This window comes from Fistularia commersonii, chromosome 13 (genome assembly GCF_037954325.1).
Source record: "Fistularia commersonii isolate RoL2024-O1a breed Wild chromosome 13, RoL_Fcom_v1.0, whole genome shotgun sequence".
Taxonomy (NCBI): Eukaryota; Metazoa; Chordata; class Actinopteri; order Syngnathiformes; family Fistulariidae; genus Fistularia; species Fistularia commersonii.
Window position 1 is genome coordinate 15,962,156 of NC_141296.1, and position 67,212 is coordinate 16,029,367.

The 67,212-nt window shown below is 56.0% G+C and overlaps 6 protein-coding genes and 1 non-coding gene across 11 annotated transcripts; 4 read left to right on the top strand and 3 right to left on the bottom strand.

The window, feature by feature from the left end:
* The first annotated feature begins 2,040 nt into the window (after positions 1–2,040).
* On the top strand, positions 2,041–8,119 carry cfap96 (cilia and flagella associated protein 96). Its single transcript, XM_086158336.1, has 10 exons — positions 2,041–2,468; positions 2,580–2,717; positions 3,377–3,452; positions 3,996–4,181; positions 4,253–4,404; positions 5,094–6,133; positions 6,329–6,404; positions 7,048–7,115; positions 7,285–7,372; positions 7,939–8,119. The coding sequence occupies exons 1-6, from the start codon at positions 2,191–2,193 to the stop codon at positions 5,146–5,148; spliced, it is 885 nt and encodes a 294-aa protein (XP_086014462.1). The 5' UTR covers positions 2,041–2,190; the 3' UTR covers positions 5,149–6,133; positions 6,329–6,404; positions 7,048–7,115; positions 7,285–7,372; positions 7,939–8,119.
* Positions 6,718–6,916, top strand: LOC147227991 (small nucleolar RNA SNORA74). Its single transcript, XR_015107063.1, has one exon. It is a non-coding gene; the product is annotated as a small nucleolar RNA SNORA74 (small nucleolar RNA).
* Positions 8,120–8,616: 497 nt separating the features above from the next.
* On the top strand, positions 8,617–11,682 carry hvcn1 (hydrogen voltage-gated channel 1). 2 transcript variants are annotated; one of them, XM_086158337.1, is made up of 6 exons: positions 8,617–8,889; positions 9,609–9,812; positions 10,098–10,202; positions 10,276–10,507; positions 11,042–11,154; positions 11,290–11,682. In XM_086158337.1, the coding sequence occupies exons 2-6, from the start codon at positions 9,639–9,641 to the stop codon at positions 11,344–11,346; spliced, it is 681 nt and encodes a 226-aa protein (XP_086014463.1). In that variant the 5' UTR covers positions 8,617–8,889; positions 9,609–9,638; the 3' UTR covers positions 11,347–11,682. The 2 variants fall into 2 exon arrangements, with proteins under 2 accessions (XP_086014463.1, XP_086014464.1); XM_086158338.1 differs by lacking the exon at positions 8,617–8,889 and having other exon boundaries at positions 9,021–9,812.
* Positions 11,683–13,155: 1,473 nt separating this feature from the next.
* On the bottom strand, positions 13,156–26,873 carry mtr (5-methyltetrahydrofolate-homocysteine methyltransferase). Of its 2 annotated transcripts, XM_086158335.1 has the most exons (33): positions 26,717–26,873; positions 26,034–26,245; positions 25,499–25,588; positions 25,287–25,356; positions 25,098–25,190; positions 24,669–24,775; positions 23,931–23,990; positions 23,750–23,844; positions 23,563–23,663; positions 23,127–23,188; positions 22,841–22,908; positions 22,369–22,448; positions 21,427–21,539; positions 20,854–20,994; positions 20,024–20,209; positions 19,654–19,833; positions 19,374–19,490; positions 18,998–19,138; positions 18,802–18,891; positions 18,578–18,730; positions 18,369–18,476; positions 18,180–18,280; positions 17,704–17,771; positions 17,089–17,209; positions 16,921–17,002; positions 16,701–16,799; positions 16,379–16,454; positions 15,915–16,070; positions 15,443–15,627; positions 14,990–15,184; positions 14,473–14,665; positions 14,102–14,214; positions 13,156–13,926 (listed from the first exon to the last, which is right to left on the bottom strand). In XM_086158335.1, exons 1-33 carry the CDS (start codon positions 26,742–26,744, stop codon positions 13,837–13,839), a joined length of 3,774 nt encoding a protein of 1,257 aa, XP_086014461.1. In that variant the 5' UTR covers positions 26,745–26,873; the 3' UTR covers positions 13,156–13,836. The 2 variants fall into 2 exon arrangements, 1 of the variants encoding a protein (XP_086014461.1); XR_015107025.1 differs by lacking the exon at positions 17,704–17,771 and having other exon boundaries at positions 26,717–26,872.
* Positions 26,874–27,311: 438 nt separating this feature from the next.
* bms1 (BMS1 ribosome biogenesis factor) lies at positions 27,312–36,912 on the bottom strand. Of its 3 annotated transcripts, none has more exons than XM_086158558.1 (23): positions 36,853–36,912; positions 35,517–35,690; positions 34,848–35,038; positions 34,700–34,779; positions 34,384–34,572; positions 34,064–34,206; positions 33,641–33,762; positions 33,375–33,568; positions 33,024–33,166; positions 32,366–32,862; positions 32,022–32,123; positions 31,225–31,376; positions 31,072–31,153; positions 30,913–30,992; positions 29,930–30,115; positions 29,671–29,859; positions 29,308–29,488; positions 29,167–29,225; positions 28,795–28,917; positions 28,433–28,580; positions 28,172–28,347; positions 27,937–28,098; positions 27,312–27,661 (listed from the first exon to the last, which is right to left on the bottom strand). In XM_086158558.1, exons 2-23 carry the CDS (start codon positions 35,687–35,689, stop codon positions 27,434–27,436), a joined length of 3,600 nt encoding a protein of 1,199 aa, XP_086014684.1. In that variant the 5' UTR covers position 35,690; positions 36,853–36,912; the 3' UTR covers positions 27,312–27,433. The 3 variants fall into 3 exon arrangements, with proteins under 3 accessions (XP_086014684.1, XP_086014683.1, XP_086014685.1); XM_086158557.1 differs by lacking the exon at positions 36,853–36,912 and adding an exon at positions 36,193–36,227; XM_086158559.1 differs by lacking the exons at positions 27,312–27,661; positions 27,937–28,098; positions 28,172–28,347 and adding an exon at positions 36,193–36,232 and having other exon boundaries at positions 28,480–28,917; positions 36,853–36,874.
* Positions 36,913–46,099: 9,187 nt separating this feature from the next.
* adoa (2-aminoethanethiol (cysteamine) dioxygenase a) lies at positions 46,100–49,204 on the top strand. The gene is made up of 2 exons (XM_086158333.1): positions 46,100–46,684; positions 47,510–49,204. The coding sequence occupies exons 1-2, from the start codon at positions 46,322–46,324 to the stop codon at positions 47,936–47,938; spliced, it is 792 nt and encodes a 263-aa protein (XP_086014459.1). The 5' UTR covers positions 46,100–46,321; the 3' UTR covers positions 47,939–49,204.
* Positions 49,205–50,833: 1,629 nt separating this feature from the next.
* Positions 50,834–53,492, bottom strand: egr2b (early growth response 2b). Its single transcript, XM_086158585.1, has 2 exons — positions 53,184–53,492; positions 50,834–52,838 (listed from the first exon to the last, which is right to left on the bottom strand). The coding sequence occupies exons 1-2, from the start codon at positions 53,350–53,352 to the stop codon at positions 51,652–51,654; spliced, it is 1,356 nt and encodes a 451-aa protein (XP_086014711.1). The 5' UTR covers positions 53,353–53,492; the 3' UTR covers positions 50,834–51,651.
* Between the last annotated feature and the right edge of the window lie 13,720 nt (positions 53,493–67,212).

The following is a 67,212-nucleotide window of genomic DNA, read 5'->3' on the forward strand; positions in this document are numbered from 1 at the left end:
ACGCTGTTCATCAGTGTGCAGTGTTGAGGTTGCCCCAGTAGGGGGCAGTGTAGCCCATCATGTAGCACATAACGATAAACAGGACTGGACACATAACGCAGATGCCCTCGCCAGCAAAGCTCAGAGCAGGATGTTCTTCCTGAGGACGCTGATGTCGTTCATGTCTGTAGCTCCTTGAGACCTTCTCCCGGCCTGCTCCTCTTCTCCGTAGCGTGGTGAGGCGGTGCCGGGACGCTGAGGTTCACAGGCGCAACCAGCTGGTAAGGACCAAACCTGGACGGTCTGGTAAAGGAATCTGAGGGGAGGATGAAGGACAAACCCGGAGCTAACCTGGACGATTCCTCTCACCCCCAGCAGCTCTTTCAGCTGGTGGACCATCCCATCCATTTCATCCAGGGCACAACCCTACGCTTCAGACGCCCCTTTGTGCCCGCGGCCTTCAGACTGGACGGCACAGCTCTGAGCGGCCGGCTGGGTCTGCACCTCCAGACCGTCCTCTTCACCATCTATCCTTCTGGAAGGCTCCGCAGCCCGGCCCGGATGAGGATCGGCACCTCCAAATCCAAGACCACGGCGCTCCACCGGAGACGGGTGGAATGTCCAATATCGGGTCGGGGAAGAGGTCCTGCCCCGAGAGGAAGACTTCAAGTATCTCGGGGTCTTGTTCACGAGCGAGGGAAGGAGCGGGAGATGGACGGGCCGATCCGCGCCGATGCCGACTCTGTACCGGTGTGTCGTGGCGAAGAGGGAGCCGAGCCAAAAGGCGAAGCTCTCAATTTACCGGTGGATCCATGTCCCACCCTCTCCTTCAGTACGGTCACGAGCTGTGGGTAGCGACCGAAAGAACGAGATCACCAATACAAGCGGCAGAAATAAGTTATCCTCCCCTGAGAGATAGGGTGAGAAGTTCAGTCAGCCGGGAGGAGCTCAGTAGAGTTGCCGCTCCTCTGCATTGAGGCGAGTCGGACGAGGAGGCTCCAGCATCTGGTCAGGATGCCTCCTGGACGGGGAGGTGTTCCGGAGAAGTCCATCTGGGAGGAGACCACGGAGAAGACCCAGGACACGCTGAAGAGACTATGGATGGATGGATGGATGGATTGATTTATCCTTTGGGCTCTGTCCTTTTAAGGTCTGACATGTTTGGGTGTCTTTCAGAAAATGGAAATATAATAGAAACACATCCAGGGGACTTTAATAAATAAAATCCAACGGTTAAACCTTCTGAATGATAGATAGATAGATAGATAGATAGATAGATAGATAGATAGATAGATAGATAGATAGATAGATAGATAGATAGATAGATAGATAGATAGAATACCTGCAGCAGATCCCAGCTGCTGCAGAGTAAATAGGACCAAATGAAGGCCTTTATTTAAAGGGAGTGGGCAGCAAGCTGTGCTCTGTGTGTGTGTGTGTGTGTGTGTGTGTGTGTGTGTGTGTGTGTGTGTGTGTGTGTATTACAGCATAACTCTCTCTTGTCCATCCACTGCTCAAAACAGAAAATTGAATGTTTTGATGATTCTAAATTGGTGCAACAACAATGTGATATTTCCCTTTGCTGTTGAATAAGTCGTGTTGCCATGGAAACGGGTCACAATATTTGTATTCCTCATATTCTCTTCATTCCTGCAAAGTTGCTTCCTGGTGGACTTCAAACTCCTGTCAGTCCTTGTCTACAAAAGTCCTCTAGATACCTGGTCTCATCTGTGCACCTTCTCAGGGTGTCAGGTGGAACGTCTCCCCTAACACCCTGGGGTCAGGTGTTTGTGTTGCCACGGTAACTGGGGAGGCATTGTTTACATAGACAGGGCTGTGAACAGGACCATCTGTGCGTGTGTGTGTGTGTGTGTGTGTGTGTGTGTGTGTGCGTCTGTCTGTCTGCACCGCCAGATGAGATGAAGACTGACATGGAGCGTCTCGGTGTCTTCAAAGAAATGAGCTACATCTCTCTTGGAGACAAATATAGACCGACAACCAACCGTGAGCATCTCACCCGTCTTCCTCTCACTCAGGCTCCGTCTCTTCTTCCTCCCCTTCTTCCTCCTCATCCTTTTCTCCCTCTGCCTGGTTTTCCTCCTCTGTTGTGAGCTGGCCTTGAAAACCTGTAAATTCAACGGTCACCAGGCTTCAGGCCAGCCTGGTTCTGCCCGAGGCCAGGAGAGTCCAAACCCTTTCATTGACGCCGCGATGGAAGTTCTCCTGGCTTTTCCGGAGTGCTGTGCTGTCAGTGTGTTTTCTGGAAGCCCAGGTGCGACGGAGCCGACGCGCCGCGGCGCTCAGCTCCAGGCGGGTCGTCCCAAACGGCGGTGTGCTCTGCAGAGCGGCTTCTTCGACACCTCCTTCAAACGGCTCTTTGAAAGCGAGGCGCTGAGTGACCCGCTGAGACGGACCCGGCAGGAGCGGCTTACGCAGGCCAAGAGGAACCTGGGCAAGGCCTTCGTTCCTTGCGGTGCCATGAAAAAGCCGTGAGAACACACACACACACACACACACACACACACACACACTGTCCGTAGAATTGAAGCCCATCCTCGCGCCACTGACAGAGTGTGCGTGGTCCCTCTGTCCACCTTCAGGTGTGGTTCGGGTAGCTTCTATGGGACTTCATCAGGACCGGTCCAGGCCATGAGTCCACTGACGGCCCCTCGAAGACCCCATCGCTCGCCCGGACGCAACATCCTCACCTCCCCCGGCAAGAAAGGCAGCGGTTACAGGTTCACCCTCGCCTAGCGGCCAGTTTGTGACGCCAGCTCAACCTCCTTAGGGCTGAGCTTCTGTGTGACGGTGGAGAAGACCTGGCTTTGGAACAAATGTGTCCTCCACCAAGGCCAGGGTGGTTGTTCCCGTGTGGTGACGAGGTACACCGATGAATAGAGGTCCTCCTTGTCGTCATCCGGCTCTGGCCTGCCTTCACGCAACGATGTCCTCCAACAGCTCCGTCCTGCTCAGCCGATTAGCGTGACGTTCATGTGTTCATGTCCGGGATGTCTCAAGAATGCAGTCAGTACAGACACGTCCAGAGAACATGTCCATCTCTGGGGGCTTTTACCGATGTTATTTGTGAGCATTGCAATTCTCGTCCTGTGCCGGCTCTCCAAAGTCTCCCCTCATGCTCAGAGCATCTCCTCCATTTCTGCTGCTCACGTTTTAAACATCTTCTGTAAACAGCCGGGTGAATCAGCTTTGGTGAACTTCTCCATGTTCTTACCAAACAGGCAGTTGCGCAAGTGTTCCGCTCAAATACTTGACCTGTTTTTGGCCCCTGCAAACATAGACAGTAGTTTTCTTGTCCAACCCCTTGGATAACCATCTGTCACCTCCTCACAGGGGTTTTCTTTGGCCGGCTCAGTAAAATAAGATCTTCTCTCCGCAGCTATCCCAACGTGACACTGTCCAGAGTGGCCTTTTTCACCTCGGACCCCTATGACCGTCCCAGAGAGGTCCTGAAGGTAAAGCTTCAATCTCCTCCAGCGGACTTTAGGCCGGCTTGAAAGAACAAGCGATTGGTCGGAGTTTAAGGACAGCTAAGACTTTCTGGTGGACACAAAGCTCATCCGGGAGATGACGTTCAGAGGTCACGGAAATGACACGGTCACACAAAACCCTGAGGTCAACAAACAATTCTAGAAGAGGGCAGAGGCGACGGTCAAAACCAGGCCGCCGGCCAAGGTTCGAGTTCTGTCCAAGTTCTGTAACCCTAACCGTTCCAGTGACCACCTACCCTGATACCACCTGACGTGCGGGAAGATGTGCCACCACATGGCGACCAAGAAGAAACATATTTATTGAATGGCGGTCGGTGGTTTTGCTGCATATTACCGGGTTTGCGTTGATATAAAATGAGCATTAGCGCCTGTAAATAAGGTGGCGTTCCATGTTGTTGTCGTGACCGGTGAAAGTTATGCTTCCCGATAGCCGAGCTGTTTCAGAGTTGGTGATGTGACTCTTTAGCTTGTGGAGTAAAGTTCCTCCTTTGTGTCGACATGAAACAGAAGGAGGCTGAAATCGGTCGCTCCAAGTTAAAGGGAGACTCCTTCAAGCTCAACCTCCACCCCAGAGACTACTTCCAGGACAACCCCTACCGCAGTGACAGGCCACCCCCACCGGCACGGAGGCCTCGCCCACCCGCGCAGGCATCAGGCCTTGCTCCTTTCAAGCCCCCGTCCCCCAACAAACGGGTGAGTATGTCCACGTCGGACGGCGGAACCGGGCAGTGGCGACCGTCGATGACCGTCTTTTGTCTCTTTAGATCGGAGGCACATTTGACGCTTATCCCTTGCATTCTGCCGATCCCTACGCCGCCCGCCGCTCCAAGCCGGCCGGCCGGGTGCCGATCTTCCGTCCCGCTGCAGGTCCCAAAAGCACACCCGTGAAGAGCATCATAACGGTCAATGTCAACAGGTCAGATCGCCGTCCTCACACTTTATTCGGCGTTTCACCCGCAACTTTTTGTCAGAGAAAATAATTGCGGAGGATGAGACGTGACGAGCAAAACCTACTTGTGTGTTCACTCACAACACAATGGCGACGAGGTCGATGAATCCTCATTTGACCGGGGGATGGCGACCCGCTCCAGTCTCTCCGACCAGAAGACGTGCGGTGTTAGTGCCCGTCTCCCTCTGATGCAGAGCGTTTACATCTCAGATTTAAACACGGGCCTGATTCCCATGCAGCGGCGCTTCACGCTCGGTCGACACTGAAGACTTACTGCGGTCTTTGTATTGAACTTCCACTGATAGCTTAGTGCCACTAACATGAGAAACAGTTCAATGACAACTACAATGAGACTAATTGGGCCTGCTGGAGGCTCTCTCCTCCATGTCGGGTGTTTAAAATAATAATAACGCAAGACTTGCTTAGCAAAAACTCAAAGGAAGGGATTGACGTGCTAACGGCGCTGTCGTTAGGTGAGGACAAAAGAGCAACTTTTCGGGATTTACCTGGATTAGAATGTGAAAAGGTGAAGACAAACTTCTCAGAATATGAAACAAAGGAGTGAAACCTGTTGGATCGTGTGGAAACCGAGGAAGGACGCCCGGGTTTGATGACACAGTTTTAAATCCCATTTTACATGTGTTCTGCTGTTTCAGGCGTCTCCACTCTGCAAACTACATGTCAGCCATCGCCCCTGTATTGACTCTCTGACTTGGTTATTACGATGCTCCACGGATCGCGAAACTCTCCACGCCTCCTCTGGATCCATGGCCCTTCGGTAGCTTGTGCCCGTAGCCTGTCCAAGTGTTTTAAACCGTTGAAAATCCAGGGCTCTTTTGCAGAAGAAAAAGAGCAGGCTTGGTTTATGTGTTTTTGGTGTGTTCCACAAACACACCACACAAATGTAAGAACTCATAAATCCCTGAAAACATTATTGCACATCTTTTTTTTCTGTTTACCTGCTTTTTTTTTATTCAATTATCTACGCGCTACGTCATCTTCCCACGTGACGTCTCCGGGGCTCCGCCTCTGTTTCCCACAATCCCGCGCGGCGGCCGTGCCTATATAAAGGCCCGCGTGGCACGCGCTCAGCCTCTGCGTCCTCCGACCGGCGAGCCGCCATGACGCCGCGAGGAGCGGAGGTTAGCATCCGCCGCCGGTTAGCCCGTCCTGCGGTACGAACAGCGGCTGCGCTTTCATCCCCGGTGTTTCCCTAAAAACGAACTCACAATGACAAAGCATGATTAAGTGTCGCTACCGGAGCTCGGACCCTCCGGGGCGTCTGGCGTCCTGAAGCTAAGCTAGCAGCTCGTCCTGGGGATGTGGCTAACTCGGCTAGCACATGGTCCCGGAGCCCCGCGCGCCGCCTGGACTCTCAGAAAGCACCGACACTCAAACGTTAATCCACCCACGAGCGGACATGTCCAGCGTACATCCTGCTCAGATTTATTTACATAACTGGGATTCGATTGTACACTTCAACTTCTATTGAACGGTTCAAAGTGATGTCCTCCCGGAAATGGCCAATTGTTTCGGCCCCACCAGTCAATGGAGCAGCGTGGAGTCCTTGGACCTTCTCTGACCGGAGCATCCTTCTCCTCATGGATCTCCTCTTTGGACCAGCGAGGCGCACTGGATGTCTGAGGAGGAACCCTGCGACGGCGACCTGGGATGAAGAGCAGCCTCTGGTCCAGAGGTGTGTTTACAGGTTTACTTTTAATTGGGTTAACATTTCCATATGGAAACTTATAAGAAGAACGGCCAAACAGGATGGTTCTTAGGACCTGTTTAGACTTAATAGGATGAATTGGGTGCTAAATCCAGAGAAAATGAAGCACATCGTGAGTTTGATGATTGAGCCGTTGGACAGGAAATTCTATTGATGTTTCAGAAACCCTGGATACCTGGCGACCCGAGCACGTAAGCCCAGGGCCTGAAGTGACCTCGGACCCAGGAGTCGGCCCACGGTAGGTCCGCATGTGATCTTTGCTCTAAGGATTCGTCCCTCACGTTGGAATGTGTTTACCGAAGGTGTCCTAGAGCAGTGGTCCCCAGTTCCCCAAAGAAAATCTCTCTGGGTACAAGTTATAGTTTTCGCCTTACTGCCGCACTTCATATTGTAAAGTGTAAGTGTCATATTGGGATTGAATACTCTGATCGGACTATTTTTTATTACGGGAACTCCTACGCCTCCATCCAATCCGGAAACACTTTCATGCATAAAACTGGTTCCTGGTACAATTCAGGTCGGGGACCACTGTCCTAGAGGACCGGTGGCGACCCAGCTCTAAGTCAGCTGTCCAGGCATGGTGTCTGGCTCAGTGTTACAGTGCTGGGAGAGGAAGTCTCTGCCGGCGACGCTCGGCTCGACACGATCTGTTATAGACCTTGTTGCCGCCGAGCTGCCGCAGAGCGAGGCTCCTCGAGAGTGGCCCGTTCTGGAGTCCGTCGGGACGGGCCTAGTATGGGGCCACACACACTCCCGGGAGGCTGAGGAAATCGGCTTTTAGACCGCAGAACGATGGGACCCCTGAAGGTCTTTGAGGGTCACGACTTAGAGATGGCTAGACACTTAATGATTGCATGAATGTATTTGTTTCTTCTGCTCAGAACGGTCTGGATCGTCGGAACCTCCGGGCGGGCCGGGTGAAACACCTGTGATTGGAGGCTGGCTGGAGGTGAGCTCCAGTCACTTCTCGCCAAACATGCGCTTGATGCTGTGATGATCGCAATAAACACATCATGCAGACAAAGCCTGTGGTGACACGTCGACCTGAGCACATCTGCTGGGTCTGCGGTGAGCCCCGGTGCCGGCCGTGCCTTCTCTCAACAGCTGTCTTCTCCTAGGTCCGCTGGGTCAGAGGCCGAAAGCAGCTCCACTGATGGGCGGGAGCGCGGCGTGGAGACGACCTCCGGATGTCCACGGCGGGTAAAGGTGGGTCTTCTCGTGGTCTTTGGCTGAGCGTTCCAGGCCTGAGATCCGGCGCTCGTTGCCTCACTGCCGCTGTGGCGTGTGTGCGCTCAGCTGGTCGGACGCCACACTCGTGGAAATGGGTCGCTCAGACCTTGTGGAGGTGGTCCAGGGCCTGGAAGGGACACCCACGCACTGCTGTAGGATTTAGAGCATTGGAGGTGAACTTTGCAAACGATGTCAGTCCCGCTGTGTCGGCCTTCAGAACATTTGAGTACCTCCTGAATGCTCCCCTCCTCTGGAGAGGACCGGCCTCCGGGGGCGACCTTCATGATGAAGCGGCCCGTTGGCTGTCAGGTTCGTCGTCACGTTCTCCGCGAAGCCCAATCTCGTACTGCCATGCCGAAGAGCCGCTCCTCTCGGCTGGAATCTCAGAATTGGGAGAGAAAGCTCAGGTCTTTGGCACAGGTCCACGTGAAGACCTTTCACCAGGGCCTGACTCAAGACCTGATACACTGATGGTCGTCTGGATGGAAATGGAGGAGGAGGAGGAGGAGGTCACTGTTCATGCGGTCTTTGTCTTCCCACAGTGTCGTACGGAGCTCCTGGAGCCTCCGGACCATCTGAGCCTGGCCTGGAGCCTGGGGTTCACCTTCAGCCTCCTGGGTTCTCCGCTTGCTTCTCCTCGCCTGTCTCTCTTCTGCAGAAAGCCAGATCTTTCCCTTTTATGTACATTTGACAAATAAAAGATCTGAACCACCTTCCATAAAAGCCTTCCTTATTGAATGAACCCGCAGCTCAACACGGGCGACCTCAAAGCTGGTCGAGGTTGAGTGACCAGGTCTTCTAAAACGGGCTTCGGACGCAGGTTTAACTTAGATGGTGGGTGTAATCGGGGTTAGACAGAAGGTCCGGAGCAGAGGAGCTCCGGCTCTGCTCGCCGCTGCTTTGGAGGCTGGTGGTCCAGAGCAGCGGCTGCCACAAACCATCTGATCGCAGGAGGCTCCTTCAACGGAAGGCAGTACTGATACACCTAGAACATCAGCTGGGCCTCTCCAGCGTGGAGCTGTGGCCCTGTAAAGAAGCGTTCGCTTCTTCGGCAAATGTTCTGAGAACCAGGAAGAGCTCCATTCCTGGGCTGAGTAGGCGTCCTCCACAGGTGTTTGGGCGCAAACATCTGCACACTTGAGTGACTGCTCAGCAGAGTGTGAGGGCACATCCTGCTGCAAGAAGCGCTCGGCGGATGCCTGGTGGAGAACCTGGAGAACCTCCGAGAAAAGCCACCCTGTGAGAGTGAGCTGATTGATCATAATTGATCTTTGAGCGTCCGAGCTGACAGACTCCAAGTGTGCTGGGAGAAGGAATCCGTTCCTGGAGGATCAACATCTCCGCGACGAAAGTCCACGGCCTTCTCGTGAGCGGAGACAGTCTGGGGCCTGGAAGGGGAGGCGGGAGGAGGAGGTCTGGCCTGCGGAAGGCGGGGTTTGAAGTCTCGACAGTGAAGATCCCAAAGTTGTGTCAGACCTTCTGGGGAGACGAAGGTAAGCAGCGGCGCCGCTCTCCGACGGTCGGACCGGACCGGACATATCCGGGTCCCAGCCGGTCCTCGGGTCCAGAGTAGACCCGGGTGTCGGCGGTTCGGTCGCGGGTTCTGTTCCTGCGAAATCTCCGGGCATCTGAGGGGGTTCGGGGCGGTCATGCGTCACTCCGACTTCTTCCGGAGGTTCTCCTCAGGTTCTCCTGGTCTCCTCCTGATCGAGGAGGACGTGAGGAAGCTCCAGAGATGAGGTCTCTGGAGCTCAGCGCCTCCCTGGAGGAGGACGGTGGACGGTGAGGAGGTCATGTGATCTGCAGTCAGCAATGCAGGCTGAATCCCTGCTGCGGGCAGAGCCTTCGTGGTGCCTCCTCATCTTCCGCACTGGAGAGGAAACGCCGGGCTTCTGCTTTCGTCTGCAGCGGAGCTCCAGCGGATCCCTCAGGATCCCTGTGGATCCCGGGCAGATCCTGCCTCTGGCCGCCCATGGGTGAACCTGCTGCTGCCGCACCCTCAGCCTCCTCCTGGCTGCAGGCCCGTCACGCTCCGCTTCCTCAACAACATGAGGAGCAGCTGATAAGCAGAAGTTGTGACAGATAGTCTGAACCGATGAAGAAATCCGAGGCGGTGGAGGTCACAGAAGAGCCGCCGGCCGAAGGAGCCGGAGGTCTTAGCGCTTTGACCCGCTTTGTCTTCTGAGGCGTCGCTTCTCTTTGTCCACCGCAGCCGAGAAGGTCGGAGGACGATCGTCACGCCATGGCCCGGTACCTCAGGTTCGTCACCGCCGTGGGCGACGAGCAGCCCGGCGAGTGGGAGGACGAGGAGCTGCACGCCGCCAGCGAAGACCTGGCTCCGGCGCGGGGACACTTTCCTCAGGGCCAGACCTTCAGGGAGGCCCTGCAGAGGCTCTACGGCTCCGAGCGCTTCCAGGTACGCCGGAGGTCCGGGTCTGAACTTAGAAACAAAGGTGGTTGTTCTTGCCGTGCGGCGCCAACAGGTAGGCGGGCGGGAGAGATAATGGATGAATGATGGCGTGGCCGGACGGAGAGCGAGATGGACCGAGGGAGGGTTGTCCCTCAGCCGGTTCCTTACGGGCTGAGGCCTCCTGACGGGCGTCAGGAGCGCGGGGCCGATGCGGACGTCGCGGTCCGAGACGTTGCTCATCATCTCCGGCTTTCTTTGCGAGCTCGCTAACCTCCTCGGACATCCCGACAGGTGCTGGTGGTGGTGCTGGTCATCCTGGACGCCTTCTTCGTTCTGGCCGAGCTGCTGATAGATCTGTCCGTCATCCAGCTGGAGCACGGCCACGCCGCCCCTGAGGTGAGGCCCGGAGGTGCCGCTGTCCTCCAAAGGCTTCTTCTAAGGCGGCTTTCTAAGGAGACCTCCCTCGCAGGTGTTCCATTATCTGAGCCTGGCGGTGCTCACCTTCTTCATGGTGGAGCTGGCCGGGAAGCTCTTCGCCTACCGCCTGGAGTTCCTCTACCACAAGTTCGAGGTGTTCGACGCTCTGGTGGTGGTGACCTCGTTCGTGTTGGACATCGTCTTCATCTTTCACGAGGATGCCTTCGACGGGATGGGGCTCCTCATCCTCCTGCGCCTCTGGAGGGTGGCCCGGATCATCAACGGTCAGTAACACCCGCGGCACCTCGGAGGACCTGCTGCCAGACACGCTCCCGGCGGGATCCGAGGCCCTCGCCGGAGGACGCCGAGAAGGGGCAGGGGTGAGGTGTTGAGGACGAGGAGAGGCGGCTCCAGGAGAACGTAATGAAGATGAGGAGGAGCCGCGGATCCGGCGGGAGCGGAGCCGATAGGAGGCTTTGAAAGTGAGAGGAGAAGGTTTCCGTTAGAGTCAGCAGAGGAAACAGGAAGTGCCGGCGCTGCTGCAGAGTCAGGGAAATTTCTGGAAAGGAAATGAGTGTTGAGGGCGTGCAGAGCGTGAGGAGCTCCTGGCTCATCCTGGATCTTCACAGCTAGAGCCCCGTCTATAGAGAGGACGGCCGGTGAAACCAGAGCGGGAGGAGAACTTGGGAGTGAGGTCTGATGGTGCTTCGGTAGTTTCGTAAGATCTCCGCGGAATATAGATCCCGAGTCTGAGATCCGGCACGCCGACATGGTCCATGTCATGTAGGTTGATGAGTCCGTCTCCTGTTGCTCTGCAGGAATCCTGGTGTCGGTGAAGACGCGTGCGGACCAGAAGATCCACAAGCTGAAGGACAGCTACGACCGCCTGGTTACCAGGATCACAGAGCTGCAGGCACAGAACGATCAGCTGGTAGGTTCTCCCTCTGTATGTGTGTGTGTGTGTGTGTGGGTGTGTGTGTGCGAGAGTGTGAACGTGTGTGTGTGTTTCCAAAGGTGGATACACATTGTTTTGTGGCTGAACCAGCTCTTCTCTTTGTTCGCTCAGGAGAAGGACAACCAGAAGCTCCGGGAGCTCCTGAAGAAGCACCACATCGACCTCTGAACCGATGGCCGACAAGAACCTCCCGAAAACCTTTTCTCGGTCAGCTTTCGGCCGCGCTACTGCCTCCTGGAGAACCCGATCTTCATCAGAAGAAGGCTTCCATATGTCTCCTCCAAACCCCTATCTTCTGCTCCATGTTCAGGGGACCCGCCCACCAGGCGGAGCTCCAGAGGAGAGCGTGGTCCAGGCCTGCTCGTGTGTCTGCATTGCTATGTTTGCCAGCCAGGTCCACCCATAGATCTGCTTCTCAGTGACCCCGAGGTCACGTTCCTCTGAAGCGGGTGAAGAACCCGGAGTGAATAAATGAAGGTCTGGAGCTTCCTGAAAGAAGGCGTGTGTCTTTGTCTACCCGATCAAACTCTGGGTTCTTTGCGTCTCCTGGCTTTGTGGAGGTCCTGGATGAGAGGCGGCGAGGATGGAGCGCGAGCGGCGGGTCTGAGGACGCTTTCGCTCTTCTGAAAGGAGAGCTCCTCGAGCACCGGCGGAGGAGCTCTCCTGTGAGGAGAAGAAGGCGGTGAAGTCAGCTCCTGGTCCTCCAAGAGCTGCCGGCGGGCGGCCGAGAAGAGGCCGCGAGCCCGGCTTTGCATCACAGCGGGGTGAGGACATCTCCATCAGCTTGCCGCTCGGATGTCAACATGAACTTCCTGTTTTGTCGCTGACACGGAACCGGCTCGAGGCTCCGGCCAGCAGGTGCGGTTGGAGGTCGGACACTGACGCCGAGGCCTCCTCCGGGACGGCCCGAGGGTCTTCGCCCGGAGAGCTTTGACGAGTCCTCTGGTCGGGGTTTCAAACACCACGGGGCCAAGTCTTCTCATCAAGTGAAGAGCATCTGTGAGCCACTGAGGTAGAAGGAGCCGCCGCTCCCCAGTGGAACCAGAAGAAGAGGCAGAAGATACTGAATAACGAACCAAACAAACGGGGGGTCGGCACTTCGATTCCCGACTCCTCCTGACGAGGAACGAGGGGGAGTCGGAGGGTCTGGACGAGGAGACGGCGAGGCCCACGGTCTCACGCCAGACCTTGTTTCAGCAGGTGGAGGAAGAGGAGGAGATGAAGAAGGAGGAGGCAAACTTTTAAGAGGTCGCTCCTCCTTCATCTCCCTGATGATTCAAGATGTTTGGACAATTGACTCCCGGTGTGTGTGTGCGTTCAGGACTGTTGGTGCAGAGTATTTCACAGGTTTCACATGGTTGGTCTTCACCCACCAGGTGGCAGCAGAGGACCACTCGGATCTTCTGCAGAGGGTTTTATCACAGGACTGACACGCTTGCTATGCAGACAGGGACCTCTCGTATGATGAATGTTCTAGCAGCGGCGCCTCGGCCAAACATCTGCTGGGCGATCACAGCTGGGTTCCTGGTCCACCAGAGATCAGGCAGATCTCTCCAGTCCTGTATCAGGGAGGTGGAGGCTCCCGAGACCCCGTGCAGCCCAGCTGCTCTGCAGCCAAGAAAGGGTGGAGGTCCATTCCTCAACTGGCTGAAGAACACGTGAGTCTCCTAACCGGGTGCAGCAGGCTGGATCTGGACCCTGTTGGTATCCAGCTCATGTGACCTTCTGAGGACCGCATCAGGTCCCTGGTGGTCTCGTGGGAAGGATTCAGCCTCTCACCAGGTTTGATTCCCAGTCAGGGAAGAGGTTCTCTGCTAGTAGAGCCTTCAGGTCTACATTCTCTGCATCTTCTCCTGGAGCACTCAGGGAAATGACCTGCTGGCACCAAGTTGCATTTACAGACATTTGAGTGTGTGTGTGTGTGTGTGTGTGTCTGACATGAGAAGGTCTGCGTCCCAGACCAGTAAGAAGCACAGAAAGGTTTGGTGTGTTTAATGAGTGTGAGTCCAGCCGTCTGTCCAGACCTGTTCCAGCAGCTGGAGATACAACCGGTCTTATCTGACCTCCAGAAAAACACCAGCAATAAAACAAAATACTGACACTCCTGATTGGCTGAGAGGAGGGGTCTATCCCTGCTGTGATTGGCTGAGAGGAGGGGCCTATCCCTGCTGTGATTGGCCCGCAGGAGGGTTCACCCTGGGCCGGCCCATCACTGAAGGCATGTGGAGATCTACATCCGTTCACCCTCTCACTCACAGTTCAGGCCAATTCAGGGTCTCCAGCATGTGTTTGGACTGTGGGAGGAACCCGGAGAACCCTGAGGAACCCCACGCAGACACCAGGAGAACACGGAGACTCCACACAGGGAGGAACCCGACCGGGGACCTGGAAGGAGGCCCCGCGTCGAAGACGTCCCGGTCCTCGTACCTTGATTGTGAAAGCACCCGTCTTCCGCCTCGGAGCGGCGGGCGGGCGGCGCCTCCTCCGTCGCCGTTGTGACGGTGCGTCAGTCGACCCCCGTCTGCCGACGGCGTTTTAACTCCCAAGGTTCACGGGGAAAATGTTTCAAAGCGAACCCGCGGCGCCGTCCACGGGAGCTCCGTGTGCGCGATAGCTGCGACGGCGAAGTCCCGAGGGGCCGTGGAGCCGCCGGCGGTCCTAGTCCTCGCCGCTGTAGCCCAGGACGGGGGCCAGCCAACGCTCCACCTCCTCCACAGGCATCTCCTTCCTCCGGGCGTAGTCCTCCACCTGGATCACACCGCACAGTCAAGGTTTCTTCTCCTACTCAACCGACCTCGTCTCTTCTAATACAGGTCCAATATTACGGAGTCGCCCGTGTTACCGACACCTCGGCGATCATCGTCCCGCCGCGGACCGAACCCTGGGAGACCCACGCGTTTAAAGGATTCAAAGGAGGTCGAACCTGCTCCTTGGTGATCTTCCCCACCGCGAAGTAGGAGGACTGGGGGTTGGAGAAGTAGAGCCCACACACGGAGGCGGCGGGCGTCATGGCCAGAGACTCCGTCAGGGAGATCCCTGGAGGCAGGAGACATTTCACCACGGTTTAACGTTAATCCCAGACAGGTGGGTCTCCTGGTGTGGGTGAAGGCCTCACCGGGAGGAGGGACGGTGTTTCTTCTAGGTCTGACTCACCGGAGAAGCACTAAACTGAAACGATCGGGAACTACAGATAACCTGGACTGAAGGAGACGCCGGCAAAGCGTTGCCACGCGCCGTGCTGTTCGGATCTCCGACGCTCCACGCGGAGAAGGAGGTTAAATGGAGAAGCCTCACCGGTCCGCTCCTCGATGGCCGCCAGCCTCCACATGGTGGTCTTCTCGGTGTGGTCAGGCTGGCTGGGGTACCCGGGCGCCGGCCGGACGCCCCGGTAGCGAACCCGGTGCAGGTCCGAGGGCCGCAGGCTCTCGTCGGCGCTGTAGCCCCACAGGTCCTTTCTCACCCGGGCGTGGAGCTGCTCCGCGAAGGCCTGCGGGACGAGGCGGAGGGACGGTGAGACCCGGGAAACGCAGAGCGAGGTCATCCAACCGTCGGACGCCTCTGGACTTGAAGGGTCACTTCCTCGCCAACGCGGCCCGTCGGCTCAGTCTGAGCCGACGCCCCGGAAGATCCGAGGATCTGAGGAATCAGACCGTCTGCCTATCTCCTAAAATCCTCCCTGACTCCTGACGCCCCCCCGTGAGCCGCCCCGGGTCTGGGTGCTCGGTCCCCTGAAGGAGGAACCCGCAACCTTCTCCCGCCGGCCCCGGTCCATCACCCGAGCGGCGGAGAAGGTGTCGGGAGGAGGACGGACCTCTGCCAGGCGGTCCGCCAGGGCTTTGACCATGATGCTGCTGTAGTCGTCCCCTCGGGCTTGGAAGTGCTGACTCAGCTCCTCGGCCCCGAACACCCCCACGGCAAAAAGCCCCAGGAAGTCCTCCACGCCGCAGTCCTGGGGGGCCACGAAGTCCGACAGGCACAGGTGGGGCTCCGGACCCTCCTTCTCCACCTGGACGCCGAGAACACACACACGCACGCGCCGCAGACACGGAGATGGTCAAGAACACGGGATACACTGATACAGTGCATCCATCAGCTTCACCAAAGACACACAGACACACACACACACACACACACACACACACACACACACACACACACATACATGGCCCTAACCAGACCAGCGGGTTGAGATCCTCGCAGGAGGATCCTTGGGCGAGGAACCCGGGTGCAGAGCCAGCGATACCTCCCGGATGTGGACGCTCACCTGCTGCCGTAAGCCGTGGAAGGTGGCGCGCGGCCTGGAGTCTCCGTCCTCGTACACGTTGATGTCGTCTCCGTCGCTCTGGGCGCGCCAGAAGCCCACCAGGCCTCGCCCGCGGACGCCGGAGCAGTCCATCATTCGGTTCAGCAGCCGCTGAGCGTCGTCGAAAACTCTCCGCGCCTCCTGACCTGCGGTGAAAAGACGGGGGCCGGGACGTCACCCGGCGTGTTGCGGACGGAGGAGGCCTCGGCCGGGACTTTGGGTGAAGGTCACATCGGCTTCAGCTTCAGCTTCAGCTCCAGGACCCAAAGCCTCGGATCGCCACGGCAGCGTTTGTGTTTGGATATGTGGGGTTTGTTATTATTACAGGCCGCAAAGACAGAATCTCTCCCAGGATTAAAGTTTCCCTGTTCCAGAGAAGGTCTGAGGACCTGAGCTGTGGAGCGTCACAGAGAAGGGCAGTCGGAGCTCCTACCGACGTTCTTGTCCTTGAAGATCTTGGGGAAGCCTCTGTTGGGGTATTTGCCTCTCAGCTGCCAGACGTCGAAGAAGGGCTTCCAGTCGATGAAGTCCACCAGGGTATGGAGGTCGTGGCACTCCAGCACTCTGCTGCCCAGGAACTGAGGACGCACTGACACACACACACACACACACACACATTTCCATGAGACCTCTGACAGAGTGTTTAGAGCCATTTCTTCCTGCAAATGAAAGTTTCCAAGTCTCAGTGTTCTCCACGGCTCTCCAGGGTTCCTGCAGAGTCTCCAGGGTTCCTGCAGAGTCTCCAGGGTTCCTGCAGAGTCAGGTCCCCCTGTATACTGAAACCCCAGAACCACTGCATACATGACAGAGGAAGGCTCATCGGTGACCGGAGATCCAGGCTGACCTCTGTGAGAAGCTGCAGGACCAGAGGTCTCCGAGACCAGAGTCCGGACTCACCTGGTCTGGGTGAGGAGATCCAGTCCAGCCGCAGGGCCTTCAGTCTGGCCTGAGACAGGGCCACGTAGCGACGGTCCTGGAGGAGACACAATCGACATGATGAGCACTGAAAACCCCGGGAGGCGCCACCGAAGAAGAAGCCTGGCCGGAGATGTTTGCGCCTGGCTTCTCAGGTCCTGTCACACAACGTTCTCGCGTGAGGGTCCCACACAGCCCTGAGGTTCTGAGTCTGATCGCATCCGGTCCGAGGTGCGAAACCGCCAGGAGAACACGAGCGGGATCTTGTGATTTCAGGACACACTCGTTCATACGGGTCCCGTACCTTCAGGGAGTCGTAGTGCTCCTGCCGGATCTCCTCGTACTCCTCCCTCAGCTCCTCCAGGTAGTCCTCCTTCAGCGTCTGGTCCAGCAGCTGGGAACACTGGGTGACCACATCCACAAGAACCCAGTGAGATGTCATTCCCAAAGCTTCTACCACAGCTTTATTCTGATGAACAATTCAAACACACACACACACACACACACACACACACAGCTCTTACCACTACGACGCTCCTGGAGGCATCCAGGATGTGGATGACAGGAGACATATACCGTGGTGCAATCTTCACTGCTGTGTGTGTCCTAACACACACGCACACAAACAGAACAACAGGTGAGATGTATGCATAAAAGTGAAAGTAATGTGTGTGTGTGTGTGTGAGCACTACTTTGATGTGGTGGCTCCTCCAATCAGAAGCGGGGTGGTCATTCCCAGCCTCTCCATTTCTTTGGCCACGTGGATCATCTCCTCCAGGGAGGGTGTGATGAGCCCGGACAGGCCGATCATATCTGCAGGAGAAGCACAGACCGTCAGCCCCGTCCAGGGCCGCTCCTGGATCCCGTCTCAGATACCGGCGCCGTCGGATGAAACTCTCCTCCCGACTCCCACGCGGTGAGAAACGGCTCGACGGCCGGCGGATAAAGACAGCAGTGAAGAAGGAGAGGTCAGGAGCGAGCGCCAAAGCAAAGGCAGCCGGCCAGCGCCATCCGGTGGTCGGTTTTCTGCACGACGCCCGGAACCAGCGACGGGCACTGGGCTCCGGCTGGAAGAGCGGAGGGAAACAACGGGGACGGGAACATCCGACCGTACCGTGTCTTTAAACCTCGGCTCGTGTTGTCTTTTTAAGAAACAAGCTTCAGAGAAATGTAAAATGTGATGGAATGAGCTGAAGTGACAGCGGAGGCATTTGTTTCAGGATAGGAGAGTGAAGTTTGCTGTTGGATCTTCAGTTGTGGACGCTTTGGGCCTAACCTGGGTGAGGAGGTGCGGTGTCTGAGGATACCTGCTTTGTGTGTCACAGCCTCCCTGAGGATCTGATCGCAGGGCACCATCACGCCCAGGTCGATGACTCTGAAACACAGCAGGCAGCCTGAGTTTTCCTCTGCACACCTTTACCTCTGACCAAGCCGAAGGGGATCCGCTCCACGTGGACTCTAAGCTCACTCCGTTCCTCCCGGGGGGTTTGTGGCTCATTTGGAGGTCATTTCCGCAAACCCTTCGGGCTCTCATAGACCGTTCTGACCTGTGGCTGAATGGGAGGTAACATGAAGGTAAACTCATCGCTGGTTTCAGACTCGTCCCGGAGCCGCTCGTGAAAATCACTCCCTGCTAACTGTCCTCGAACTTCTCGCTGATCAAGTGATGCTTGACGCAGAGCGGGGGAGACGGGAGTCGAACCGCCGACCTTCCGACACGCCGCCGCGTCCCGGCTCCCGAAATCCGATCGGAACTTCTGTCCGACTCTCCTGGCGGCCGTACCTGAAGTTGTTGCATCCCAGAACGACGCCGACGATGTTCTTGCCGATGTCATGGACGTCTCCCTTGACGGTGGCCAGGAGGACGGTGCCCTGATAGGGATCCTGGGACGGACAGGCGGACACATTCAGTGCGCCTTCTCTCGAAATAGATGATGCTTAGAGGAGAGGTCTTTCTGGAGGTGAGACTGACCACGTCCTCCGTCACGCCTGCAGACGCCATCATCTCCTGCCTCTCCTTCTCCATGAAAGGAATCAGATGCGCCACCGCCTTCTTCATCACGCGCGCAGACTTGATCACCTGCAGACGAGAGAGGTCTTCGATGCCGGCGCAAACCCGGGAAACGCCACAGAGGCCGCAAACCGCGGCCCGGCGCCACGGCGATGCCTCGGAGCCTCTACCTGCGGCAGAAACATCTTCCCGGCACCGAACAGGTCTCCCACCGCCTTCATGCCGTTCATCAGCGGGCCCTCGATGATGCGCAGGGGGCGACCGTAGCGCTCCACCTGAGCTCGGCATTCCTCCACATCCTGCACCACGTACTTCTCCACGCCCTGGTTTACACAGAGGACCCGGCTCAAACACTCCAGCTTTGTTCAGACAGAAGACCTCCGCCAGCCGTTACCTTGATGAGAGCGTACTCTAGCCTCTCCTCCACACTTCCCTCTCTCCACTCGTCCGTCTGGCCCGGCTTCTTCCCTTCTTTCACGTTGTTCTGATCACACAATAACACCGAGTCAGCTGCCGCTGTCAATAAGCGACGACAGCTGTTGTCTGGTGTGTGTGTGTGTGTGTGTGTGTGTGTGTGTGTGTGTGTGAACCTGTGCGTATGCCAGTAGCTTCTCTGTAGCCTCAGTGTCACGGTTCCAAATCAGGTTCTCGCAGAGCAGGAGAAGCTCTTTGTCAATGTCATCATACACCGGCAGGTTCCCAGCATTCACTATCCCCATGTCCATCCCATCCTAACACACACACACACACACACACACACAGAGTCATGCTGTCCCTCCCCCTCGAGATAGCTTAGACAGTCACTGGTCTCATCATCATTGCTATTATTGTGGTGTTTAAACACATAACAAGCCTTGGTTTGAGGCTGCCAGCTGATAAAAGCCTGAAATGTGAAGTGATGGGAAGAAATCTTACTATCAAGAAGTCCTAGTGGAGACCAGGACATAATACGAAGGGTTGTGTCACCTTGATGGCATGGTAGAGGAAGGCTCCATGCATGGCCTCCCTGATGGCCTCCATCCCTCTGAAGGAGAAGGAGAGGTTGGACAGACCTCCGCTCACTCGGGCTCGCGGTAACGTCTCCTGAACACCAACGGCACAAAATCAAACACGCCTGTCGTTGCGTCACGACTCGGAACGATGCATACGAAGGTCCCGTTTGGGTCCGACGGCCTTCTAACGTTTGAATGTGAGGTTGGACCGGCGCCGCGTGCGAGAGGCCACGCGGTCGGCGTCGCCGCGTCACCTTGATGATCCTGGTGGCCCGGATGAAGTGGACGGCGTAGTCGGCGTGCTCCTCCATGCCCGTGCCGACGGTGAGGATGTTGGGGTCGAAGATGATGTCGTTGGGGTCGAAGCCCAGCTCGGTGAGCAGCAGGTTATACGCCCGGGTGCAGATCTCCACCTTCCGCTGAGTGTCTGTGGCCTGCGCAGGACACACGCTTAAGCTCACTGCTGTTACGGAAGTGTGTGTGTGTGTGTGTGTGTGTGTGTGTGTGCGTGTTTGAACGAGCAACGCTTTGTTGATCCCCGAGGGGAGATTGGCGTGTTACGGCTGGGACAAGCCGGCGTCTTTCGGCGCCATTTTGTGTGTATCTGCGTGCGCGAGTGTCCACCTGTCCGTCCTCGTCGAAGGCCATCACCACCACGGCGGCGCCGTAGCGTTTGACCACCGCCGCTCTGGACAGGAAGTCCTGCTCGCCCTCTTTCAGGCTGATGCTGTTGACGATACACTTCCCCTGGCAGTTCTGGAGCCCCGCCTCGATCACGGTGAAGCTGGATGAGTCGATGCACAGCGGCACCTGCACACACACACACACACGCACACACACCATTGGGTCCCCTGACGTTGGCAGCGTTCACACGTGCACCTCCTCTCAGCGTCAGAGCGAGCAGATTATAACGGTCACTCCCTGTGAGCGGCCTTCTGTCTCGACCGGTCGGGGTACGGAGACTTCGGGGAGCGTCGTCTCCGTCCAAAACCCTGACCATCGGTTTGGTGATCATGCAAACGTCAAATCTAAGCAGTGAAAACGACGCGTTCCCCTGTTCTGAAACTTTCCCGGTCATTGAAGTCGTGTCTTGCTCTTCTGGCGTCTTTTTGACAGAACTGGTTTCTAGCTCGTGCTTGTCTCATCAGAGGTTTGATGACATAGTTTCCCCTTCCTGTGGGTAATTCCTGATTCTAGGTCAAGATGACGCTGTGTGCATTTGATGCTATGAATCTGCATCCGTCCCCGGGCGAAGGGCATTCCAAAGCCTCCTCTACATCTTTTTCACGGTTAAAATGCACGTGAGGCCAGAGGTAATCAAGAAAACGTTTTGAACATATAAAAGTTGTTGGACTTTGGATGAAACTCTTGTTGCTCTGGATTCAGAGGAAGTCAAATAGAAAAGTAAACCTCCTTGCCGGCATGCTCGACACACCGGCACGGAAGCTTCTTACCCGGGAGATATCCGGGTCGGAGGCGATGAGCCTGCAGAACCGGGCCATGGCTGAGGGGCCGTCCAGCATCCCTTCGTCCATATTGATGTCCAGCACCTGAGCCCCCATCTCCACCTGGGCCTTTGCTACACTCAGAGCCTCCTGGGAACACACACACACACACACACACACTTGACATCTTAGCCCCTGGAGATGACCACTTCATGCAAAACCCTCTCTTCTGTGGACTTGCATCATGTTGTGAGCTGATTGTGTCACACACAGGTGATGTTTGTCGCTATCATTCCCCAAACATTTCAAGAATTACACGCTCATTATCTTCAGGCTCTTCTGGCAGACAGGAATTGACCCGGATGAAACAGCAGACATGAACTCCTCGCAAATGAAGAGACAAATAATAACAAAACTGACAGGAAAATTAAAAGTAATTACTAGATCAAAACTCAGAAAATATAAAAATGATATATATTTCAAAGACACTACAGTTGAAAGTGTGAACACTGTTGTGATATAACTAACAACCAGGGCCTGGAATAAACAGCGAAGTGAACCCTTGGAGATCGGGGAGCCGACCTCATAGTTTCCTGCCATGATCATCTTGGCGAACCTGCGGGAGCCGGCCACGTTGCAGCGTTCGCCGATGTTCACAAAGTTGGTGTAAGGACCGATCTTAAACGGCTCCAGACCTGCAGGTGAGAGACACATACACATGTGTACAGTGTGTGTGTGTGTGTGTGTGTGTGTGTGTGTGTGTGTGTGTGTGAGTGGGTCCACAGTCAGAACCCTGTTCATTACATCCAACCACATTGAGGATCACACAGGTGTCCCTCAAAACATACATCTGTGGACATCTGATTTGTCGGTGTTGCGCATCAGCCACGCCGCCTATCTGGTGTGTTTGCGAACCAAGGAGCACCGACGCCTCGGCCGAGCCTGCCAGCGTCCCGAGTGTGTCTGCTCCGAGGCTTCGGGGACCAACGTGAGGCACACGTTGGAGAGATCCCGGGAAACGGAGCGCTGTGGGAGGAGCCTGGTCTGAAGGAGACCGTCATCGGGGGCCGAGGCGCCGTCACTGTAACGTTTAGATGGCGCCCACACTGAACTCCTGCACCCTGGACATCTTCAGCTCTGCCAGAAGGTGAGGGACAACGCCACGGTGGCCGCCAACACCGAGGCGCCGGTCCGCCGGGCCCGCGTCCTCACCCGGCAGCTCCACGCCAGGGAGGCGTGGACTTCGTTCCCCCGCCGAGAGAAACGACCCGGCTCTCTTCTGCCGCCGTCGGCCGGTGAGGCCGTGTAGCAAACAGCCGCTTCGGAGGACGCGGGCACGCCTAGCATGTTAGCGATGCGGTGGCCTCTGCTGGCACGCCCACGTCAGGCAGGTGGCACATGGCTCCATCCTAAAAGATGTGCCGGACGGACGGCTGGCTCTAAAGACATGGGCCGTCTGCACAGCCACAGACTAGGAGACCGGTCCTGGGTGAGCTGTGCGGCTGCGTTGTGTGTCGCCGTTACCTGACAGCCGCAGGTAGTCGTTGTGAACGTCAGCAGGAGGGGTTCTGGGCCGGCAGTGTCTGATAGCGTCACGTATAGCTCTGCGTGCGGGGGTGGATACACACACACATCAGATGAGAGCTGCGGCATCACACATCAGCAACAGCAGCGACAACAACAACAACAACGTCCTCATGCCGACACCGACCCCGGACTGAGCATCGATGGACATTCACCCGAGCCGAGCGGCCGGCAGAATACATGCGATCCTACAAGACGGCGGTTCTTTCCCTGCGGGATGAACTTCCAATCCCACCCAGTTTAGTTTGACCTTTGTTCATAGGATCTGTGCTTGTCTCGTCATCAGAGGTATTCGATTATTCACGTAGAATTAACATGTTCGGTTTGACCGTAACGGAGGAGTCACGAGGTTCGGCGGGTAAAACCCTCGGCCTCCTGCCTGCCGGAGTGCGGGTGTTGGTGGAGCTCAAACCTGATGTGGGCCGGAGTGGTTCCACAGCAGCCTCCCACGATGTTGACCAGGCCAGCCAGAGCAAAGTCCTGCAGACACACACCCACACACACACACACGTGATGGATGCACTGTATTAGAGTTGTTCAAAAAAATGAAAATGTAAATTAAATAATGAAATCCCCATCAATTATTGGTGTAGTTTCACAAATTATCTTTAGAAATTCAAAAGTTCTTTTCTCAAAAATAATGACCAATCAAAAAAAAAAAAAAGAATGAAAGAGCAATCGTCAGAGCAGTTCAGAACCTTCAGACTGGCTGCAGAAACTTCTGGAGTTTCATCATAGCCTCCGAATGTGTTGGGGAGACCTGAAGGTAGGACAAAGACAGAGTGTGTACATGCTGTCCCACGCAGGCCGGATCACAACTTCAGAAAAGCAGGCAGAGGGATGGGATTGGGTCCTAAGCTAAGCTACTGCTACGAGAACGCAGGATTTCCAAAGGGTGGCGCCGTCCGACAGAAGGCGTTAACGTCACACCGCGGCCTTTTACGTCGATACCGAAGATACCGAAGAAGAGCGCGGACGTTTTTTCCTTTTTCGTACGTTTTACCGAAATGGACTTTTCTTTGCGACCCCACTGAAGAAGCGGACGTCGTCCAGTCGGAGAGTCGTTGAGTTCACCCTGACCTCCACGCCCTCCGCTTCCTGCGGGCGTCCATGTGGGTCAGCTGAGCTCCTTACCTGCATTTGGGTAACAGATGATGAAGCTGGTCGTGCTTTTTCCCACAACCTCGATGTAGGGCCTCATTTCGCCGGCCCCGAGAGCGCAATTTAGACCCACGCTGCAACACAAAGCGCCAGGGTCATATCCCAAGTCCGTGCGCGCACGCCGCCGACGGACGCGGCTCCGGCGAGGCTCCGGACTCACCACAGGGGATTGGCGTGGGAGATGCTGATGACGAAGGCCTCGCCGGTCTGGCCGGACAGGGTGCGTCCGCTGCGGTCCACGATGGTGCCTGAGACCTGCGGGACAGGAGGGGGGTTGTGAGACCTGAGGCCGGCCAGGGTCGACACGTGCGAGGCGTCAATCGCCGAGCGCTCAAACCTACAAAGATGGGCTTCCTGCCATAGCCGTCCTCAAACAGCAGGTCGATGGCGAACAGGGCGGCCTGCAGGGGGACACACGGGCAGCGCAGGACTGAGCGGGGAGCCGCGGCGCCGACCGCCCGCTCAGCACAAAGTCACACATTTAACCTCCGGGCTTCATCTACGTCCGGCACATTCACCGGCGCGGCTCTCTGGAGGATTCCCCCTCCGGAGGGAACTCAGGGTGAACTGCCGGCTTCCTGAGCCTGCAACCGCCAGCCCTTTGTGAGCCGCTGCGGGTCGATGTTCTGCCGCCCAGGTCTTCAACGCTACGTACGAATGGACCCGAGAACCTGCCGAGCGGCTTCTCAACACACGCACGGCGCTCAGTCGCACCCGTCGTGTCCCTTCATTCTGCCATCTATTTTTATCCTTGTCGTCGTCCTAACTGTCTCTTCTATTTATATTTAGATTCATATTTATTGATATTGTCGCGCCGCTGTCACAAAAGAATATCCCCTCTGGTGGTCAATAAAGTATCTTACCTGAGTCACGTTCTCTGCTCGGATGCAGTCAGGGTTTACACAACCAGATGTTCCGCACTCACGGGGATTATCATATGTAATTGATCATAATAATTGACAAGAATCATTTATACTTTCTTCGGCGTCTTGCTCGACAAACGCTTGGCCTCCCGGGAGGAGGCGGCGATCCGACCGGGAATCTTGGTTTCCGAGGACGACGGTTCCTCATCATCCTACCTTTGCGTTGGCCGTGTCAAAGATGGTTTCCACCAGCAGGATGTCCACGCCCCCGTCCAATAACCCTCTGACCTGCTCCGAGTACGCTTCCACCAGCTCGTTGAAGGCTGCGACACACACACACACACACACAGATTACAGTGTCAATAAGTAACTCTGTATTGGAAATCGGAATCCAACTATTGATGAGATGAAAACCAATCGATAGCGGTCGGTGTGAATGTAACGAAGGCAGTGAACGTGGCGTCCTCTCCCTGTCATCGTTCACCAGCTTCCCTGGTTTCACCCCACATTACAAGAACGAGGTACTTCTAGAAGAAACAGTCCGTGTGCGTCGGCGGGCCTGTGATGGACCGCCGAGCCGTCCGAGCCGTCCGGCTGAAGCCACATGGATTCTGGACAAATGGAGGAACTAGAGGGAGGTCTTACAGATGTTCCTGAAGTCCGGTTTGTCAACGGACGGAGACATGGACAGGGTCTTGTTGGTGGGTCCCACGGCTCCTGCGACGTAGCGTTTACAGCCTGTTAACACACAAAGACACACACCGGTGTCACTCACGCTGACAAACACACACACACACACACACACACAAGCAGCTCGTGCTCAGGAGAACCTGCCCGTGAGCTCGGTGACTTCATCTGCTGCTCTCCTCGCCAGCTCGGCCGACGCCTTGTTGAGGCGATAGGCCTGCACACACACAAGGAGGATCAGAGGATCAGAGGATCAGAAGATCAGAAGATCAGAAGATCAGAAGATCTCCACGGAGCTGCCACTTTAAATGTGTGCACGCTGTACTGTCTGCTGCGAGTGTTTGTTCTAGCGGCCGCACCATGTGCTCCAGTCCATAGTCTGCCTGGGCGATGGACGTGCTGCTGAATGTGTTGGTCTCTATGATGTCGGCACCGGCCTGAAGGTACTCCTACACACACACACACACACACACACACACACACACAGGAGAGAGAATCAAAGCTGCAGAAAGAACCGGTCAGCTCTGGATGAAGGAGCTCCAGGCAGCAGCTCAGCGTCACTCAGCCCATGGTTGCATGACAGTTGGGAGCAGATGTTTGAGCAGATGTTGGGGACATCTTTGTCTTTAACTGCTGGACCAGAAACATCTCACAGAGCCTTTCTGAGCGGTCAGACTAAACCGGACAGCAGGACGCCTGCGGTCCAGATGATCGCCCGTCCGGTCTGGTCTGGTCCGGGCCAGATCTGCGGCCGGAGAGTCACGTCCTCTCATCGGACCTGACGAGATGCGATGATTTTCCAATTTCTGCTCGGAGAAACTTGTGAGGAACCCCTCGCCGTCACATCTCCGCCGCAACTCGGTCGGCCGAGCCGCTCGGAGATCCGGGTCCTACCTTGTGGATGGAGTAGACGACGTCCGGCCGGCTGATGCTGAGCAGGTCGTTGTTTCCCTTCAGCGGCAGGCGGTGCTCCCTGAACTCCTCGCCCCTGAAGTCCGCCTCGTCCAGATGGCGCCGCTGGATCATGGTGCCCATGCCCCCGTCCAGGACCAGGATCCTCTGCTGGAGAGACGCTCGCAGCTCCAGCTCCAGAGGACACCTGCCCGCTGCCGACGGGAGACATCCATGATGAGATGAGGGGATGTCAGGCCGGTCGCAGGGTTGCGCTCCCACGGTCCCGCTGAGGGAATCGGACTCCATCTCTGACAGAAGGATCAGTTCTGTGAAGAACACCGAGTGCAGGACCTGCCAGAAGCGTCCTTGGACCTTCAGAGAAGTCCCTTCAGGCCGCACCTCACACCCCTGGAGCGACAATACTGATCGTGTGAAGACTGTCGTGGAGGCTGGACAGCTGGAACATCTCCTCTTCCTGAGGACCTCATGGACCCCACAGAGCCGCTGCTGCTGCAGGCGCGGTGCGCGTGCGCGTGAGGTCAGGCCGGCACGCTGGAGTTACGTCATTGTTGTTCCATGTAATTACGGCGGAACACACACCCACACACGCGCACGCACACACACACACACACGTCCGCGATTCGGCGGCTAGCGGCGCCCTTAGCGGCCCGCTCTGAGCTCACCGTCCCGGGAGGAGAGCCGCGGGACCATGGCGGTCGGCGGCGGGTCGCTGCGTGGGGCGGGACGGCTCCACGGCTCCACGGCTCCACGGCGGACGGGACTTCCGGCGGACGAGAGTTCTGGTGGCTCGCCGCCGCTACACTTTACTTTCAGCGAAACTCGAGGAACATCCGGGACACCGACGATCAACTTCCGGCGGCAGACCTTCAAAATAAAACGACCACTAACGTCTAGTGAGTGTGTGTGTGTGTGTGTGTGTGTGTGTCAAGCTGGAGAAAGCCGTTGTGATGAGCTCTGAGCCCCTGCAAACATCATGGTGTTTGCAGATGACATGAGGTGAGAGTAAAGGTGAAGCGTCACCATGAAGGTGAGCTCCATGTGTGGCTCGGGACAGCACATGGTAGATGTTCTGGAGATAAAGCCACAGCGATGACTTTTAGCGACAAAACTGAGGAAACTTCCATGCAAATATCACAAAAGCCAGCACAGGACCATCATGAGGGAGCGTCCGGTCGGGTTGACCTGTACCTGGGACCGTCTCTGCTGCTCTGCAGAACTCCTCACCGCATCAACCAGTGCCAGGAGACAAACACCGCATTCAAACATGAGCTTTAATTAAAAAAAAAAATTCCAATGAGATCAGTAAAACGTGTCATTTTGCACAGGGTCCGTATCATCCACACACCACCCTGCTCCACCTCCCCGGGTCTGAGCAGGGTCTAGTCCTCCTTGGGCGCCCCCTTCAGGCTGGCCCTCTGCTTCTTCTGCTCCATCTGGCCCATGCTGCGGTACAGCTTCTTCCTCATCTCCCTGAGCCTCTTGGCCTTGGCGCCCTCCTCCTTCTCCTTCTGCTGGAGGAAGAGCTTGTGCTTGGCGTGCTGGGCGGCGTGGGTCTGCTTCCTCTTGTGGCTGTGGATGACGGTCAGCGCGTGGAGCAGCGCCGCCACCTGCGGGATCCAGAAGACAACGGGTTGAGACGTCCACGTTCGGAGCGTCCGACGGCCCGACACGCCGACGGTTGGCGGAAGACCGAGAGGCCCGCAGGAGGGCGGAGAACCTGGCTCTTCATGAGATCAACTCATATTAGTTAGATTAATGTAGCGGATTAGCGTTGGGAACCAACTCTCGAACGGAGAACGTGTTGGAACACGTTCCGGCTGCAAAGACGCGAAGCTGAAGGCGCGAAAGGCGGCGACCAATGAGAAGACAGGTGCGGGCTCACCTTCTTCTCGTGGGGCTCTCTGATGACCCCGGGCCTCTGCAGGTCTCGGGGGGTTTTCCCCCGCGGCTGCTGCTGCTTGGGTTTGCTCTTGAAGGGCAGCGCCTTCTGCAGCTCTTTGGGGATATGCAGGCGGTTGAAGGTCCTCTGGCTTCTTACCACGGGCTGCGGGAGGAGAGGAGGAAGGTCACCGCGACGTCGGCTTCCCGTCGGGACCCGAGGCTGCCGGCGGACCCACCTTGTACAGGGAGTCGCCTTTGGGGGTGTAGCGGATCCCCAGGTCGTGCTTGAGCTGGCCCAGGGTCCTCATGCCGGCCCAGCCGTCCTTGGCTCCCACGGGGAGCAGCGTGGACGTGACGGGGTTGTAGAGCTGGGGAACGGAGACGGGGTACCAGGAGCGCAGGAACACGATGTCTGGACCGGCGGGAGAGCGGGAGGTCATGAGGTCACGGGGAGACTCGCCGACACGCACGCTTCTGTTCCGGAGGGAGCGACTCACCGCTCATCAGCAGCCGGTCCTCGAAGGTGGCCCGGTAGGCTCCCGCCGGAGAGGACAGCGCTTTCTTGATCTGACCTCTGACCCCGGACACCGTTCTCACGGACGCCCCTTCGAATTTCGCCACCTCCAGCACCGTGTTGAACATTCCCTGCGACCACAAGAGACCCGCCCCCTCATGGACCTCCTGCGACCCTCTCCAAAGCCCAACCCGGGCTCCGGGGTCGGATCACAGGAGTATTTAGAACCCCGCTTTTCTCGGGGGCTCGACCTGGTTTCAGAGCCTCGCCGGTCCTTTCGGGTCCAACGTCACTCAGGTGAGGCTGAGGGTTTCTCTTCGTTCCAGATCCTGGACGGGAACCTACCTTGATAAAGCAGGTGTTCTTGAAGATCTTGTAGGGGTAACCAATAAGCTTCAGCTTCTTCACGATGGTCACGGACTTGTCCAGGTCCAGGATCACTCCGGTGGCCGCGATCCGGAAGCTGGCCTGCGAGTGGAACCGGAGTTAGGGCTTGGACGGCCTGGGGTCCGCGTCACATGACCAGCCCTCCGGTGGGCCGGGATGCTTGTCAGAAACAGAGGTGAGCTCCAGGAATGGACAGCAGGAGTTCACAGCTCCTCAATGTATCATAAATCAGTACTAGGAGACATTTGTGGTATTCAGAAGGAACCTGCCAGTCCTGGCTCGGGGCAAAGTAACCCGCGAGTACACGGCGGGACGGCGGCGAGGACGTACTTTGGTTCCCGCCACGGACTGCAGAGCCAGGAAGCCGCTGCCCTGGGGGGTGATGGGGCCTGCAGGGAGAGCCAGACGTCTCACACTGGACTGCACAACATATGCACTGTGTGTGTGTGTGTGTGTGTGTGTGTGTCTGACCCCAGATGGAGGCTCCACAGTGCATGTGCTGCGGTGTGTACTTCAGAAGGCGGTGGCGCCCGTTGTGGTCTTCAATGTAGAAAAGGGGGATGGTCTGGAAGCGGCGCCAGCCGAGGGACAGGATGAGGGGGTCCCGCGTCTTCAGGATACGCTCATACCAGCGGTGCTTCTTCAGCCTCATCTGACACACACACACACACACACACGTGTAACTCACAAGATAACTACGCTCACAACATTAACTTTTCCCAAACATCTGCAGGGTTTCTGCGGGTTCTCAGAGAACTTGGTTCTTCAGGGGATTCCCCAGTACTTTCTGGGTGAAGGGTTGTCCTCCGCCCTCCGGGCAGAAGGGGCGGCTACCTGGAGGTATCCCACGCTGCCCTCGCTGGAGCCGAGCCCCCCCAGGACGATGGGGTAGTGAGGGTCGAAGTTGGTGACCAGCTCGCAGGGGACGGCGGCCATCTCCACCCGCACGTACATCCCCGGCCGGAAGCCCTCGTACTGAACCCTGGTGTCGTCGTCGACGTCCTCAAACTCGGCCCTGTTGAGCTGAAAGGCGGAGCCGGGGTCAGAGGAGCCGGCGCCATCCGGAGAAGGTCCGCTCGGGCGCCGGCCGTACCTCCGCCTGCTTATGTAGCTCCTCCTTCAGGTCATCGAAGTAGGTGGCGTCACCGTCGTCGTACTCGGCGTCAAACCTCTCCTTCAGCCTTCGCTTCTTCTCCAAGCGCTTCTTCTTCTGGACCTCCTCTGCGTCATGCCTCACCAGGGGCTCCTCCGTTTCTCCATCTTCATCGTCCTCGCTGTTCTGAAGGCACAACATCACAACCGTGGAGACGTTTCTTTGTGGTTTAACCGACCAGTCCGACCGGTTGATGTTCTCCAACCAGCGACTGCAGAGAAACACCATGTCACTGAGTCGGGCACCGATGGGACAAGTGGAGGAACCCTCTTGAGACCAGCAGGAGAAGCCGACAAGCAGAAATAGCCCAAAAGAAGATACCGTATTTTCCGCACTATAGGGCGCCTCTAAAAGCCTTTATTCTATCGACCGCGAGCGGCAAGTAGAAGTGTCACCACGGTCACTATGAGCTACCGATACGTACGGTACCACATTGTGTTGCACTAACTTTTTTTGGGAGTGAACAAAGTTATATTCAGTTAATAAAGTTTGACTGACTTATCTGACTGTTTTGTTTAGATTCCCTTTAGCGCAGCTCTATTTAGAGGATGCATAGTGCAACCCCAGTCACCACTGTCGCTTCTATTATATGCGCCTTATAATGTGGCGCGCCTTATATATGAATTCTTTTTTAAAAATAGGCCATTCATCGAAGGTGCGCCTTATAATCCGTTTCAGCTTATAGTGCGGAAATAATGAAGACAAAACTGCAGCAAACATGAACAAACATCAGCTCAGTCCATCTTCAGGTCTCCAAGTCCTCCTGAGGAAGCAACATCTCCCAGACAAACATCTCTCATCACTGGTCATCGTTTACAACAAAGAGACAAAACCTGAGATCCTCCTTGGGAGAGGAGCTCAGTCCGGAAACAGCTGGCAGGAGGAGACCTGAAGGTGGCCTGTTCGGAGCCGGGAGGACAAACCTCAGTCGGGTCCTGGTTCCCACTCTGGTCGCGGTGGACTTCTCCAGTTTCCAGGTCTTCAAAGTCTCCATACATGTCATCTAGAGGGACAGAGTATTATTTGCATTCCAAAGGGATCCCCAGGAACCTGGTGTGACGCTGCCCATCCGGTCTCCTCACCGTCCTCCTTCAGCAGGGTCGCAGCGTCTTTGTCCTCCTCCCACTTCCCGGTGACGAAGCAGTCTCTGATGGACTCCAGCATCTGGAGGGAACACCGACATCAACATCTCCGTACCAACATCTGGGGCGTCCTGCCTCCAGGAGAACCAGTACCTCCTGCAGGTCCCAATCGTGGGAGGGATCCGGCATGAAGCGAGAGCAATCCAGCGCGTTGGCCTGGAAGCTCCTGCTCCTCTTGGGACGGCTGACTCTGAACAGGCCGCCAAGCTCCTCCTCCTCCTCCTCCTCCTCCTCCTCTTCCACCACTGAGGACAGAGCACACCATGCCATGGTCAGCTGTTGGTTTTGGTTCTCCTCTCCCACCTCCAGGATGGTCTCCTGTGAGTTGCGTCAACTATCTTCGCTTCCCCAACAGCAGGTCTCAAAGGTGACCTCCAGCAAGCAGATGGAGAGCGACCTTCTGCTGCAGAGCACCAGCTCACCTGCTCCTGTCCTTCCACCCATATGATGGTTGGACAAGAACATTGTGCTCCCTACCTTCCATCCCTGTCCATTCACAATTCATTCAAACTGTGAACTGACGGAAGGACCACCTGAAGGGACCCGTCAGTGGAGATGGCAAGGTCTGACTCATGTCCACCTGGACAATCTCTCTGACTGCTGAGGATTTGTTTTGGAACAGGGCCTCAGGATCTCCAGCATGGGTGCTCCTCAGCTTCCATCCTAAACTGTGTGGGACTCTTAGCTGTGTTCTGACCTTCTCTAACCACCTCACCAACATTACGGTGTATTTTATGATGGAACAATCTTCATCGGGGTCGTGCCTGTCCTTTTCATCGGACTGAGAAACGAGCCATGAACGAGGTGAACGCCGGACGAGCTTCTCACGCCGCCGACTACGGAAGCTCAGGACGAAAGCCAAGCAGGCCAGATCCCTCAGCGGTCGCTACCTGAGCCGTAGACCAGCTTCCGCAGGTTGGGGGCCGCCGCCTGTTGCCGGAGGAACATCTCAGAGGCCTTCTGCTGCAGACCCTCCTTCCACCGCAGAGAACCTGTAGACACGCGGAGGACAGAGCAGCAGATGAGTGAGCTTCACTTGAACCCCAGAATGGAGGTTCTCATCTTCTCCAGTGATGTTAATTAGGACGGGAGTCTCACAGTGCAACCCGTGGAGAGGTTCTTCAACAACAGTCTGAAGAGCTTTTAACACCTGAGTGAGAATATGTCTCACACACACACACACACACACACACACACACAAACACACACAACAGTAGCTGCACTTTATATTTACCTTGGTCCTCCTCCTCTTCCTCCTCGTCTTCTTCATTCTCACTGGCTACTTGCTTCCCTTCAGCTGCTCCATGCTCCTCCTCCTCCTCGCTGCTCTGCTCTTCTTCCTCCTCCTCCTCCTCGCCGCTCTGCTCCTCCTCGTCTTCAGAGGAGTGTCCCGAGTCCCCCGCCTTCCCCGTGTCTCGGTCCTCGTCGTGGTCGCTGATCTCCAGGTCGTCCTCGCTGTCAGCGAAGGCGGGCAGCTCCGGCTGCGAGTCCTGCAGCCTGGGCCTCTTCGACCGACAGACCTTCTCGTCCTCGTCCACAGTCTTGGCACAGGAGGCTCTGGCCTCCTTGATGAAAGAGGAGAGCGCGTCCTCGTCCTCTTCATCTCGGTCACTCTCTCCGCTCTGGTCATCTTCATCTTCAGTGGAGTCGCCGTCGCCGTCCTGGTCATCATTGAAAACCACCCTCCTCCTCTCTCTCTGGGCACTGGCATCCCAGACGAGCTCCTCCTCCCTGAAAGACAACATCTCATTGAGCCTCTGTGAGGTCGGGTCCGCCCAACCTTCTGCTTGAACATGAGCTGCTTCAGAAACATGCACTATGAAGGTGTGGCCCGTTGTTGGTTGTCTCGGTCTGGGTTCAAGGTCAGGAGGACCTTGGAGGCCTTCAGGTACCTGTTAGCCTCTGGCGTGTCGCTGGCCTCCAGCGCAGTGGAGTCGCTGAACAGGGACACTCTGCTGGCGGCCATCTTGGCGTCCAGGGTGGCGTGCGTGTCGATGAGGGACTGGACCAGCTCGGTGGTGGGACGCACCTCCTCCTGAGAGGACCGGCACGTGCACGTGAAGACAGATGGCGGCCAACACCCCGGGTTTGCTCTTCCTAAGCTTGTCTACAACTCTAAAACTGAGAGAACTTCTAGACGAGGAACATCTTGGACGATTACGAAAAATAAAACCCTGGAGATAGCGGCTGCCATCTAATCAGTGTTTGAGAAAACACACACACACACACACACACACACACACCTGCAGCTGCTTGACATGGCCCGCAGGGAGGTCGACATAGACGGCGTCCTTGTCGTAGACGACCCCGCCCACGCCGGCCATGGGCGCGTAGAGCAGGCGCTCCTTCTGGTTCAGGGCCCTCTTCTTGGCGGCGTCGGGCAGCGGACACGGGTCCGGCAGGAAGTTCACGTCCGACACCTGGAAGTCTCCGACGCCTGCGGAGTCACCACAGATCACACCCCGTTCCTCGTGCCTCGCCGGGTTAGCGCCGGACGCGCGGCGTCTACCTGGGATGTGGACCTGGCTTTTGTTCTTCAGGAAGGAGCCTCGCAGATACCCGTAGAGGGACACGGTCCGGTCACACTGCGGGTCGGTCCTCAGCGTCTCGGGGTTGGTCAGGTCCTCCATCCTGTGCACCGGGGAGACTGCGCGTTGGAGACGGCCTCCACGTGCACACATTCACACACTCCCACGTTCACGTAGCAGGACTTTAACAGCGTTCCCTGTGGGACGGCGCCCTCGGTGGAGGGTTTACACTCATTTACTGGACCTCAGCTCTCAGAGTCTTCAGACGTGGACCTGAAAAGACTCGCATATGAACCGTATTCAGGCCGGGCGAGCCTGATGTCAGAGGGGGACGCCGACGCTCTCATTCCGCGAGTGGAGATCTGTCCTCCCTCCCAGGAGGTGCATCTCCTCCCCCCACTCACCGGTCCACCAGAACGTAGGGGTGGGACGTCTGCCACACCAGAGGACGGAACTTCATCACCGAGATGAAGCGGCCCAAGTTCTTCACCTCCTGGGTTTGATACTCGCCGTACACCATCCCCGACAGGTAGAACAGCTTGGCGCCCTGCACGCAGTCAGACACACACACACACACACACACACACACACACACACACACACACACACACACACACACACACACACACACACACACACACACACACACACACACACACACACACACACATTGATCAGACACAAAGCCAGGGGTCCAGCAAAATGTCAGGGCAGCGCCATCTACCTGGTAGACCTCGGTCCAGAAGCGATGCTTCAGGTTCTTCTTGGTCTTCCTCAGTGTCTTGTTGTTCTTGAAGGAGTCCAGGTGCGTCAGCACGCCCATGATTCGGGGGAAGCCGTGCACCTGGCAGATGTTCAGGAACTCAAAGGTTTCCATTTCGAAGCCGAAGCTGGCGTCGATCAACATCAAAACCTGGGAGGCGGCAGAGAAGCGCTTTTTTTGAGCTGAGGAATTTGCGTGTTCGCACTGGACGAAGGCGGGACAGCAGCGCGCTCCGGGTGAAGAGCGAAGACAAGCCCGAGAGCCCCGTGACACTCACCAGGTCGGCCACCTTGGCCAGGTCGATCATGGTGTTTATGTCGTTGTTACACTCCACGAACGTCAGCCGCCGCTTCTTGGCTGGAAACAGGACAGAGGCGTCAGCGGAGTGGCGTGACCAGAGGCGGGGCTTTGAGCGACGGGCCTACCGGAGACGATGGTGACGGGGCCGCTGATGTCCCCGAGCTTCTGCCGGGTGAAGTTCTTGATGAGGCAGCGGATCAGAGTGCTTTTCCCCGTCTTGGGAGGCCCGACGACCACGATGACCACGGGCGGGGGCTCCAGGGGCGTCCGGTCCACCACTGGGATGTGGTGCTTCTTGGTCTTGAGGTCCTGGGCCCTTGAGACAAACACGGGGAAAACCTGTTGAGATCACGGAAGCGGAGACGCGGCGCGCCCGGCCTTCACGGAAACAGCCGGGCGTCAGCATTCAGACGCGGCAGATACCCGGAGGCCCGACCCAGGCCCGCTCTGGGATCGAGGCCTCGGTCTGTTTACCGTGGTCCCTTAGCGTCCTGGGATCTCAGGACGCTAAGACATGTTCAGTTTACATTCCTACAGACGGACAGTGATTTCCAGGAGGTGGTTCAGGATATTTAATACCGTCCCTTCTTTCTGAGGGGACCTTTGAAGCGATGCTCTACAATCACGCAGCAGCTTTAACACATTTCCCCAAGGACTGTCAAAGACAAACGGCTGAAATTCACATGCCAACAATAGATATTTCTCTCTCATACAAAAGGTCGCATTGTTTCTGTGTGTGTGCGGTGACGTGGTGTCAGTAATGGCGAGTGTCGGATTCCTGGCGAATCACAGACCTGTGGAAGGTCTTGGCCATGCGCACGGCCGACTGGACGGCGAAGGCCTTCGGGTTCCGTTTGCGGCCGTCCTCTTCCGCAGACGCGCCATTCTTCCTGAGCTTCTTCTTCTCGGCCTTGGGCCCGCTGTGTTTCTGCTGATGTTTCCTCTGTTCCTTCACCTTCCCGTCCATCCTGACGAAAGCAGCCACAGAAATGCCACGTCTCAGCCGCCGGATTAGATGACTGTAGTGAGCGCGGGTTAATGCGATAAAAACTGCAAAACCAGAGGTTTGTTTAAAAACAGAAATGCATCGATTCAATGGTGGATATGGATCCAGCTTTGGGGACACACGGATGGTCTGTGGGAAAGTGACGGGCGATAAGTAAGAATCAATTTAACATCACAAATTACATTTGAGTTGAGAACAGAAAACTTGAACCCATCGAAACGTCCCGTCTGGATGTTTACGTTTCAGCCTTTCAAACAATATTTCGATAGGTTGAAAAACAGGGACGACCTGCCGCCGATCACATCAGCGGCACAGACCATCCATCAGACCAGATCAGCCGGGAAACCGGTTGACTAACACCTTGTAAAACGGGTAGCTGCCCCGTTCCTGGACTGACATCGTGAATCTTGCATGTATGTGCAGATGAACAGTCACGGAGTCGGACGTCTGATTTGCTGATGTACCTTTCCATTAGACCCAGAGATGAAGACGCGAAGGTTCTCTCTGGGAGTGATCAGGATGGATCAGGAATGAGTCCATCAGAGGGACGACATGCAGTAGATGTTTTGGAGAGAAGGTCAGAGATGGTCGGGTCATGGACAGAGGAGGGAGAGTGAACATATTGGCAGACAAATACTGGATTGGAGGTCTAGAGGAAGACCAGAGAGAAGATGGACGGACGTCGTGAGAGAAGATATGACGGTAGTTTGTGTGAGAGAGGAGGATCCAGAGAAGAGGGTTAGATGGAGAAGGTCGATTGGCTGTGGAGAAACTGAAGGGAAAAGCCAAAAGGAGAAGAAGAAGAAGAAAAGCTTTCCATGAGACCACCGACGAGGAGGTAGCGAGATAGCTACAGTTGCTAGCAGTAGTATTTGTACACATTTCTCAGTTTTACAATCGGTCAGAGCATTTAGAGCCACACATCACGGACACTGTCTGTTTCGACGGTTTGTCATTGCTCGGATTTCACTCCACTCGGTGCAGCCAAAGCCGAGCAGCTGCGGTAGAAAAGACTCGCTCATCGAAGTTGATCAATATAGTTGATTTACTTTAAATGATCGAATATTCGAAGCTGAAAGGAGCCGCAGTTTTCAGGAACTAAAGGGGACGGTGTTTGTCCGTACCTGCCGACGCCGCCGTTCTCTGTGACGCTCCGAAGCCTGGCTGCTCTCACATGGAACCGGACGAACAGCCGGAAGTGCAGCGCCAGAAAGAGTCCGGCCGGAAACAACCCGTCCGGCTCGGAGGTTCCGCCCTCGGAGGTTCCGCCCTCGGAGGTTCCGCCCTCGGAGGTTCCGCCCTCCCTCCTCGCGATCCTTGTTCTCACCGCGACTTCCAGGAAATCCGCGCCAAATAAACAACTTGTATTTGTTCCTCCCTTCTAGAATAATTCCATATGCTTTCATTTTGATAAAAGTGGTCTTCCTCTCATAGATAGATAGATAGATAGATAGATAGATAGATAGATAGATAGATAGATAGATGGATGGATGGATGGATGGATGGATGGATGGATGGATGGATGGATAGACAGACAGACAGACAGACAGACAGACAGACAGACAGACAGACAGACAGATAAATAGACAGATAGATAGATAGATAGATAGATAGATAGATAGATAGATAGATAGATAGATAGATAGATAGATAGATAGATAGATGGATGGATGGATGGATGGATGGATGGATGGATGGATGGATGGATGGATGGATAGACAGACAGACAGACAGACAGACAGACAGACAGACAGACAGACAGATAAATAGACAGATAGATAGATAGATAGACAGATAGATAGATAGATAGATAGATAGATAGATAGATAGATAGATAGATAGATAGATATTGTTTTATTTTTTTCTGCAGCCATCATCAGTAACTGACGTGAAAGCCATGATCTTGCAAACAACAAAAAGTTGATCTGCCCTGCCAAGCAGACTGATGAAAGGATGAATGAACGAACGAACGAACGAACGAACGAATGAATGAATGAACTCAAACTTGGAGGATGAATGGCAGTACGGCTGCTCTCAACCGCAGGAACGTCTTTTGACCAGAAGGTGGCGCAAGTTGACAACATAAACCTCAGTTATTTTTTTTCTGTTCTTCAGTCCTCGGGGAAAACTGTGCGCACGCACACGCACACACGCTCACACACGCACGCATGCATGCACACCGCAGGGTATTGAATGGTGTTCCTTCGTGTTGTGAGAACAGGTGACTTCTAGAATTCCACAGTGTGATGAGTTCCGAGAGACCCTTGGACCTTCCCCTCTTATCTGAGCTGGATCCAGTGTTGTCACGTTGGTCCTCATGGGCTTCTGCATCTTCTTCCCACCTGAATCAGAGCGAGAAAGCGCTTCAGGTGTTCTGACGGGTCCCGCTGTTTGGAGGAAGTCACCGGAGCTCCGTTCATGGAAGAGGTGTTCATGTTTTGGAGGACAAACCCGCTGCTTCCTCTTCTGCGGTGCAGGATTATTCCAAAAGGTGTTCCTCAGCTTCACGCAGTGGAAAGTGATTCCTTCACATCTGATCCACATCTAATGATAATAATAAGAATTGGTCCATTATTAATCCCACATGGGGGAAATTCTCTGCAACGAAGCCAACGTGGATGAACCACGAGCAGTTAGTGGGGAGCAGCGAGGGCTTCAGTGTGCTCAACATCAACTACCACACGCCAGGAGGAGCCGGGAATGTTCGGTTCCAAAGCCGAGTCCTGGACCTCCTGCATTTTCTCCTCGCTGGTTTCTCTCTGACTACCATGTTCTATCTGTGTTCTCCTGCCTGGCAACCATATCCCCAGACCTCCACGTTAGAAGGGATCATAGCAATTTGTCTCTCATGGGATCACATCTGATCCACATCTGATCCACATCTGATCCACATATTTGGAGATCTGACAGTTTCCTGGATTTGGCTAATTAATCTACGAAATAAACTAACACATCTATTGGAGGCTCCAAACCAATGAAGGAGGACTGCTCGTGTGCTTGTGTGTGTGGGACTTGTGACACACACACACACACACACACACACACACACACACACACACAGTGGACTGATGAATCGGTCCACTTACATTGTTGTGGTGTTTGTGGAAGATGATCCGTCATTTAGCTGGCCGCCATCAGAGGAAGACGAGGGGACAAAGTCGACCATACCAAATATAGATAACCAATATTTCCGCCTCACTGGGTCCACACACACACACACACACACACACACACACACACACACACACACACACACACACACACACACACGATCAGAGTCATCCTCGGTATTGTCATCCCTGGGATTCAGAAGAATCCTCCCTTTGCTCCCTCCATCTTCTGGTGGATCCCAGACGTGCTCCTCACCTTTGCTGGTCCTATGTGTCCCCCTTAGCTTCTCCGACCAAGTGCAAGTTTTATCTCACTTGATGTGTGTGTGTGTGTGTGTGTGTATGTGTGTGTATGTGTGTGTGTTGTGCTCATGCCCATGATATCAGGTGCTGCTTCTGACATTGAACTTTGGCTCCTGCCATGTTCTTGTCAGAGTGTGGTTTGCAGACCAGTGACCTCCCTTCTGTTGCTCTTTTCTCCTCGCTGACACTTTGCAGAATCCTTGGTTGAACCCTGTGAAGGTCCAGCTCGCGACCTTTGGCTCGGAGGCTGCACAGAGGTGAGCTTTGGAGGAAACCTCCCCAAGCTCTGCTTGGTGCTGCTACCATATCTGAGGGACTCACAGCTGGCTGTCACATGATGACTGACTGGCACACACACACACACACACACACACACACACACACACACACACACACACACACACACACACACACACACACAACATTCACTCTCAACAAGGCCATCAGTTACTTTCACTTCCCTGTCTAGGTTCTGTGGATTCCCCTCCTTGCATGTTCAACACACACACACACACACGCACACATGCACACACACACACACGCACACATACACTTTCTGTGTTTTTGGGGAGAGGCAGCGATGATGTTTAGGTTTTGGTAGCAGTCACATCACATCTGGGTGGCAGAGGCCATCCAGGCTCAGCTGGAGGAGCTGCCCTTCAAGGGCCTCCATCAGACCTCCATCAGACCTCCATCCGGGCCTCCATCGGGCCTCAGTCATGGTTCTATCATCACAGCTCTATCAGAACCACTGCAAAGAACCTTGATGGAGAACCATGGTGGAGAACCAAGGTGGAGAACCAAGGTGTGCCTGCTGCGGGTCATTGTGCAGCCATGGCTGTGGTTTTCTCAGCAGCATTGAGAGGTCCTCCGCTCTGGCGGAGCAGCTGAGTCATCCCAGGAATGTCCCGGTCCTCCTCAGGTCTGTGTCCGTCCTCTCGTCCGTCACCCGGCCGTCCGTCGGCCCGTCGGCGCCGACGCGAGCCGCCGTCGGCCTTACGAGGCCCCTCTCGAGGAGCCGGCGGCCCCGTCGGAGCCTGCGGAGCCTCCCAACAAAGTGAGCCGTCCCATCAGTCTCCATTATGGGACGGCGGTGCTGCTCCGCTGTCGTGTCCCTGCCGTCCTCCTGTCTCATACATCATTCCCAACAAAAGACCAGGCCGGGGGGGTGCAGAAGGGAGGCGGGCCCTTCCTGCCCCGACAAACACACACACACACACACACACACACACACACACACACTCCGACCCCCGCCTCCAACGCCTCCAGCAGGAAGGAGAATACAGCACACACACACACACACACACACACACACACACACACACACACACACACACACAAAACCAAAGATCTAAAATCAGAAGAGTCTGGTCTGGGGGAGCCTTACACCAACATCTACACCTACACATAGACCTCCACCTGCATGTTCACCTCCACCTGCAACGTTCTCCTGGACGCGTCCTCTTTCGGGGGGGTTTCTGGATACATACCCTAAACTTCTACCTGTATATACTTTTCAAATATACCTGTAAATATAGGGCTAAATCTTTCTTTAAATGCTACCTTTAAACACATGTTCTAATTCTACCTCTGGGATTTATTTGCTCGAATGTACAGGTTCATCGCGTGGACCTTTGCGTCCTGTCCTGTGGTGCAGCAGGCCCGCTCCACGGCACCCTCCTGATGGTGCTGCACACGTTCTGATGGTGACGTGGCCCGGGAGGTCCGGCGATCGTCCGTGGAACCGACCATTCCCGGTTCGATTCCTGGCTCCTCCTGGTGTTGTTGAGCAAGACACTAAACCCATGCCTGCTCCGCCACCGGCCCGCTGCTCGCCGGTCATACACGACGGCTTCGTTGCGGACAAAATGTCCCCACGCGGATGAGTTAAGTAATGAATTGTACCTTTTTACAGAGATCCCTCACACTGGCTGTAAGATATGATTCAAAAATACACCTGTGTGTAAAATACCCTCTGCTATTTGTGTCTATTGACACACTTCCCATCTGTTCTCCAAGGTTTCTGGCGGAAGGTTTCCAGTGATTTTCAGATAATCACCCTTTTCTTCAGGCTTTTACCTCACATGTGTTACAGGTGCTAGCTTTGCACTCAAACTTCCTTTTTGCTCCAAATCGACGATCTGAAGGTCCTCGTCTGCTCCGATGACACCGACGTGTTTCCTTCTCCAGAGGAGCATCAGGATCAGCAGCTGAATGTAGGAGGAGCTTGATAAGCAGGACATTAGCATTCTAATGGCTGCAGCCAGGACACCTTCCCCCGCCTGTGTGTGTGTGTGTGTGTGTGTGTGTGTGTGGGTGTGTGCGTGCGTGCATGTGTTTGTGAAAGAAGACCCCAGATATCAGAAGTGAATGGCTTTCCTCCTTTAGTGACATATCAAGAAGATGGAAGTGAAAGCCGGACTGACCTTCAAGTACAGACCACATGATTGTGTTTGCTTGAAAACCCCTGATGTGTTTCTGTATGAATGGATGTGATGAGAAGGTGCAGCGTGACTCGGTTTCTGTGGGAGGAACCCAAGTCCTCCTGCAGCTCCATGGACACACCCTGCAGTCCCGTGTCAGAGAACTTCTACATCTCCGTGTCTGCAGCCTCCAGCTCTGCCTCCCTTCTTCTCCTCAGCGTCTCCAAACTGGACTCTGTGGCTGCTCTTCACCTCCGTCTTCTCCATCTTCCCTTTCATTCTCACCGATACTCTCTTCTCCATCCTTTCCGACCTGCCTGTGCGTGTTCCTCCACCTTCTTCCTCTCCGTCTCCTTCTCATCGTGTCCAGTCAGCAACCCGCCCTGCTCTCCGACTTGCACGTTATCTGGAGGTTCACCTCAAAGAAAACCAGCTCGGTGTCTATCACCATCTGGAAGTTCTCCCGGTGGACCTTCTGTGTGTGTCTCCCTGCCCCACGCCGGTGTTCTTGGAACATCTCCCGACGACTTGACTCGATTGCAATAGCAATTTCAAGTTAAAACACATAAGCTCAAGATGCCTACAGGTTTGTGTGCGTGTGTGTTTCTCTGTGTGTTTTTTTTTTTTTTTGTCATCCATCTTCATCCTGATGTCCCAGCTGGAGGTCATGGTCTGTAGGCCAACCATGAAAGACACAGTGTGATGATCTGTATCTGTCTGCCCAAAGTTACCATCAGAAAATATCTTTAAGTATTGTGTGTGTGTGTGTGTGTGTGTGTGTGAGTACACAGAGAGTGTGATTGATGATATAATACAGTGCGGCAGTGAAGCTCCTCTGGCTCCTGGATCACAGACGGTCAGAACATCCATTTCCCGTCAGGTTCTTCCCACCTGCTCCGGCCGCGCTCCGCCCACCGTGCCGCCGCCGCCGCCGCCGCGGTCCTCGCCCGTTCACATCCTCTCACGTCCGGCGTGTCGATGTTCCCGCACCTGCCGTACGACCTCATGGGTTCTTCCTCGCGCGATCAGCGAGGCTTCAAGGATTCACTCATTCATGGTTTTGCGGGGAATACGCCGCAAAGGCAGGAGATAACAAATATGAACCCCGACGCTCCAAAGCCCACCGCCTGTCTGAGACTGACTGATAGAAGGTGTTTCCTCGGGACGGCGCTCGGTGTACGAACCACACGGGCCGCCGTGTGTCCGGCAGATGGACGGCAGGGTTATAACCAGAGAGGTGGTGTGCTGGGATAACTTGTGCCGGTCTTGTTTCCTCCTCATTCGTTCAGTGGTTGAGAACTTTGCATTGAATCGTGTCTCTCTTGGGGAGAATCGCCAAATGCGAAAGGTTTCAGGCACAAAGACGTGTGTCGGTAGAAAGTGCACGCCGAACGTCGGCATTGGCCTCCGCCGTGGCCGGTGGTGGCGGCGGGTGTCAGATGAGGTGAAAGCGTCCCGGTGCTGCGCTCACAGGGACGGCGGTGACCCCTCCACGCTAGGCTCCGGCGTGCTTCCTCAAACGCCGGAGGGCCCGGTCGCAGGTGCCGATGCGGCGCTCGACGACGGCTCGGCATCACCGTCCCAGAATGCGGAGCTCGGAGCCTGCGGGAGAGCGCATGTGAAGAGCGTGCATGCCCGAGTGGGCGGTCCCACAGTGAGCGCTCTGTCTGAAGGAGCCAAGAACAAACATTAGCATTGCATCTTCCCAGCAACTTATGCGCACATTCTGGACTGTGAGCTGATGAATTTTCATCTTTGGCCTGCTATGGAGGCATTCTTTGACACACAACAGAGTGTGTGTGCTTCAGAGGGAAGGGCTGATGTGGCAGGGCCGTGGGGGGGGGGGGGGGGGGTCGAACCTCACGCTCCCAGACTTTAATGAACACCCAGAACACGGAGAACAGGCGGCATATTGAGACACACAAAGGCCACGTTCAAGGGGCTGTTAGCATTGTCTCAGAGGACAGAGGGGTGTGTGTGTGTGTGTGTGTGCGCGCGCGTGTGCATGTGTGTGTGTGTCTGTGTGTGCACACCCACTTGTCTATGTGGGTTTGGAAAATTTTTACTTTTTATAAAACTTAAAACAGTTCATGTTCGCCCCGGTCGTCACCTATGTTTGCGTACAGAATTCACACACGCACCCACTGTTACTTCCACACGTGTGTGTGTGTGTGTGTGTGCGTGCATGTGTGTGTGTGTGCGTGTGTGTGTGTGTGTGTGCGCGCGTGTGTGTGTGTGTGTGTGTCCAGCCATTCCGAGCTCCTTGGCTGTGTCTCAGCAGCTGCCATGATGAAGCTTGACTTCTCTGCAATGTCAGTCATGCACATTTCAAGCAGCAGGGAATAATGTTGGCTTTATGTCCGGATGCTAATTGGATGGAAATAATCGGGGTCGCTGCCGTCCTGTCCTCAGTGGACACATTATTCCGACAACATTTTCATTTTATATTACGCCGATCCCAATCGACAAGGCGGACGTTGTCCAGAAGCTCCCTTCCCTTATCAGATGTCACCGCGCCCCTGCGCGAGGGCCGTCTTCTCCCGTCATCTACCGGTGAACACATGATGGAGGCTGAGGAGACGTGGGACGGCCGTCGCGCCTGAGATTAAATTCCAGGAAACAGTAAAGTGGAAAATGATGTATTTGAACGTGAAAGTGGCAGAAACCTTCACAGTGTGTAAAACAAACATCGGTTCTTCATGAGACCGGCTGTCCTGCTGCTGCCGCCAGCATGAAACCTTCACATCACAGATGTGACCTCCGTGGTGCTGCACGTCGGGGTTACCAGGGGTTACCGGGTTACGCAGGGGTTACCCACCGCCCCACGCAGCCAGAGGGACCCTGGGTAGATTCCCACCGGAGGCCTTCCTGCGTGGAGTCTCCATGTTCTCCCCGTGTCTTCGTGGGGTTCCTCGGGGTTCTCCGGGTTCCAAACACACAGGAGGTACACGGAGATCCTACACTGTGTGTGAATGAGAGGGTGAACGGTTGTGTGTCTCTGAACCACCCCTGTGATTGGTCCAGGGTGAACCCCCTCTCACACACCCTGACCAGGATAATCTGTGTGGAAAATGAATGAATGAATGAATGAATGATTATTAAACACGGTTGCTAATGACTTGCGTGTTTCTAAGGAAACACGTGTTCAATTATGGACTTCTTCCCAATAATTCTGTGTATGTTCTGTTCCTTCTGTTTTTTACTTGTGAAGCGTCTTTGAGTGTCATGAAAAGCGCTATAAAAATCCCATGTATTATTATTATTATTATTAAGGATCGCTCTTATCTTCTATAGCAAGATGTGTGTGCGTGTATAAATGAGGATGAAGCAACCTTATTATCCCTGTGTGTGTGTGTGTGTGTGTGTGTGTGTGCTGGCTGAAGCCCAAGTGCTTATTTACACACACTTGTTTGCATTTGTGTGTGTGAGTAAATGTGCATTTATGTCTTACATTATGGATGATGGTGAGACACACACACACACACACACACACAACCACACCGAGTACAGGAGTGTGTGTGCAGGATGACTCATCCCTGCCGAGCTGAGTGTTTGAGATGGGTCTGAGTCAGTGCTGTATCTTCCGGAGGGTTGCTGTGGTCCACCTCCTCTGTCCTCACAGCTCAGCGCCGTGCACGTCCACTGTTTGGCTTGTCAACAGCTGTTGTTGACATGTCTCATGGCCTTCTTCTCAACCCAGATTACGCAAACCACTCGGAGGAAGCTCTCTCAGCTGCGTTTCGGAGAGAGGACCAAGTCCCGCATCATCCGTCGCGGGGCAGATACACGACGGGGCCGCGACGCCGAACCCGGTGTGACACGACGAGGCCTCGCGGGCCGCCAGGTCTTCGCCGTTCGGTGGAAACGCGACGACCTCGACGTGTCCGTGAACACACACACCACTGAGGACACACACCTCACGGTGGAAACATCTCACTGTCTTCCGCGGTCCTTTTGAAGCTATCCTTCTGCACACATCTTCATCTTCTCAGCGGCCTCTCCATCCTCGGGTCGGGATAAATAAACAAAGTTCTAAAAAGGTGCTGATGTTTCGGTCGACGGTGAATGCAGATTGAACATGAAAAGATCAGAACAGTCACATGTGCGTTTGGAAACCACCGGTTGAGCTCATGGATTCATGAATCGTCCACGGATCATCCGTGGATCCTCCGTGGGGTGGGAGTGACGGGTCCGGGCTGAGCGGCGCGGAGCCCGGGATGTGCAGGAGGATGTGAGGGGGAGGCGCGGTTCAACGGCCTGTCTGGCCTTCCCCTCTCGTTTCACCCCCGCGTCTGCCGCGCATCGCCGAGGCCGCCGGGAAACGGAGTCCCGCGGCCGGCGCCGCGGTCCGGTTCTCCGCCGTGAGCCGCGCGTCGGTGCGTAGCGACGAACCGCCCGTGTGATACGGCGTCCTCTGGGCGGACGGGGGCGGGAAAGCACCCGGATGCTCGCGTTCGCTCCGAGGAGCCCCCGAGCGGCCGCTCGACTCGAACTACAAATCCCAGGATCCTTTGCGCTTCCCCGCGCATGCGCCCTGAGCCCGGGCGAGGAGGGAGAGCGGTGAGTCCGGAGGAGCGCCGTCGTCCGGCATGGAATCCGTCTTTATCGCGGCGAAGTGAAGTCCGACGTCCCGACGCCGCTGACCTTTGGCCCCCGGGAGGTGGACGCTCCGCTCCGGGCGACGTTTGATGACGCCGGGGGTCCTGCGAGCCCTATTCCCCCCGACGCCCCGGTGACCGCTCCCTCCCGACGCCAGGATGCCCCGGAACCAGAAGACCCCGCTGATCCAGAAGATCGCGAAGCAGGCCTTCAGCGCCTACCGCGGCCCGCAGGCCCCCGCCGGCCCCGCCGGCCCCGCACCCCCCGCCGGCGGCGAGGCGGCGGCGGAGGACCGCCAGGCGCAGCTGGTCTCCTTGGTCACCGCGCTCCGGGCGGCCGACCTGAAGATCGCCCCCCGGAGGAGGAAGGTGGGCCAACCGGCCCTCCCGGGACCCTCGGGACCCCCGGTCGCCTACATGCACATCTGCGAGACGGAGGTGTTCAGCATGGGGGTGTTCCTGCTCCGCACCGGGGCCTCCATCCCGCTGCACGACCACCCCGGCATGAACGGGATGCTCAAGGTGGGTCCAGGACACCTGTCCTCCTCAGAGCCTCCGGCCGAGCAGCATCATCTACACCGGGTGGACCTTCGTGGTCCTGGTGCTTTCATGATGCAGCTGATGAGGTGTAGACATCGAGAAATGAGACGCTTTCAAATCCAATCATCTCCAGTCAGTCCTGAGATGTTTGCTTAAAGCCATCGGGTGGCGGGAGCGACACATTGGACGTAAAAGAGGGCTTGAAGTTCACCGTTGAGTGGTGGTTAGATGGGTTAGAGCCCCCTCTCCCAGCAGGAGCTCCCTGGTCCGGTGTGGAGTCTCCATGTTCTCAGCATGGGGTTCCTCCCCCAGTCCGACACCATGCGGGAGCTTCGGTGGAGACCCTGCATCGTCCACATGCGTGCACAAGAGGGTGAATGGTTGCACGTCTCTGTACGCGGCCCTGTGATTAGTCCAGGGTGACCCCGCCTCTTGGCAGGGGTACGCTTCGCCCCGCCGCTGCAGGGTAAGCAGCTCGAGAATGAATGAATGAATGAAGGATCTGGTGGGACATCAGTCCCTCTGGACCGTCTGGATCTTCTGAACACTGCAGCAAACACCCGGGCCGGTGGGCTGGTTGAAGCCAATAATCTAGAATATAGTTATTGATCTTTTGTAATCGTTGTCTGGCGTGAAGCGCCCCCGCGGGTCCTCTGCTGGGGACCTTCCAGCGAGGGATGCCGTCAGGAGCCGATGTGATGCCCGGATGTTACCGGCACGCGGTGACGCGTCCTCGTGTCCGGGCTCTTCGTCCGTCCTCCTCGATGTGTCGTGCCGGTCGCGTAACGCTGCTCTTTGTGTCTCCAGGTTCTCTACGGGAAGGTGAGCGTCCGCTGCTTCGACAAGCTGGAGGACCAGCCCGCTGTCGGCGCCGCCTTGCCCGCCTTTCAGCCCCCGCTGGCGGCGCCTCAGCTGGCGGCGCTACGGCGCTCGGTGCTGCGCTCGGTGGCCGAGTACTCGGAGAGCAGCGGGCCGTGTCTCCTCACCCCGCTGAGGGACAACCTCCACCAGATCGATGCTTTAGAAGGACCCGCCGCCTTCCTGGACATCCTGGCGCCGCCGTACAACCCCGAGGACGGGCGGGACTGCCACTATTATAAGGTCCTTCACACCACGGCGGACGGAGGGGGAGCCGGTGGCGGTGGAGGCCAGGAGACCTGGCTGCTCGAGATCCCTCAGCCAGAGGACTTCTGGTGTGGAGGGGAAGCCTACCCCGGCCCGGTGGTCTCCGTCTGAAGGACCTGCCCGTCCCACAGGAGGACAGATCTATCCAGGCCTGAGCGGGGTTCGGGGGCCGTCACATCTTACGGTCCCCGCCCCCAGCCGACCTCCGGCGGTCCGGACCTCCGAACCCAGGCCCTCACCGTTTCGATGCCAGACTTGAAAAAACAGCGCTCTGTGAAACCGAGGACTCGAGACCGAGACGCACCCGAACGCCAAAGATCGTCACGCCTGCCCGAGGTCGGTCCCGGGGCTCAAACATCTGACTTACATGACGCCTCTTGGACCCATCAGGAGGACACACGGCATCCTCAGGAGGACAGTGGGCATATATCACAGAATTGCCCGGGGCAAATGTAGCATTCCGTTCCGACGTCCATCTCAGCTCCAGCTCTTCTGCCAGGTCATTCCAGAGTCCGTCCAGACGTCTGCTGAGGAAGAGCATCCGTTCAACATCCGCTCTGCATTGACTGGAACTCCGGGAGTCCGCTGGCAAAGGCACAGCACACATCCACCATCCGTCCGGTGGAGGCCACACCGCCCTCCAGGGTGAAGACCGCCTCCGGCCGGTGCCAGTGACGCTCATGCTTCCCCGGAGAGTCACAGCTCTCAGTATAACATCTCCCTTCACGGGTTCAGTTTCTCTATGGATGTCCAAAGAACATCTTAGCAGGCGCACAGGTCGTTCTAAGATCAGGAACCCTTCCAGGAGACGGGAGGGACCTTAAATCCACCACTCAGCTCTTTGTGTCCGTCCTCATCAGCATCACGGTATCACCGAGCCGTGTGTTGTCCAAAAACAAGCCAGTGTTGATGTCCATCCATAAGGAGGAGGTTCTGCATCTCACACATACAGTATACATGCACACACACACACACACACACACACACACACACTCGCTGACAGCAAGCTTTATTTTGTAACCTACGTATACTCGTGGACGTGCACGTGTGCATCGTCTCCAAAGGCCGACATTTGAAGGTTTAGCAGATGAATGTGGCTCCGTCCAGGAGGAGGAGGAGGAGGAGGAGGAGCTCAGAACACGTCTCCATCCTCATGTTTGACTTCACGTGGGGTTCCTGGTTCATGAAGGTGCTCCTCTGAATGTCTGCAACGAGGAGACACCAGGGAACCCTCTTTGTCCAGATGTTCTTGTTCTGCCCCTGCCTCTCAGCAGATGATCTCAGGTAGAGATGTTTTCTATCAGTAAGTGTCTACACTTCCAAATATCTAAATGTAAACCAAATATCTCTGTAATATATAAAAGCAAATATTTCAAAGCATGCGTGATCTGGTTTTGTCCGCGCGGATGCAGATGAGGATCTGCTCGGACCTTCACCGCTCTTCTTCATCCAATGTACCTGGGACTTTGGTAGAACGTGCGGGTGGACGGGCGGCTCCGGGTCGGGGGTTAGAGCTTCTGCCCCGCAGCCAGAAGGGGGCTTTCCTGCGCGGAGGCTCCCGTGGACCTGCCTCTTCCGGATCACCGCTGGGACCGACTCCGGCATCACGCCACCCTGCCGACAGGAGAAGCGGGAGGCCTGGAGCCGGTGGGTCTCCCACTCGACCCACTGGTGAACATACGTCTCAAACGGAAGAAGCGCGGGATCGCGCTGCAGAAGGCCTGCTGGCACCATCCAATCAAGTGTCTCCTGGATGTGTCTTCACCTCCACCTGCACGAGGGGGGACAAGCCTTCCTCCTCTCATCGCCGATGTTCTTCTGCTTCAGCAGACCGTGAGGAGTGTCAGGTGTACGACTACTCCAGCATTCACACACACTCACACACCGATAGCGGCGGAGCTGCGGTGGGAGGTGCTAACCACACGGTCAGAATCTCTTGGGGTTCGGAGTTTTGCTCAAACCTCGGCATGAAGAGTCGGAGACCAGAGAGCTGAGACACGGCTGCTCCGTGAAGGAGGGGAACCCACAGCACGGAGCCTCCAGCAAGAGCAAATCCTTCCTACGTGAGGCTCTGCGTGGCAGGGGTCAGGACCTCTGCCCCTCGGCAAGAAGGTCCTTGGTTCTGCTTTGTGTGTGGAGTCTCCATGTTCTCCCCGTCTCTGCCCGGGGTTCCTCGGGAGTTCCGGAGTTCCACCCTCTGAGTGATTGTATTTATCGGCCGTGTGAAGGAGCGAACGAACGGTCGCGTGTCTCCAAAGGTGACCAAAGTATTGGTCGTGTGTCTCCCTGTGATGGAAGAGTGAAGGTCCAGGTTGAGCCCTGAACCCCCCGGATGATCTCCAGCCCCCTGGACCTGCTCTGAAGGACAAGCAGCATCAACAACCAACAAGTTTATTCCAATCCTTAAGTTCCCACACATCTTTGAGTCATTGTACTTTCTTAAAATACTCTATTAAAGCACTTCACTGTATGCCCGTGTGTGTGTGTGTGTGTGTGTGTGTGTGTGTGTGTGTGTGTGTGTGTGTGTGTGTGTGTGTGTGTGTGTGTGTTTGGGTGGGTGAGTGCCCCCCTAAAATGCATTGTATAGATAGATGCATATATAGATGCATTGTATAGATGCATATATCTAAGTGTGTGTAAATGCACGTGTTTTGGTCATCATGCATGCATCTTTTTTGGAAGTGTGTGTGTGTGTGTGTTTCTTTGTGAGACTGTATGCTATGAGTGTTACACCGATTCTTTATTAGAATGTGGTTTTGTATGTGTGTGTGTGCTCGCACAATAATCTAACTGAAAATGTTCCGTTTCATCCACGCGCTTCAACGTTCCAGTTTGACCTGCGCCCACGCACATACACACACACACATACACACACACACATACACACACACATACACACACATACACACACACACACACACACACACACACACACACACACATTCTAATAAAGAAACGCTGGAACACACAGTTGTATCAAATCTGTCACCATTTTAAACACCAATATTATGACATCTGATCAGATTTATTTATTCATGGAATAATTCTTTTTTTATTTTATTTCTTTTTAAATGTCATTAGAATCTGTATTAAAACACGGAGGTTGAACAAAGATCTTCACCGACGGCCAGAGCTGGAGTGACTTCAGCCCTTAGCGGATCAGGACCTGCTGGTGTGGACGTTAATTCTGTTAATGTCTGCACCTGCGTGCGTGCGTGCGTGCGTGCGTGTGAAGGCGCTTCGTCCTGGTTCTTCCCCCGGTCCTTTACCGAACCCTTTCCATGTCCCCGCCCCACGGGTCTGCAGATGTTTGATTTCCACGTCCTCGTCCACGCGAGACCTTTCCCTCAGAAGCCCTGTTCAGCTCCACCCTGGCCGCGCGCTCACACACACATACACACACACACACACACACACACACACACACACACACACACACACACACACCCTTCCGGACAGAGTGCGTTTGGAGCCACATTTCTCAACCCTGACGGAACAGAAATAAGAACCCGAGTGGGTGAGACGTGAATCCTCGTCGTGGGTTCGCTTGTTTTTCTGTCCCGCGGCTCCACGGAGGGCCGCGCGCAGCGGCCCAAACACGGACACGCGCGGGTCCCAGGTGAGCTCAGGTGAGATTTGCCGTTAAAGGCGGGGAGCTGCGTTAGAAGCGGCGGGTGACCGAAGGCACTGCGTCACGGAGCCCACGGACACGCGGGTTAGCGAACCCGTAACTCTGGCGACGGCGTCCTGACGCGTAGATGCGCATGGAGTCCGTGCGTAATTACGCACGGCCGCGGGTCTGCGGTCCACTTGCTGGTCACAGTCTAGGAGCAGACCGCGCCGCCGCCGCCGCCGCCGGGCGCGGAGGGCGCAGCAACGGCGGCGGCGGCGGCGGCGGAGGTGGACTTCCGCTCCTTCTGGCGCAGGTGGATCTTCGTGTGCCGCTTCCGCTCGTCGCTGCGCGCGAACTTGCGGCCGCAAAAGTCGCAGGCGAACGGCTTCTCGCCGGTGTGCGTGCGGATGTGCGTGGTGAGGTGGTCGCTGCGGGAGAAGTTGCGCATGCAGATGCGGCACTGGAAGGGCTTGTGTCCGGTGTGGATGCGGATGTGGCGCGTCAGCTCGTCGGAGCGGGAGAAGCGGCGGTCGCAGCCCTCCGCCGGGCACGGGTACGGCCGCTCGTGCACCGGCGTCTTGCTGGGCCGGTTGGGGTACTTCCGGGGCCGCAGGATGGGCCTCAGCGGCAGGTTCTGCGGGCTGTAGGCGGCGGCCAGCCGCGGCGCGCCGCCCTCGGCCGCGGCGCCCGGCGCGCCCAGCGTGAAGTTCCTGATGGTGTTGAGCGGCGTCAGCGGCGGCGGCACGCGGAACGTGTCCAGAGGGCACGCGCCGAACGGCTTCCGGTCCGCCGCGTCCCGCTGGCAGGCGGGCTGGAAGAAGCCCGGGTAGTCCGGCAGCAGCGGGAACAGCCCCGGCGCGTCCGGCGGCTTGGGCGACGAGTAGGACGGCGGCGGGTAGGACGCGGGCAGGAAGGCCGACGCGTCCTGGTACGCGTCCCCGCAGCCGGACGCCGAGTACGGCGGCGGCGGCGGCGAGTACAGGTGGTGGTGCGGGTGCTGGTGCGGGTGCGGGTGCGGGTGCGGGTGCGGGTGGTGCAGCTGCTGCTCCATCTCCTGCTGCTGCGCCGCCAGGCCGCAGCTCAGCGCGCCGCCCGGGAAGCGCTGCGGGGAAGCGGCGGACGCCGGAGAGGAGGAGGCGGAGGACGAGGGGGGGCCCGGCGGGGGCGGGGCGGCGGCCGCCGGCGGCTGGGCCACGTTCAGGATGCCCGACACGATGTTGATGACGCCCTCGGGGTTCCAGTTGCCCGGGTACTGCGAGTCGATGGAGAACTTGCCCATGTAGGTGAAGGTCTGGTTGCGGTGGGGCGCCGGCGGCGCGGGCGGCGGCGGGTATCCGCCGTACGACGTCAGGTCCAGCCCGCGGCGCTCCGCCGCAACGTCCGCGGCAGCGAGGCTCTCTGGGGACGGAGAGGGACCGGGGTCAACATCTCACACCCGACATCCGGGAGGTGCCCACCTGACGACCGGACGACCGGCGAGCGGAGTCTCCTCAGGACTTACCGGAGAGGAGCCGCTCCGACATCTGGCCAGATGTTGGAGTCGGACGGAGGGCGTGAGGAGGAACTCCGAGCACCGGGGCAGATGCTTCCAGAGAGTCTCCTCCGCGCTCCGAGAGACTCCAAACCCCTGGGAATCTGCGTCCACATGTCTCGGCACACGGAACCGCATTCGAACCCGCACTTGCCCCCCTCCCCTCCCACACACACACACACACACACACACACACACACACACACACTCACCCGCCATGTTCACGGGCTCGTAGTGCGCGCCGGTGTCCGCGCCGGGGAACACGGCCACGGAGGTCTGCAGGCCGCCGGCCAGCTCGTCCATGGCGAACACGCTCTCCGGGCCGGCGTGCACGAAGCCGCCGAGGCTGAGCGGCACCTTCTCCAGGGTCCTGGCCGTCATCGCGGTGGTGGTGGTGGTGGTGGTGGAGGAGGAGGAGGAGGAGGAGGGGGGGGCGCGGGCCGGGGCGTCAGCGCATGTCCGTGTCCGCGTCTCTGCGTGGACGCGCTCCGTGCGCGAACTGGCCCGCGTCCTGGTCGTTACCGGGGAACGGCGGCCCCGGCGGCCCGCGTATTTATGGGAACCCTTTGAAGGCGCCTCCGCGTCATTGCCCACATATGGAGTGGGCGGGGGGGAAAGGAGGCGCTCCGAGCGCTGATTGGCTGCGGGTCCCCGTGACGTTTTCCCCGGGAATCACTGCGGATCGGACGGCCGCCGCACACCGGCCCGCGTCCGCGGCCAGGAGAGACCCCGCCGGGTTCTCCTTCGGCTCCTCCTCCTCCTCCTCATCTTCATCATCATCCTCATCATCGTCATCTTCGTATTCTTCCGACGAAGCTCCGCTCGTGAGCGGGGTGCGCGCGACGAAAAGAGGAATTCCGGTTGAAAAGAGCGCGCGCCCATAAAAGGTCGGATCCGGCGAGCGGCGCCTTATTTGGGCCCCGGAAGCGCCATCAGCGGAAAGTGCCGGGTTTGGTCGAGCGGAGACGCAAACCGTGGAATATCTGCGACGGACGCGCGGAAAGAGTGTTTACGCCATCCGACACGACTCTAGGAAACAGCGGGGGCCGCGGGGAAACCTGCGCCTATATTTAGACGGCGCGGCTATCTATAGATCATCTATCGGCACCGAACACCGGAAGAAAGAGTGCTGAACGGGACTCTCGTCCGGTTCATGTCATGACGGGAGAAACAATCGATCGTTTCCCCGTGTTGTGCCGGCGGTCCCCCCCGGGCGGTGGGATCACACGGACTGTAACTTTAATAACACTTTATCAGTGCTTTGTTGTTCTTTATAATCTGACATCTGTCAATCATTCCGTCCATTTCACTTCTCAACTTTTCGCGTTTGACTTGTCTCCCGGCTCGGGGGAACAGCGGCGCGCTGTGGCCACACGGGAGACTGCCGTGTTCTCCGTGTGTCGTCTTTTGTGCGTGTGTGTGTGTGTGTGTGTGTGTGTGTGTGTGTGTGTGTGTGTGTGTGTGTGTGTTCGCACTAAGACATACACTCCCTGATTTCAGTTTTACATCCAAAAGTCACAGACAAAGACCTCTCAGAGCGTCAGACTGTACGAGAGATGACAATCCCCTGATCTTTGACCTTCCCAGCAAAACCCCCTTCCAGGGGGAAGCCCGGGGGGGATGTGGGGGTGCGGCGCTGCTGGCGGAGGGCGCTCACTCTGTTTCTGGATATTGCTCTGTGTGCAGTGCACAGTCTGCTTTGTCGTCGGAGGTTATTGAACCAAAATAACAGCATTCTAGTTTCCTCCATCTTCTTCTCCAGTTCCGATGAATGGAGGAGCAACTTGTGTTTTCAGAGTATTTGTGTGTTTGTTAATAACCCGCGGCACCGAAGAACCTCGGCACAGATGACGCACATGGACGGCGTCTCAAAGCTTGTCACACATCGTCAATGGAAATCATCTCCGTTACGACGGACCGTCGCGGTCCCGAGTCTCCGGGTGACGAGAAGATAGGGGGTCTCGCGGTTTACGGGAGACCTCTTAGGAGTGCGAAGAACAGGGATGAATTCCCGAGAGCGACCGTGTCCTCCTGCCGCTGAGCGAGCGGGTTCTTCTTCCACGTAGTTGCGGGTTCCAGATTGATCTGAGCACCTGGAACATGCCTTCACCGGTGGAGACGAACATGCCGACTTTCTGTTTTCCGGCGACAACATTGCCTCGCTCCGAGTTTCGGGAGGCCAGCGCCGTGCCGCCATTTTAACTTTATTTCACCTTGTGTTGTGTTCACAAACTCCCTCCGTGCCGCCGTTGTCCTCCGTGCCCCTGGATGCGAGTCTCACACACACTGAGGCGTCCTCACACACACCAGCCTCTTCTCCTGGACGCTTTTCTTCTGCCTGATCCATAACTCTCTCTTTCAGCCGGGACGTCACACACACGCCTTTCATTGACACATGAAAGGCGAGGAACAGCTCTGATATCAGGCCAAGAACACACACACACACACATATATACACACACACATACACACACAATTTCTTCTAGGGTAAAAGTCCAACTGTAACTTCAGGTCAGGAGGTCAGACTTTCATTGCTGCATCAAAGTGTCCCCTGGTGCTTGATGTGGACCTCTTGATGAAGACTAAACGTCACGACCTTCTCTAAAAGGTCCCGGCAGGAAGTCAGGTTCATGTTCAGGCTGAGGTTTCTGGGGGGGGGGCTACAGAATGTCACGCTGCTCCTCCACTCTGAAGCAGGTGTGTGTGTGTGTGTGTGTGTGTGTGTGTGAGTGTCCTGCACCTCCACCGGCCAGGGAAATGGGGCAGGGACGGATGCTCAGCGAGGCCATGGTGGAGTAGAAGAAGGAGAGGGTTGCGGGTGCAAAGCCCTCCTCAGCAGGTCGGAGACCCGATGTCAGGCGTCTTCACTCTGTGTCAGCCAATCAGGAGCGTGGCCTTCTGCGACCATCCGCCGGAGCCGGAGAAGCAGCGGGGGGGTCCGGACGCGGCCCAGATCAACACCATGGCGGTGGCGTTCAGCGGTGAACTTTTCTCCACCCTCTGCTGTTTAGTTGACACAACAGGAAGTGAGAAGTGTCTCATGCCGTCAGGGGAACCCCCCGCCCCCCCACTCTGCGGTCATAGTGTATGTGTGTGTGTGTGTGTGTGTGTTTGAAGGTTCGATAGACCCGATCTATTTGTGAATGTAAGCGTTCCAGGAAGTGAGTCATCTGAAGGTCCCCACCTGGAGGCTTCGTCTCTGACATTCAGTCACATCATTCCATACCATTTGGATGATCGAATGACGCTCCACGTATTCACGCTTTCGTGTTTGATTCTAACGGGCTTTTCGGTTTTCGCTTCGGCGACGTCGAGGTCAAAGGTCACCCCGGCCTCGACCGGCGTCTCGAACGCCGGTCGTCCGTTAGTGACGTCGCACCGGCAGAATGTCTCCTCCTTCTCCCCCCGACTCCGTTCCACTCCGTCCGCGGAGAAGATGAGAAAGCGCGCAACAATGGCGGCCACGTGAGCGTGCACACAGGCCGCCATTGATGGCGTCCCCGCCGAGACACAGCGGCCATTGTGCCGCAGAAGAAGTTCCTACTGAAGAAGTTTCTCGCCGCTCCCGTCGCCCCCCAGGAGGAAACGTCCTCCAAGAAGAGGCCTGTTTTTCTCCCGCCTCGCCCACGGAAGAAGAAATGTTTGCACTCTGCGGCTCGGGGAGGGCGAGGGGGACGGGGGGAGGAGATGGGGGAGTGCAGGTGAGGGGAGGAGGAGGAGGGTAAAGGAGCTGATGGAGAGAACGGGAGGAGGAGGAAACAAGGGGGGGAGATAAAAGCAGGGAGGGAGGAGAGAGGGGGCGCAGGGGGAACACGGCGCCCACTCACTTCTCGCCGCTTCCCGCCTTTATTCAGATGGAGAGCGATGGTGAAGTGAGACTTCTGCGGGGTAGTTGCACCCCCTGCTCCCCCCGTCACTAGTAAACACCCCCTGTCTGATAGTGTAATGTTTCCTCTCCGGGCCTCTGGGGGGGCGATGAGATTTCAGATTGAAGTATAAACACGGACTAATGGGGACTCTGGGGTGTGTGTGTGTGTGTGTGTGTGTGTGTGTGTGTGTGTGTGTTGGGGGGGTTCATCCTGATGAAGTTTCTCTTGATTCCCCCCCAACACTGACAACTATAATTACAAAAGTTATAATGTCTGTGGCTTCAGAAGTTATTGTATCACACACACACACACACACACACACACACACACAATGTGCAGTGAAACAGTTGTCTCTTATTCAAACGCTGTGTTTTCTCTGCAAGGTTCAGATGGATGGGAATGCAGAGGTCCAGCTTTGGACGGACTAATGATGACAGCAGGAGAAGTCAGGTCAGGAGGTCAGGAGGTCAGGAAGCCATGAAGGAGGAGAAGACAAATGCCACCTTTTGGTTCCCTTGATGTGGGTTTATGATATTAGGATTTATATCATCGTATCTCTACGACTGCCAGGCCGGAGGAGGCCCCGCCTCCCGGCGCCGGACGTGTGCGTAGATACCTGATGGATGAAGAGGAATCCAACGATGATCTTGATGCTTCAGGTTCTGCCTCACATCAGCCCAAACTTTCTCTTCTTGGAGTTTGTCTCCACACCTCCCCACCACACACACACACTTCCTCTCTCCATTCTCTTCTGGACTGTCACAGCTCTGTGGCCTGTCACTGTCCACCCACACACACACACACACACACACGAACACACGCACACACACGTCAGATTGTCTTTCTCCTTCTCAGGGGAGGGGCTTTCGGTGGTGTAGGTGGTTGTAGAATTTGAAGCGTCTGTTGCACACGCACACACACACACACACACACACACACACACACACTAATTTGTGTCTAAACATCTCTGAAAGCTGCAGTTCACGCCTGACACTCTGAAAGGAGGAGTAACATCTTTGTTTGTATGTGTGTGTGTGTGTGTGTGTGTGTGTGTGTGTGTGTGAGAGAGAGAGAGATGTCTCTCAGATGACCTGAACACATTCCAGGAAGCTCCTGGCCTTGTGGATGAAGAGCTGTGCTGCTGCGGGAGAGTGTGTGTGTGTGTGTGTGTGTGTGTGTGTGTGTCGCGGAGAAGGTGAGTGTGACTGCAGCTCCATCCACTCCATGAAATGATCCTCTCGCCGAGCGAGCGAGCGAACGAGCGAACGCGTCCCCACATTTTAGCAGGCACGGGCTCTCCGTCCGTCATCTCCATCTGATTTTCCAGGACATTTGCAGCACGAGCCGGCAGCTCGCGCTCTCACGGCCCTCTTCATCCTGCCGCTGGTGCCCATCTCCTCGTCCGCTCTCCATCATTTCCTCCACACCTCCGCCTCGCCGTGCGCAGCTTTTCTTCTGCCGCCTTCAAATCCAAACCGCAGCTTTGGCCGACAATCACAAGCTCCTTTTTATACTTCAATTTTCAGCTTTTAAAAACTCCTTCATTGGATTTACCCTTCACGGTGTGTGTGTGTGTGTGTGTGTGTGTGTGTGTGTGTGTGAAGCTAACGAACCTTTGTGACAAACAACCTGAATTGAAGCAAAGAAATGGAATAAAAAGTGTTATTTTACTGCAGATTCAATGTTTTATAATTGTACTTCAGAACAGATGTGACACTCAAAAGCTCCTCCTGATACCAAGTAGGACCTCCAGATCTCCAACCTCCACCTTTACATCCTTGAGAAGCACAAAAGAAGGTGCTCAGGTGTTGGGGAGTGTGGGAGAAGAAGAAGAAGCAGAAGAAGAAGAAGAAGAAGAAGCAGAAGAAGAAGAAGAAGAAGAAGAAGAAGAAGAAGAAGAAGAAGCAGAAGAAGAAGAAGCAGAAGAAGAAGAAGAAGAAGAAGAAGAAGAAGAAGAAGTCACCGCTGAGAATAAGGTGTCGAGCTGAGATATCCGTGTGTGTGAGCAAACATCTGGAACATCACCTCCACGATGAACATCCCTTCTGAGAGGGTCCACGGCGTCTGCGCTCGGAGAGCCGTCGCACGGTGAAGATCTGAAGGTCAGCGGGTCGGAGCCCATTGGCTTCTTCTCATTAAAGATTCCCGTCTCCATTGTCAGGATGGAAGCGGCTCCGCCGTTGACATTTGACTCGCCAACCATCATCACAACACATTAACGCTAATGTCCTGGAGCAGCAATAACAGCATCATTAGCCCGGATGGCTCTCCTGTGTGTGTGTGTGTGTGTGTGTGTGTGTGTGTGTGTGTGTGAGTGTGTGTATGTGTGTGTCTGACCTAACAAACACAGCAGACACACATTTCAGATTTCCCACTCAAACCTTTGAGATGTTTGATGGGATCTAAATGATGGATTATTCACCTGTAAATGCTTTTCACCGATCATCTCCTCGTCTCCTGGTTGTCCTGTGAAGGTCTGACTCCTGGAGACGTCCAACGGAGACGTCCAACGGAGACGTCCAACCTCATACCGTCGTTATTCATGCTTCACCTTCGTCTTCCTCAGTCTTTGCTCTTCATTGCTGGGGTCCTGGGAGCTTTCAGGTGATTCTGTTCTCAGTGTCATTGAAGGTCCTTCTGTGAGATGCAGATGTTCCACCAACTCAAACCGTCAAGTCCAGAGTAAATGGTGGTGCAGGGGTCGGAACCTCCTCCTCGCAGCAGAAGGTCCCTGCTTGGATTCCCACAGGGTTCCTTCCTGTGTGGAGTCTCCATGTTCTCCTGTGTCTGCGCGGGTTCCTCGGGGTTCTCCGGGTTCCTCCCACCATCCAAGCACATGCAGGAGGTTCAGTGGAGGCCCTGAGTTGTCCAAGCATGTGATCGGTCCAGGTGAACCCGCCGCCGGGATAGGCTCCGCGCCTACAGGTGGTGAAGATAATGAATGAATTCCAGGTGAGGTCTCTGTGAGCCTGGACCCTTCTGGAGGTTCTGGGTTGTGTGCAACGGGGCAGATGTTCCACCCAGATGCTCCTTCCTGGTCCTCTCTGATCGGCTGCCTCTGGGACCCCGAGTGCCGGTCCGTCCCTCTCGGCTTCGTTGTGTTCATGTTCACCTCGGCGGCCGGAGACCGATGGACCTCCTCCCTTCGGCAGCTCGCCGCTGTAAAGGCGTGCACGTGGAACGCACGCTCGTAAACACACAATCATTTGTTTCCAGAAGAAGGAGAACGTCCAGGCATTAAGGAAATGGGCTCATTGAAGGCCGTTCATCTTCACCTGCTCACGTCCTGCTGCTGGAGACATCCGTCACACACACACACACACACACTGATCTGGATTTAATTCACTGCCAGGGCGTGTGTGTGTGTGTGTGTGTGTGTGTGTGTGTGTGTGTGTGTGGTTGATGTTCAGCCATTAGCCTGTCAGTCCATTAATCAAATGCAGACGTTTTTCCAGCAATAAGTCGCCGTCCATCAAACTAATTAACACCACAGAAGCAATAATTAACGTGTCTCCATGTGTGGAGGCTCTGCGGTGGAGAAGACCTCCGACCACATGCTCAGAGCAGGAGCGCCCACGTGAAGGTGGATAGTCCCACCACGCCGGTCCGGGAGCAGCTGCCGCCAAAGACACTCAACCTCCGATTCCTGGCAATTCTCACACATCTCCTTATCTTCTGTCCACATCCACGGCACATGTGTGAAGGAGCCGATGTGGTCGTCAGGTCTTTGGGGTCAGAGCCTCCTCATCGCAGCCAGAAGGTCCCTGCTTGGATTCCTGCAGGGTTCCTTCCTGCGTGGAGTCCCCATGTTCTCCTGTGTCTGCGTGGGTTCCTCAGGGTTCTCCGGGTTCCTCCCACAGTCCAAACACATGCAGGAGGGTCAGTGGAGGCCCTGAATTGTCCAAACATTTGGTGAACGGTTGCGTGTCTCTATGTGAGGCCCTGTGATTGGTCCAGGTGAACCCGCCTCTCAGCCAATCACAACAGGGATACCCCCCCCCCCCCGTGACCCTCAGGGCAGGACAGGTGCTGTACATCATGGATGGATGGATGGATGGATGAAAGAACCAATGACTACATGTTAAGATATTAAAGAAAAACAACTAAGGAAGCTCTGTGAAGTTAGGATGACCTCAGACTTCTTGTTCTTCTGTGATTCTCCTGGTGCAGATGGTGCACTCGCTTCACGCCTCCCAGGTTCTTCTCCAGGATCAGAGGTCTTCCAGTTGGTTTCCACAGCTGGAGAACCGGAATCCTGCAACTCCATGTCTGTGACTCTCCACCCCATCTCCACCCCATCTCCACCCCATCTCCACCCCATCTCCACCCCATCTTCATCCCATCTCCACCCCATCTTCATCCCATCTCCACCCCATCTCCTTGGCTCCACCAACAGTTTGGTGCAGCATCTTGGGTCCTGACATTTGCCTGTCAGTCTGGAGGAGATGCTGTGAGACACCACGTCTCCTCCAGCACCATAAAACCCTCACACATTAATACAAACCACTGGAGACCCATGAGGCCTGACCCTCCTCTAATAGCCTGGTGATTAGCAACACACACACACACACACACACACACACACACACACACACACACACACGCACACGTCATATTCATCAAGCCACAGTCATTAGAAGTTACTATCTGGAAAAGGGAGGAGCTGCGTTTGTTCAGGCGTTATTAAGGTGTGTATCCACAACAGCGTGTGTGTGTGTGTGTGTGTGTGTGTGTGTGTGTGTGTGTGTGTGTGTGTGGGAAGTTGTCAGGAAGATGAACGACCTCGGACCTGGTCCAACGTGTCTGTTTCATGTGGTGCTCAAAGCTGAAATGGGGAGGAGATAAAGCTGCTGTGAGCTCCAGGTGAAGAGCAGGAACGTGGAACCAGACAGGAGAACCCTCTGATGGTCTTCACTCCTGAGGTCCATCAGAGAGGTGTATCTGCTGCTGGGACGGTTTGGCTGATTAACTTCAGTCGGGAACCTTCTGATCAGGCTCTCTAAAGCTCAGGTTTTTTCTCCTGAGGAGCTGGGTGGCCTCTCAGAGGAGGTCCCATCAGAGAAGGTCCCATCAGAGGAGGTCCCATCAGAGAAGGTCCCATCAGAGGAGGTCCCATCAGAGAAGGTCCCATCAGAGCGGCCCACACACAGGGCCTCACTTGCCCCTGGATGAGAAGCTGTCAGCTGTCATTGGCTGCTAATTGCCTCAGAAGACTCTGAAGAACGTGGTTCTAATGTAAGGGTGCGAGTGGACTTACTGGACCTTCAGAACCTTCCATCCCTGGACCACTGAGCTCAGGTAACATGGAGCACCATCTGAACCCTTGCTGATGGCTGACACGGTGAGGAGAGAGAGGTGCAAGATCTTTGTCCCTCTGGCAGGAACCTTCTGAGGTGAGGGTGGGCCAGCACGCCTGGACACCTTCTGCCTCTGGAAGTCTCCACAAGGTGACTAGCCAAAAGACAGCAGCTCACACACACACACACACACACACACACGCACACACACACACACACACACACACACACACACACGCACTCACTGTTGGGACTTCATTAGTCAGTGGGTCTTCTGGGTCTGGAGCCTGGTGGATCATCTTACCCATGTAGACCAGGTCCTCAGAAGAGACCAGTTGAGGTGACGGAGCAGGCGAGGAGGAACCGTCTCCGATGGAGATGGGCTCGGCGGGCAGGATTTACGATCACTTCCTCTCCGTCCTCATTGATCCCCGATCAAACCCGGCAGCCGTTGTTCCTGCGGCCGTTACTTTCTCCACATCCATCTCCACCAACATCCAGAGGATCCTCTGCTCTCCATCAGGACGTCACCGTCCACCTGGACACGATCAATACCGCTGTGATCCAACCCAGGATCCAATGGTTGGATGTAGACACACACACACACACACACACACACACACACAAAGCAGGACCTGATATTCTGATGATTGTTGAGAAGTTCTCATCCATCTCTGTAGCCTGGAGAACCTGAGGAGACCACCTCACTTGGTCTTCTTCTATTGGACATGGTCTGATGGGACGTGTCTGGTCCACCAGGGTTTCTGGTACTCCAGCGGTGAACAACCAGGAGCGATGGACCGACACACACGTGAGGGGTGTGTGTTGATGAAACCCAAGCTTTGATTTACCGACTATTGGCTGTTAGCGTTATAGCGTTAGCATTGTTAGCTTTAGCCTGGCTAGCTTCGGACTGTCAGGCTGGAGTGACTGTGCAGATGGGCAAATGCAAAGAAACAGACATGCAGCACAAGGACAAAATTGCAGCATGAATATGCTACTCTCTGCACTCACTCACACACACACACACACACACTCACACACACACACACACACACACACGGTGGAGTATAATGGAAAGGTTTCATGTATTATGGCTGAATGCGTCACCGACGAAGAGGCTCTTCACTTCTTCCCGCTTCCCCACTCTTCCCCTCTCCTCTCATCCCTCTTTTTCTCCTCTCATCTCCTCATCCCGTCACTCCTCTTCCAACTCTCTGCTCTTCTCTCCGTCTCTTTCCCAATTTACTATCCCTCTCTTTGTCCTTTCTCCTCTTCATCTCCTTCTCCTCCCTCTCTTTGTCCTCCTCTTCTTCTCCGAGCTTTTCTTTTCTCCGTCCCTCTCTCTCTCCTTGCACCTCCTTGTTTCCTGGCCTCTCTCTCCGCTCCCATCTTCATTGGCAGGTAGATAAAGACAAAGCCCATCATCCTGCAGCGCCCCCCAACACACACACACACACACACACACACACACACACACACACACGCATGCACGCACATGGCAGCAACGTTCCACCCACGCTGCCTATCTGACACTTTACTGTGATAAATGTGTGACCTCCGACCTCCTATTCCCTCCATGCCTAAAACTTGAGACGAGTTCACTTCTAATTACCTGCCTTGACATGCAGATTACACGCACACACACACACACACACGCACGCACACACACACACACCCACAGCGGTTCATATTTGCGAAGAGAAGTTAAAAAGTTGACTTTTAATCAGCTGCTGATGATAGTGATTATGTTACGGGGCTCGTCTTTCCTCCTGAATGAAACCTGAGATTTAATGCTGTTAAAGTGCCGGCTTCCACTCGGCTGGGGACGGGGGGAGGGGGAGGGGGGGAGGGGGAGGGGTGTGGGGGTGTGTGTGGCGGAGCGCTGGGTGCAGGGTTAATATTAGATTCAGATAACGGGGGACGTGGGGCGGGGGATCCTAATGTTGTGACAACAGAGGGGGAGTGAATTAGAAGAGACCCCGACCTACAGGCTGATAACAGCCGGACTAATTGAATGCCATTCAGTTGTAAAGACAGCAGTTGACACACACACACACACACACACACACACACACACACACACACACACACATACAAACTCAGGGATTCATAAATGCAGATATGGCTGTCGTCGGACGCGTCTGGTCTCAGTGAGACGATGACAGGAAGTGTGTTTAAAGATGTGATGAATGGATTAATGAACACGCTGATCAACACACACACACACACTGGTGAAGATGAATGGGACAGCAGTAGCCTTCTCAGGTGTGTGTGCGGTGGAGAGGAGCTGCAGGGCTGCGGACGGGAAGCCGCCCAGATGATTGCGTGCAGCGGGCCTCCTTCCTCTGGGATCAGAAGGTGCAGGATCAGAAGGTGCGGGATCAGGGCGCCCCTCCTCAGGGTGGCTCTGAGCGTCCGGGCCGGCCGGAACTCTGGGCCCGGCGGAACCTCTGCGCCGCGAGCCGGAGCCCCGGCGGCCGGGTTCGGGCCCGAGGTCGTTTGGCGCTCCTCAGCAGATGAAGGAGCGTGGTGTCGCGGAGGGGAACACCTGCGTCCCGTCATTAAGAGCGCAGATCATCCCATTTATTGGATTTCCCGGCCACGGGAGGACACGCGCGGAACACGGCCCGAGCATTAGGCAGAACCCGATCCCGCAGTCTTTATGCTCTTTAGCAAGATTTAATTGTGCGCGGTGGCGGCGTGGGCTCATCGCGGCCTCCGCCGCCGCAGCGGGGTACGGCCGTGATGCAATTACACGCGACGATTGTTTAATTTGCAGCCCGACGCCGGCGTCAGACAGCAGAGGGAGGGGGAAGGTTCGGGTTTCGGAGAGGGGCGGATGTTTGACTAATGACGAGGAGGACGAATAAAGCCTATTAGAGGCCGAGCGCGGTGGTGCTGGCGCAGCAGAGCCGGCGGTGATGCATTCACTGTCACCCCAAACCCTCCTCAGAAGACAGGAATGCCGAGACGCTCCCTTATTGCTTTTGCTGTTATTCAATCTGGATCCCGGCGTCGGTGCGAATAATATCCGTTAACCGGCGTCGAGTAAACATTTAACGCTGTAATTTTCTTCCGAGGAGCTGATGAAGGAACTCGCTCACGGAGACGTGGGAGAAGATGGACGGTCATCGGCTCCTCCGGGCACTTCGCTTTTCTTCCCGGCGCCGGAGAACCCGAGGCCTCGCGCAGAGGATTCACCGGAGCCTAGATGGTTTCTCACTGGATTTGACGCTTCACAGTAGAACACACACCCTTTGACTGGTCGCTGGTTTTATTCCAGGGTGTGACCGGGTTGAGGAGGAGTTCACACACACACACACACACACACACACACACACACACCCAGACAAGACTGAGCTGCTCCTTCTCCCGGGGAAAGGTTGTCCGCATAGAGACTTGGCCGTCACCATCGATAACACCGTGTTAAGGCCGACCACATCTGCGAAGAACCCAGGTTGTGGTCCTGGACAACCAACTGTCAATCTCAGTGAACGTCGCAGCGGTCGCACGTTCCTGTAGAATCTTCTTCTGCAACATCAGGAAGATTCACAGATTCCTCACAGAGGATACGGTGCAGATACTCATCCAGGTTCTAGTCATCTCTGGTCTGGGCGACTGCAACTCCCTCCTTGCCGGTGCCTGGCAGTGACCATCAGGCCTCTGGAGCTTCTCCAGAAAGCATCAGCCCTCCTGGTGTTCAACCGTCCCACATCCTCCCACACACTCCCCTTCTTATGTCCCTTCACCGGCTCCCGGTAGCCGCCAGCATCAAGTCCAAGACCCTGGTGCTCGTCTACAGGGCGGTGAATGGGACGTCTTATCTCCAGGTTATGGTCCAGCCACACGTCCCTGCCCGTCCCCTCCGATCCGCCACTTCTTGGTGACCGTCCGCCCGTCACCCAGAGCCCCGGCTGCCGATCCAACCGGTCTCTTCTGAGTCTCGGCTCCTCGACGGTGGAACGAACTGATGGCTGAGATGGCTTTGGTCGAGTGGTCACTTCTGACTCCCAACTACTGGTACTTCGGGTCTTCGGTGACTGAATGGCACTTTTTGTAAGTCGCTTTGGATAAAAGCGTCTGCCAAATGACTGACACGTAATGTTATGCAACACACACACACGCACACACACACTCCAGATAACGCAGAAGGTTGCATTGAGAGCCTAAACCTGTGCAAGAAGGGATGAATGGCTGCAGATTGACAGGTGAGCGGGCCGGATCCGCCCGGCCTCCTGTGTGAGAAGCAAATATGGATGAATGAACCGGAGGCTGATGTCTTTTCTTCGGCCTCCTGCGCTCCGGTGAGCCTCCCCGGCCGATACGAAGGTCCGGGTTCCTCCGGGGGAGCGCGGCGCGGAACCCTCGGGTTCGCCCCTGGATCCGACAGACGGTGTCCTTTCTGGCCGAGCGTCCCGGATCAATACCTGCTCCCGGTAAATCAGACGCCCCAAACAACGGCTGGCGTTTTCCTCTGAGAAATTTCTCCGAGGCCGCCGAAGGTCCGCGGAGTGGAGATCTTTGAAATATTCATAGTCAGGGCCGAAGGGAGTCCCTCTGTGCGGCCGCCGCCGCCGAGGCACGCCGGATCAATACGCCGCTCATAACTTATCAGCGATCGATGCTCCGCAGGAGCTGCCCCCGACGCCAGAGGCGAGGGGCGCAGCCCCAGGCGACGCCAGAACATCTACCCCCTCCGACCCAACGTGCCGACATCTGCAGACTGTCTGGATCCGGCGGAACCGGAGAAGAGTGGACTCCGTGTGAACGCCGAGGCTCCGTGTCCGAGGGGACGGAACCTCGCGTGGGGTCTGTGGGTGTCGGACCGCGGATCATCGGGCGGACGAAGGGGTGAATGTCAGCGCTTCATCGTCGGTAAAATGAAAGAACGCCGAGAACCGGAGAACGCGGAACCCCCAGAGCCCGGGACACCGTCGGGCTTTCCGAGCGGCGGCGTGAAGGACGCCTGTCCGCGTGATGGTCGCATCTCCCTCGTTGTCTTCCAGGTAGAGGCCCTCGCACATTTGCGGTTTTCGGGCGTCGTCCCTTTTCTCCGCTTCCTGGCCTCCGGC

Coding starts and splice junctions, on each gene's coding strand:
- cfap96 (XM_086158336.1), top strand. CDS start 2,191: ATGGAAGTTCTCCTGGCTTTTCCGGAGTGCTGTGCTGTCAGTGTGTTT. Junction 4,182..4,252: donor CCCCGTCCCCCAACAAACGG/GTGAGTATGTCC, acceptor TTGTCTCTTTAG/ATCGGAGGCACATTTGACGC. Junction 4,405..5,093: donor ATAACGGTCAATGTCAACAG/GTCAGATCGCCG, acceptor CTGCTGTTTCAG/GCGTCTCCACTCTGCAAACT.
- hvcn1 (XM_086158337.1), top strand. CDS start 9,639: ATGGCCCGGTACCTCAGGTTCGTCACCGCCGTGGGCGACGAGCAGCCC. Junction 10,203..10,275: donor ACGGCCACGCCGCCCCTGAG/GTGAGGCCCGGA, acceptor CCTCCCTCGCAG/GTGTTCCATTATCTGAGCCT. Junction 10,508..11,041: donor GGTGGCCCGGATCATCAACG/GTCAGTAACACC, acceptor GTTGCTCTGCAG/GAATCCTGGTGTCGGTGAAG.
- mtr (XM_086158335.1), bottom strand. CDS start 26,744: ATGGTCCCGCGGCTCTCCTCCCGGGACG. Junction 24,776..25,097: donor ACCGGACTTCAGGAACATCT/GTAAGACCTCCC, acceptor TGTGTGTCGCAG/CCTTCAACGAGCTGGTGGAA. Junction 23,845..23,930: donor ATGGCAGGAAGCCCATCTTT/GTAGGTTTGAGC, acceptor CCTGTCCCGCAG/GTCTCAGGCACCATCGTGGA.
- bms1 (XM_086158557.1), bottom strand. Junction 33,569..33,640: donor AAGCCAGGTCCACATCCCAG/GTAGACGCCGCG, acceptor GTGACTCCGCAG/GCGTCGGAGACTTCCAGGTG. Junction 28,581..28,794: donor AGAACACCTGCTTTATCAAG/GTAGGTTCCCGT, acceptor TTGTGGTCGCAG/GGAATGTTCAACACGGTGCT.
- adoa (XM_086158333.1), top strand. CDS start 46,322: ATGCCCCGGAACCAGAAGACCCCGCTGATCCAGAAGATCGCGAAGCAG. Junction 46,685..47,509: donor GCATGAACGGGATGCTCAAG/GTGGGTCCAGGA, acceptor TTGTGTCTCCAG/GTTCTCTACGGGAAGGTGAG.
- egr2b (XM_086158585.1), bottom strand. CDS start 53,352: ATGACGGCCAGGACCCTGGAGAAGGTGCCGCTCAGCCTCGGCGGCTTC. Junction 52,839..53,183: donor CGAGCCCGTGAACATGGCGG/GTGAGTGTGTGT, acceptor CTCCGTCCCCAG/AGAGCCTCGCTGCCGCGGAC.